This window comes from Gobio gobio (assembly GCF_949357685.1).
Source record: "Gobio gobio genome assembly, chromosome: 9".
NCBI classification, from domain to species: Eukaryota; Metazoa; Chordata; class Actinopteri; order Cypriniformes; family Gobionidae; genus Gobio; species Gobio gobio.
The window spans coordinates 4,755,236-4,827,324 of record NC_137115.1 but is presented as its reverse complement, the minus strand read 5'-3'; the positions used below and the strand labels follow the sequence as shown (position 1 = coordinate 4,827,324).

General features: G+C 40.6%; 1 protein-coding gene across 1 annotated transcript; it reads left to right on the top strand.

Annotated features, from left to right (window-relative positions):
* The first annotated feature begins 22,252 nt into the window (after nt 1-22,252).
* On the top strand, nt 22,253-69,599 carry kcnj5 (potassium inwardly rectifying channel subfamily J member 5). The gene is made up of 4 exons (XM_079825959.1): nt 22,253-22,412; nt 40,175-40,257; nt 44,143-45,019; nt 66,951-69,599. The coding sequence occupies exons 2-4, from the start codon at nt 40,195-40,197 to the stop codon at nt 67,292-67,294; spliced, it is 1,284 nt and encodes a 427-aa protein (XP_079682085.1). The 5' UTR covers nt 22,253-22,412; nt 40,175-40,194; the 3' UTR covers nt 67,295-69,599.
* The last annotated feature ends 2,490 nt before the right edge of the window (nt 69,600-72,089 follow it).

Below are 72,089 nucleotides of genomic sequence, written 5' to 3'. Positions count from 1 at the left end.
AATGGGATAGCGCTACAACCAACCAGAGCAATAAAGAAGGTGAAGTGGAGCTAGTTGATAGATTAAACTTTCGCCGTATCCGGTCGGTAAAACTCAAAAAACATCCTCCTTTTTTAAGAATGACTTCAGTGTCGTTCTTTGTTCTTTACGTAGAAAAGCTGAACTCCAAGTCTTCCAGAGTCGCAGCCAAAGCCAATTCAAAAGACCGCTGTTCGCCAGCTTCTTTGTTTTCAAGTAGCATGCGGAACCGCGGCAACTCTGCCATCATTATGTTAAAGGCCCACTGAAACAAAATAAAGTTTTTTAGCTTTTAGTATGATTATCTTAGCCTTAAGGATATGAGTAAGCTGGTGTGTTCCAAAACAATGACAAAATTTGCATTTAGGAGATATAAGAATTCAAAACTTACAGTCTCTCACTTCCGTTAAAACGAATCAAAGATTTTGATGACATCATCGCAGACTTCACCTTCTCATCAAATCTTCTGTTCAATCAAATGCGCTTTAGAATCTGAAGTCCCGCCCCCTGCATTATGAATAGACCCTGAACTGCATCTGAAAACGGTCAGTTGTTCACGCATTTACTATTTTCTACATGGTGAACTGAACATAGCGCACTATACATGCGATAGGAAACGATTCAGACAATATGTTAATATGCTTTCAGTTGAAGCGAATGAAGTCTGGGTTCACGATAGTTTCACGCGCACCGCTGCAGCGCACACACATAGACCAGAGCCGTTGACTACAGACACGAGAGCACAGCACGGATCATATGCGCGAGTCGGCGCAGACAACAAAACGAATCGGACCCATTTAAATGCTGCACAGAATGCTGTATTTCAAGGAGATATGGAGGAGATTATGATGATAAACGTTAGATTCGGAGGAAACAGGCTTTAAAAAAACAGAAAGGCTCTAGTCAAACTGTGGTAATAACAAAACGCTATTTTCGGCTGGCTGTTTCAAAAAAAGGGGAGGAGCTGCTAACAGCTGCAGCCGTTTCTGGGGAAATTACGTCAACACATTGAATAATGCTGCGCGTTCCAAGGCACTTCAGTGGGCCTTTAAGCCCGCCCACCGACTCTATACATGATGTGATTGGCTTGACTATGGTTTGGCTTTTCAAGCTCGCAAGCCAACAGAGAGTTGCTAGACGACCCTGGCTGCAAATTACATCTGCTGCCGCTAGGGTGTGTCTAGATTTCTAGGCTAGCAATAAACTGCAATGTCCGTAATGTAAGATGCCTACGACAGCGCTACAGGGAGACAGGAAGAACAGCTGATCGTCCTTGCAGTGCCAAACCCATGTGTAACCATATGTCCCTGCAAAAGTGTGCGAGAGTTCGGGACTACATCTCCCATAGGTCTGTGGGGTAGCGTAATATTTACGTCGGCATGAACTATAGACGCAGAGTAGCATAGCGCACTCTGTCTCATCCATGCATTGACTGCTCAAACAAGCGTGTGCTAGTATCAGGTCACCTTCATTTAATTAAATTTGGGCATGAGGTTGCTCCATGTATGGGTTTTGTCATTGAGAACTCCTTGTTTATTGACGGTGATAGGCCTGATCACACAGACAGAGTTTTTGAATAATAGAGGTCTCTTTTAAAGAAGAACCATTCGGTTGATTTTGAATTCCTCTCTTTCTTAAAACCAGTTATTTTATAGGACTAGCATGACTAGTGTTAGTTTTTGTTTTTGTGGTTAATTACCCGGTTATGAGATTGCATTGATATTATTGTAAATGTTTTGATTGATTTTGTTTTCTTTTTGCTTTAGCTGTCATCACTCATCCATGGCGGCTCCATATGTGACAGGCACTGATGATGCGGTGGGGATTTCCCTGTGGTTCACAGTGATTTGCGTTTCTTTTTGAGCACTGTGAATTGTTATTTACTGCTTGTATTTTTTTCTCTTCACACTTACGGTTGCGGCCTGTTGGATTCCTGTGGCTTGCCGTGAATTTCTGTTTTCTTCTCTTTCTCCTTGAATAAAATTTGTATTAGTGTTTTAGACATTTACTATTTAATGCAAACAAATATCTGGTATCTGTTCATTGTAATAGGAATTTTCCACTAATTTAGTTTGTCATTTTTATTTTCTCATACATGTGAAAATATGAAAAATATTTAGTGTAGGCCCATTTATTTTATTCTTTTTATTTATATTTTATCTGATCTGTATGCTGCTGTTTGCACGGTAAAATAAACCAGTGAAAAGTATTTTTAACGGGTCAAATACACTCATTAATCAAATTTTTATTTTATGCAAATTCAACATTATAATCTTATCAGTTAACTGTTATTAATCGGATAATGAGCAGTGGTTGTTGTTGGGAAAATTAACCGAAATGAGCATCCCTAAGGCAGTGTATTTTTAATTTAATTTAATTTGAATTAAGAATAGGCAACATTATGCCAGGATGACTGTCCTTCCTTTGCCGTACCTGAAGTTTCTGCATTTTGGCTGCTGTCTGCAGATTTCCTCATGCACATCTCGTATTCTTTCGGATGTTTCATACTCAAATGTTTTAACAGCAGCAATATGCAGGGTCCTTGCCACCACGAGACAAATCAGCATTGCAAATTAAACATGTAACTCGACTTGAATCGCCTTCTTTTGACTGAAAACACGTTTTCTGTTCACAAGTTCTATTTTCACTTTCTCACAGACTGCATTCGAACAGTCCAAATAGTAAACAAGTTCCCGTAATTAACAGCGGCGAACATTACGTTCGACCAGCGGAGCGCACGTAGTGCAAGCCTAGGGTTAGGGCAGAAACCAAACCCGGTCAAAAAGCCCAATATTCAGCCGATTCTGAACCTGTATCCTGGATTCGGTGCATCCCTAATATTTACATGCAACTTTTATACTTTGGAGCAACTAATCCACTCCTAAGCTAAACCTACCCACTTCTCAACAATTTAAAACAAATAAATGTACAGTCACAAGTATTTATTGCAAAAACTGACCAAAAATAGTATAAAAGTATTAACTCACGTTGCACTCCAAGTCTTCTGAAGTCATACGATATCTTATGATATCTGTAATGAACAGAGATGATCTTAATGTTTTAATCACTGAAATGATGATCCAGCCGCTCTGTGAACACAATGGCAGTGCACTCATTCATATCTCATTCAAAAGATACACACGACTCTTTAGCATGATGCAATCAGACACAAGACACACGAGAGCCAATGACATTTTACAATCAAAGCTGACGTAATGACGCAATTGATCTTTGGCGGATGGACACTCTGATTTTGGGGATTTTCTTTACATAAATCAATCGTTTGGCCTCGGAACACTTGGAATATTTGTACTTTTTGAATAAATTGTGTCTGCAGTCTCATCTGCCTGTTATATCCTGTATTTTATACCATATACATGGCTAGGTTTAGGGATGGGATGATGTTGGGTTACGGGTTAAAACGTGTCTAAATAAAAATTACAATGTAAATAAAATTATGCTGGCTGATTAAAATGAGAATCACACTACAACATGTCATAATGGCAAAATCATAACTCGATATACAACCCAAATCAGAAAAAGTTGGGACAGTATGGAAAACGCAAATAAAAAAAAGAAGTGATTTCTAAATTTACTTTGACTTGTATTTCATTGCAGACAATATGAACACAAAATATTTCATGTTTTGTCTGGTCAACTTCATGTCATTTGTAAATATGCATCCTTTCCTGTCATTCAGACCTGCAACACATTTCAAAAAAAGTTGGGACAGTAAAGCATTTACCACTTTGTAATGTTGCCATTCCTTTTCACAACACTTAAAAGACATTTAGGGACTGAAGACACCAAGTGTTGAAGTGTTTCAGGTGTAATTTTGTCCCATTCTTCCTGCAAACAAGTCTTAAGGTGGGCAACAGTACGGGGTCTTCGTTGTCGCATTTTGCGCTTCAAATTTCTCTATTGGAGACAGGTCGGGACTGCAGGCAGGCCAGTCAAGTACCCGTACCCTCTTCCTCCGCAGCCAGGACTTTGTAATGTGTGCAGAATGTGGTTTTGCATTGTCTTGTTGAAATATGCATGGACGTCCCTGGAAAAGATGTCTTCTTGAAGGCAGCATATTATGTTCCAAAATCTCTATGTTCTTTTCAGCATTAATGGTGCCTTCACAGAAGTGCAAGTTACCTTTGCCAAGGGCACTGACACAACCCCATACCATGACAGACCCTGGCTTTTGGACTTGTTGCTGGTAACAGTCTGGATGATCCTTTTCTTCTTTGGTCCGGAGCACACGGTGTCCATTCCTCCCAAAAAATACCTGAAATACTGATTCATCTGACCACAGTACACGTTTCCACTGTGTGATGGTCTATCCCAGATGCCTCCGAGCCCAGAGAAGTCGACGGCGCTTCTGGACACTGTTAACATAGGGCTTCCTTTTGGCACAGTACAGTTTTAACTGGCATTTGTGGATGTAACTACGTATTGTGGTACTTGACAAAGGTTTGCCAAAGTAGTCCTGAGCCCATGTGGTGATTTCGCTTATAGATGAATGATGATTCTTGATGCAGTGCCGCCTGAGGGATCGGAGATCACGGTTGTTCAGCTTAGGCTTGCGCCCTTGTCCTTTACGCACTGAAATTCCTCCAGATTCCTTGAATCTTTTAATTATGTTATGCACTGTTGAATGTGAAATATCCAAATCTCTTCCTATCTTTCTTTGAGGAACATTGTTTTTAAACATTTCAATAATTTTCTCACGTATTTGTTGGCAAACTGGCAATCCTCGGCCCATCTTTGCTCCTAAAGGATTAGACCTTTCTTGGATGCTGCTTTTGTACCAAATCATAATTACAATCACCTGTTGACATCACCTGTTTCAAATCACATCATTATTTAACCGTTTTACCTCATTACTAGCCCTAAATTGCTCCTGTCCCAACTTTTTTTGAAATGTGTTGCAGGTCTGAATGACAGGAAAGGATGCATATTTACAAATGACATGAAGTTGACCAGACAAAACATGAAATATTTTGTGTTCATATTGTCTGCAATGAAATACAAGTCAAAGTAAATTTAGAAATCACTTCTTTTTTTTTTTTTGCGTTTTCCATACTGTCCCAACTTTTTCTGATTTGGGGTTGTATAATTTCATCATGACGATAACGTTCCCATGCCCACCATGTCTGTGTATGATGCCAAAGGTTTCTCATTGAATTTTTTGTGTCGAAAAATTACGCCTAGGGGTGCCTTTAGCGTCTTCATTGAGACGCTGTAGGTAATTGACCATGCTTCAGATTTTGAGGCCTTGGGATTGAGAACAGGTTGTATAAGTGATCACCCAGGTTTAGACATACCTATATTCCCCGGCGTCGAAATCAGGCACATATAGATATCAGGAAAAACAATTCCTGGCTGCATGTCAATATCCTTGGATCACTGGATCTTGGGTAAGTTGCAAGGAACACCACATCGAGTCCAACCTTTAGTTTAAACTGTTAAACCTTTGATTTACTCGTGTTGTCGCAGTTTCCCCTTTTAACTCCAGTCATGCTGCAGCTCTTCTGCCACTCAGTCCGGCTGAGGGGGCTGTTCCGGCGGGAAAGTGACGTCAGTGCATACCCTCTATTGTTCTTCCGAAACAACTGATAAGACATCATTAGCCTCTCTGGTACCCCCAACAGCTCTGGAGCACAGTTATGAATTACTGCAGGTCGACTGATGAAAACGTTAAATCAAATAAGAAATTCTCTGGAAAATGTTTGATATGTGGATTAAATCAATTTGAGATGTGATCATTTTTGAGGTTTTCCCAGCCTGAAGACTTCATTTAATGTGTACACTCATTTGTTGAAGTACTATTGATTTCTTTAAATTTATGTTAAATTAAACATCAGCAATCTTGATGGCCCCATGGTACACTTCATCTGTTCCTCAGTGCCCTGAAACACCAAAAAGAAATAAAATCAGGCATTTAACCGATGCTGTCTGTTGCACCAAAGGAGTTAACTGACCCCATTGGCCAAAGGCCTTGTTTTGTCCACATTTTCTACTTAACATCATCAGCACTGTGAACAATATCTCTCCCTCTCTGCAGGCAGCCTACATAGTGAAGGCACTTCAGCATCAGCAAATCATGTTCTGGACTTATTCATCTCCCTTCACGCCTAACATTGCTGAGGCGCAAGTGCTCACACAGAACTACAACCCCCAATGATAATTGACACGGTCTAACCGCTGACACCTTAACAAAGCCTTATTTTGTAAGTGAAGGTAAAAGGATTAACCCTGACTATATTTACCCCAGCAGGAGATCTTAAATCATTTCCATTCTCCTATTTCAATCATCACCTCATGTTTACTGCTAATTGAACACCTGGGAAGCCAAATCCCCGAAGCGACACACAATTAACCTCTAAAATGCAAATGTACATTTGTTTTTAGTGTATTTTTCTCTCTTTGCAGATTCCCTGAATTACTCAAATATGCCTTTGATCATGTCAGCTAATGTATATATACCAGGTTAGACCTCCTTTTGTTTCAGAACTGCCTTAATTGATTCAACCAAGCGGCAACCTCCCCCGGTCTCTCTCTTGAAGCCAACACGGAAGTGACTTAAAATGCAATTCATTGACTGGCCACTAGAGACAGGCTCCAAAAGGGAGTCAAATCTGTATCTCCCTCATGTTAAAATGCCCAACTTTACAGCAGAAAAAAAACATTTTAACAGCCTGGTACAAAAAGTGGTTTTGGTCTATATAGCTAATTTTGCCCTTCATGAAAACTGTGAGGGGGGTGAAAAAACTCATCAGTCTAAATTATATTAAGCCTTAAAGTTCTGCATAATTAAGGGCGTGGCCACTTGAGTGACAGGTGGATTGCTGTTAGTCTGCTGTCTGTTAGCCATCACGTCACCTCAGCTTCACCCACATCCTGCCTCGTTGCCCATTTTCGGTTATCCGGGAGTGACATGCTGCCAAGATGGCGACGACCGGCTCCGCCCACTTCAGGCTTCAAAACTGCTCTTCAGAAACCTATGGGTGCCGTCACGGATGCTACATCCATTGTTTTATACAGTTTATGGTACTAAAGGGCCAAAAGTGACTCAAGAAAATATCCTCCACACCATCACACCACCAGCAGCCTGATACGCTGATACAAGGCAGGATGGATCCATGCTTTCATGTTGTTTACCCCAAATTCTGACCCTACCATCTGAATGTCCAGTCTTCTCTTGTCCAGTTTTGGTGAGCCGGTGTGAATTGTAGCCTCAGTTTGCAGGAGCGGTACCGGTGTGTCTTCTGCTGATGTAGCTCATCTGCTTCAAGGTTGGACGTGTTGGGCATTCAGATCTTCTGCAGGCCTCAGTTGTTACTGTTTCTTTTCTATCAGCTGAACCAGTCTGGTCATTGAATCTCTTCTGACCTCTGGCATCAACAAGGCATTTTCGCCCACAGAACTGCCGCTCACTGGATATTTTCTCTTTTTCGGACCATTCTCTGTAAACCCTAGAGATGGTTGTGTGTGAAAATCCCAGTAGATCAGCAGTTTCTGAAATACTCACACTGGCACCAACAGCCACATTCAAAGTCACTTAAATCAGCTTTCTTCCCCATTCTGATGCTCAGTTTGAACTTCAGCAGATCGCCTTAATCATGTCTACATGCCTAAATGCATTGCGGTGCTCCCATGTGATTGGCTGATTACATATTTGCAAATCTCATTATTATGTAATTAACAAGCAGTTAAACAGGTGTACCTAATAAAGTGGCCCTCGAGCATATCCAACACATATTTCCATTAGTGTTTGTTTATTTATGCATTTATGAATTTATATTTAGGTAATATTACATTCTTGTTTAGATTTACACATACAAAGAAACTGTATAATTCACCTTATCAGTACCACTCAAAGATTTTTGGAATAATAATAATAATACTTTTCTGTTCCCAAAAGGATGTTTAATCAGGGTAGGGGTTATGATTTAGCTGTTTTCCTAGGGTTTTAAATGTATAAATATAAAAATTAATAGGCAAAATGTGTGCTAAATAAAGATATCCTCTAAAACAAATGTTCATAGACCTTTTTTCTCATGCAGTGATCAGAGCAAAACAAATAACTGACAGACAAGACAAGGCTCATTCTCCCTTTCATTCTGTCTCTATCATCCTACCCTGATGGTTCTTGTTGCCCTTGGAGTGCTTTGCCCGTTTTTATCTATCCCATTGTTTTGTCTTTACATTCTAGGTCACAATATTTCAGTTCAAACAGATGAAATCTACACTGGCTGGGTGTCACCGATTGATTGTGGCAGGGACAATAGAGAGGCAACAGTCATTTTATTCCAAAATATAAACAATATAACAAACGCGCGAGAACTATAACAATGAAGTAGCACGGCATAAACTCAGGAAAACAGGATAAAGGTAACTAACTTAACATAGACATGAGAACGGAGAGGGATGAACAGAAAATGAGGTCTAAATATACACAGAGTAAACGAAGGGAGATAAATGAAACACAGGTGAAACTAATCAGTAACTATGGAAGCAAACTTTCACACACCTGGAAACTAAGGCTGCGTCCAAAATTGCATACTCTCTTAGGTACTTATTTTGAATAAGTAATTACTTCACGACCACAAAAAAAATATGTTGTATATAGGCCATTCTACAGAATTGGTGCAAAGTCAGAGGTGGAAACATCTTGAAATTTTTTATTTTTTTTCCTCAAATTTTGCATGTATGCAAAATGTTTAATATCCAAGGTACACATTTCTAGTAATTGTGCAGTTATTTCTTATATTGTATTTTCATAAAATGCTGGAATATTTTCCTTCTCCCCAAATTTGTCACTACCAAAACACAAAATAAATAATTTATTAAGAAGGCTTATAATGACCTATTAAGATTTTGTTTACATCTACCTTGTAAATAGATATTTTTTCAATTTTTTTAAATTGTTTTTACAGGTTAAATCAATAACAATTACTATTTTAATAATATTTTAAGTGTTATTTATGAGATTTGTTGTATTTTGAATCCAATTTTTCTTTGTAAAAGGCATAAAGTTTATCATACTGATTTCAAAGTTAAGGATTCACTAGTTTGAATATGCATTGAACCAAACACTATCATAACATCTAGGTGATAATTCAATATACTTTATTTTTGACAAAACATCCCATGTTACGGTAGTGACTGCACATTTTCGGTAGTGACATTAATGTTTTGGTAGTGACCACTATACTTAGTTTGCCATGGACTGAATCAGACTGTCAACATTTTATGTTAATATAAATAAATAACTGTGATGCACATTTGCAGTCAGCACATACACTCACCTAAAGGATTATTAGGAACACCATACTAATACTGTGTTTGACCCCTTTCGCCTTCAGAACTGCCTTAATTCTACGTGGCATTGATTCAACAAGGTGCTGAAAGCATTCTTTAGAAATGTTGGCCCATATTGATAGGAGAGCATCTTGCAGTTGATGGAGATTTGTGGAATGCACATCCAGGGCACGAAGCTCCCGTTCCACCACATCCCAAAGATGCTCTATTGGGTTGAGATCTGGTGACTGTGGGGGCCATTTTAGTACAGTGAACTCATTGTCATGTACAAGAAACCAATTTGAAATGATTGGAGCTTTGTGACATGGTGCATTATCCTGCTGGAAGTAGCCATCAGAGGATGGGGACATGGTGGTCATAAAGGGATGGACATGGTCAGAAACAATGCTCAGGTAGGCCGTGGCATTTAAACGATGCCCAATTGGCACTAAGGGGCCTAAAGTGTGCCAAGAAAACATCCCCCACACCATTACACCACCACCACCAGCCTGCACAGTGGTAACAAGGCATGATGGATCCATGTTCTTATTCTGTTTACGCCAAATTCTGACTCTACCATCTGAATGTCTCAACAGAAATCGAGACTCTTCAGACCAGGCAACATTTTTCCAGTCTTCAACTGTCCATTTTTGGTGAGCTTGTGCAAGTTGTAGCATCTTTTTCCTATTTGTAGTAGAGATGAGTAGTACCCGGTGGGGTCTTCTGCTGTTGTAGCCCATCCGCCTCAAGGTTGTGCGTGTTGTGGCTTCACAAATGCTTTGCTGCATACCTCGGTTGTAACGAGTGGTTATTTCAGTCAAAGTTGCTCTTCTATCAGCTTGAATCAGTCGGCCCATTCTCCTCTGACCTCTAGCATCAACAAGGCATTTCCGCCCACAGGACTGCCGCATACTGGATGTTTTTCCCTTTTCACACCAATTTTTGTAAACCCTAGAAATGGTTGTGCGTGAAAATCCCAGTAACTGAGCAGATTGTGAAATACTCAGACCCGTCTGGCACCAACAACCATGCCACGCTCAAAATAGCTTAAATCACCTTTCTTTCCCATTCTGACATTCAGTTTGGAGTTCAGGAGATTGTCTTGACCAGGACCACACCCCTAAATGCATTGAAGCAACTGCCCTGTGATTGGTTGATTAGATAATTGCATTAATGAGAAATTGAACAGGTGTTCCTAATAATCCTTTAGGTGAGTGTATAGCAGTATAGCAGACACACATCTGACAGTAAATATCTGATAAGATCACCTAGAGCTATTCTATACTTTGGGCCTTGAGGTGCAAGTGAGAAGAGGTATGCACATCGAATTTTTTCAGAACCACTTTGTTTTATTTTCACAAAATGTCCATTGCAATAGACAATACAATTATTTTAGTGTACCAAATGTCTCACTTAAAGGGATAGTTCACCCAAAAATTTTAATTACCCCATGATTTACTCACCCTCAAGTCATCCTAGGTATATATGACATTCTTCTTTCAGACGAATACAATCAGAGTTATATAAAAAATGTCCTGACTCTTCCAAGCTTTATAACGGCAGTGAATTTTTGTCTCATTTATGGTGCATACATCCATTATAAAAGTGCATCTATCCATCATAAAAGTGCACCCATCCATCATAAGTGCATCCAAGTGCATCTATCCATAATAAAAGTGCATCTATCATCATAAAACTCCAGCTATCCATCATAAAAGTGCATCTATCCATCTTATAACTGCTCCACACGGCTCCGGGGGTTAATAAAGGTCTTCTGGAGCAAAGTGGCGCGTTTGTGTGAGAAAAATATCCATATTTAAAACTTTATAGACTAAAATAACTAGCTTCCGGTGGATTGACGTATGCATCTATATACGGCAAAAGAGTAACAACACTTCACCTTTGAACCCTTGATGCATACGTATTGACGAAAGCAGAAGCACAGAGACACCGGTCATGAATTAGAGTCTAAAACAAGATTTTTTTCAAGAGATATGGCAGAGGGTTTTGATATAAGAGAAGAGAGGCTTGAGTTTGTTGGCCAGCACTATCAGCGAGAGGTGTCAAAGCTTGCGATGGAACCCTAACCCTAACCTGCACCTGTACATCACGTCAGGGCTTACACTTTTATGATGGATGGATGCACTTTTATGATGGATAGATGCACTTTTATGATGGATAGATGCACTTTTATGATGGATAGATGCACTTTTATGATGGATAGATGCACTTTTATGATGGATGGATGCACTTTTATGATGGATGGATGCACTTTTATGATGGATAGATGCACTTTTATGATGGATGGATGCACTTTTATGATGGATGGATACACTTTTATGATGGATAGATGCACTTTTATGATGGATAGATGCACTTTTATGATGGATGGATGCACTTTTATGATGGATAGATGCACTTTTATGATGGATGGATGCACTTTTATGATGGATAGATGCACTTTTATGATGGATGGATGCACTTTTATGATGGATAGATGCAGTTTTATGATGGATAGATGCACTTTTATGGCCTTCAAAAACCACCCAACAATTCACTGCCATTATAAAGCATGAGTGTGTGTGTGTGTGTGTGTGTGTGTGTGTGTGTGTGGGCATGTTTTCGTGAAATATCAGGACACAAATGTGTATAATGACATGGGTATGACATAGGTATTACAAAAAGAGGGTGAAATATGAGGACGTTCCCCATGTCCTCACTTTTCAAAATGCTTATAAATCACACAGAATGAGTTTTTTTTCACAGAAAGTGAACTGCACAGTCTCCTGTGAGGGTTAGGTTTAGGGACAGGGGCAGTGTAAGGGGATAGAAAATACGGTTTGTACGGTATAAAAACCATTACGCCTATGGAATGTCCTCACATTTCACAAAAACAAACATGTGTGTGTGTGTGTGTGTGTGTGTGTGTGTGTGTGTGTGTGTGTGTGTGTGTGTGTGTGTGTGTGTGTGTGTGTGTGTGTGTGTGTGTGTGTGTGTGTGTGTGTGTGTGTGTGTGTGTGTGTGTGTGTGTGTGTGTGTGTGTGTGTGTGTGTGTGTGTGTGTGTTTACATAAAACATTAATTTAAGAATAATTTTTCCTTGTTTCTTCCCTGAACCTTTGTTTGTATTATCTGCTTGTATTATGGGTCTCTGCTGTAGTTTTTTTATTTTTTCTATTTCTATTTCTATATATATATATATATATATATATATATATATTATTGTTTTTTTTTATGTCATTCTCCCTGTCAAGTTAATCATAGAAGTTACTGACAACAACCTAGCAACCCTTTGCTAGTATCGTGGACTGCACCTTTGAGTAATTGTAATGTGATGAGGTCACAGAATTTTAACTTGCATACTAAAACACTACTAAAACATAGTACAATACTAATGATTTGCATAACTGAACTAAAAGTTTGTTTATTCCTCCAAATAAAGGATTATTTGTTCCATTTTGTCACTACCAAAACAATGATGTCACAACCGAAACTTCAAGAAATGTTTTGATAGTGACAATTTTAGATAATTTTGAGCCTAGCTCAAAGATGCTAATCAGCACATGGTTAGCAATCACTGGTCAGAACAGTTGTACACATACAAAACTAAATTTGATGGAATAACATCCCGAAAAGTTTTCTTAATCGCAGAAAAAATGAGTTTGGTAGTGACACTCCTTAAAGTTACACACAGATTTTCAGACTTTAGAACACATTTGCCTCAAAATGATGAGATCAATCTACTCATCAAGTAGCAAATGAGAGAGAGGGACACAGGAAAATTTCCTGATCAAAAATGTAGGAGTGTGGGTAAAATCAGTCTCAGCCAGTGACTAAAAACATTCACTGTTACGGTAGTGACATGAAAATGCGGGACACGTTTTTTTACATAAAGTTTCATGATTTAAAAATAAAATATTAAATAAATATTTTTTTGAACTATTTTGTTTTATAAAAACCAGAAAGATTTATTTAAAAACAAGAATGGAAAAAATTCCAAAAAAAAATTTCAATATCATTTTCACAATTTGAAATTTAGGGGTTAGGGTTCGGGACAGCCACCTCCCAATTGAAAGTACCCAATAAATGATGATTTTATATATATAAAGCTTACTGGTATTTTAAATATTATGGTGGGTTTCAATAGATAATTGAAGGATCTTAGTAAACATCTAAAATTTGATTAATTAAATGCTTTTCAAATGTGTTTTTTGAATGTTGGACAGCAGTTTGCACCAATTCTGTAGAATGGCCCATGTAGTATGAATGTGTGTAGTTGTGCGGCGGTCATAATCATGTGACATACTAGCATCAGTTGTGCCGTGGCCTCATGGGATAGTAAAGTGTCTATCGCATGGACACTTCAGAATCTCACCGGAAGTCATAGGTCATCCGGGCAGATTCCTGCACGGGTCCGATTTTGTAAATCCACACCTGCCCATACCCGCTTTAAATAGAACCGCTACCCGACCCGCACCCGCAATAAAATCAGTTTAGCATATCACATTATAGACACACTTACAATAATGTTTATTGCCAACATACAGAAGTTATTACACGACCATTAACACAAGGACAACTTCAGCCGAAGCTGTCAAACATGGTTATGTGTCCTTATAATCTCTACACATTCAGTTCTGTCTCCTTTTGAAAAATACTGTTTGATAGAACTGCTTGTGCTTGGTTTGTTCCCCGGCGTCGAAATCAGGCACATATAGATATCAGGAAAAACAATTCCTGGCTGCATGTCAATATCCTTGGATCACTGGATCTTGGGTAAGTTGTAAGGAACACTATATCGAGTCCAACCTTTAGTTTAAACTGATAAACGTTTGATTTTCTCGTGTTTTCGCAGCTTCCCATATTAACTCTGCCACTCAGTCCGGCTGAGGGGGCTGTTCCGGCGGGAAAGTGACGTCAGTGCATACCCTCTATTCTTCTTCCGAAACAACTGATAAGACATCATTAGCCTCTCTGGTACCCCCAACAGCTCTGGAGCACAGTTATGAATTACTGCAGGTCGACTGATGAAAACGTTAAATCAAATAAGAAATTCTCTGGAAAATGTTTGATATGTGGATTAAATCAGTCAAAACATGGCTAGACATGTAGCAGGCGACCATCATGACAATTTGAGATGTGATCATTTTTGAGGTTTTCCCAGCCTGAAGACTTCATTTAATGTGTACACTCATTTGTTGAAGTACTATTGATTTTTTAAATGTATGTTAAATTAAACATCAGCAATCTTGCTGCAGATTTGTTACCAGTTATCTGCGTGCTTCCTCAGCGATGAAGTTCCACATTTGCGGCTATCTTTTTTTCAACTCCTCAGGATCCATCTCGATGACTGCAGTGGATATGGATTTAAAATTATTTTATCAACTTTAAATACAGGCAAGGCATATGTTTGTAGATGTGTTCCTAAATATATGCATATATTTTTCAGGAACACATCTACAATATACATGAATTTATTTTTATATACCGTATATTCGTTTGCACGTGACTGTTTAAAACCTGTGTTTAGACCCGTGTTTCTCCCTTGTCCGACCCGACCCGCACCCGTATCCAACACAGTTAGGAAGTTTTTCACCCGTTTCAGCAATATTCGCGGGTCACCCGTTGGGTACCCGCACCCGTGCAGGACTACTTTTGGCCTACTCTTTATTAGTACTGTGAATTAAACTTTTTTTGTCACATACTGTTTTTCGCCTATTATATAGTAGGGAAGTATGCAGCCTAGGTCAACTAACGATGACAGGGAACACAGGAAAACAGGAACAGACCAAAACCAAACAAAAACACAAATTAATTAACTGAATTAAACAACACGTGACACAGAGTCAATTCATTTAATACAATCCAACAGTCATTCTAACTAACACTTTAATTAAATTTACTTAATGTCATAACTTAATTGTAAAAATCTAGTAATCTGTATTCACACACTATGCCTTTTTAAATCAGAAAACCCAAGTTAAGATTAATTGATTAGTTTGAGTGTCATTTAGTCAAGCAAAAAAAAAAAAAGTGTTTGAGGCGGGGCAATTCTTAAAAGTCTTCACTAATTTTCTCCACTTCTGCAGTTATTTTTCTCTGTTTGCATTTACTCATTTCCCAGAGTCATCTTAAATGCTTAATTGTCAATACAACTGAAAAATGTGAGAGAACATAACTTAAGCTGACTTCATAAATTGATGTTGATTTTCCCCAAAACATTTAGTTTGAACTCACCATTATGGTGATCAGTGTTCAATTTGGTTGGGCATTTGGAACTTCATTTATTGTCTCCATATATATATAACAACACTATTTCATGTCAAATAATACTTTTTTTATAATTCTATTGCTAACACTTATGTCATTAACACTTTGTGAAACTTTTAATTGGGTTGATATGGTCCGTCTATATTTGTAACAATATCTTGCAATTGACCATGCTTGAGTCACAGTCACACACACACACACACACACACACACACACGCCCACACACACACATACACACACACACACGTCAACATTCAGTAAATTATCAAGTACTCTCAGTTCTTTTTTAGTGACTAGAACTCTTGTGTAAGTGAACGATACTAACTAAGCATTTGTCAGTACAACAAACTATTCCTATTTCACTTTACTTGTTTTTTAAGGCAATTGGTTTGCATAAGTACGTCTAACTAATGAGATTTTACAGTGACAACAATGAGACAGAAACAGGTTAGAATGTGAAATTAAATAAATGCTGGGATTTCATCTGCTAAATATGACGGAATGGTTCAACTGGTTTTAAAACACAATTTACACACTGCATTGCTTTGATTAAAACTGGCCTGATGAAATGAAAAATGAAAAATGAAAGCCATACTGCATTGACATGCTGCCTTTCCTTTCCTACCACTAGTCTCACATCTATATAACCTTCCTCTCAACACTCTAGTGATCCAGTGATAAAAAATAAATAAATAACAAGCTTGGCGTAATGAAGGACCAAGGCCTTGATTACACTTAGAGGATTGATAACCCATTGAAAATGTTTATTGATTTTGCAATTACAGGGTCGGTTGACTGATGCAGCATCACACAATGCTTTATCACACGTTAAAAAGAGAGATATAGAGTAAATGAAGCGCTGGAGTGTTTCTTCATTCACAGTTTGTTCTCAAAGCATAATACAGAAAATTATTGTGACGTCTCTTAAAAGTGATTCAGGCACAATATACTGTAAGTGTGCTTACTTTAGGACTTTCTTCATATCTGCTAAATGTGCAGAGAGAACTATAAGTGTAATTATTATGGCTAGGGTGCTATCAATACATTGCTCAGTTTTTTTTTTTTGTTGAGCATCCGAAACAGCATTAGGAAGCATAGGCATCGGATCCTCCGAATGTATGCAACCTACTTTTTACCATCCGTCCGTCCGTCCGTCCATCCATCCATCCATCCATCCATCCATCTATACAAGACAGCTCACAGTGACCAAAAAGAAATAGACTGAAGCATGTATAAGCATTGCATCCCTCGTGAAAAAGAAGTGTGCTTAATTGTATTGAATGTGCACTTATAGTGTACTTTAAATCTTAAAAGTATATATTTAAAAAACACTGTAAGTGTCCAAAAACATGACATTCAATTTGCAATCAGGTATATTCTTTTAAAGTATATTATTTCCATAATATATACTCTTTTTGTTAAAATATTTTCCCACAAGGGACATTATAAATGTTCCTTCACATCACAGACTCCTTAATACTGCCACTCCGTCATGTCAATCGGTGCACATTGTATATTCGGTCCGTTGTGCACACGAATCAATAAACAGCATTCAAGCATTGGATTGGATTCCTGTGTAGATGCGACTCTGTGCAGCATTTAGAAGTGTGAAAACAATATTTGCTGCTTCTATGCAAAATAAAATTGCACAAATTAACCACAGAATAAAGTCAGAAAGGGCCCCATGCATAGGTTTCGGGGCCCGCCTGCACCAGCGGGATGCCCTTTACACCAGTGGCCACCATGATCCAGTACTGGACTCATTGATTTTACATTCCCAGCCAACATTTCGTGGTGAGGGCAATATGGGCTTGATGTTTGTGCCCCAAATGAGTTTGTGCATGAGAATTAATCCATATAGAATCTGACCGGGGTTAATCCCGACATGGAAACCATGAAATTCATTGGTTTTACATTCCCAGGTTTGAATTTTATGGTGGGGCCAGTGTAGGTACAATATAAGTAAAAAAATGGAAGTAACGTGAAGGCCAAGTGTGGTAACCCAGTTACACTTTATTTTAAGGTGTCAGTGTTACAGTGTAATTATAAGTACTGTGAAAATAATTAACTACATGTACTTACTATAGTGTTATGTTTAGGATGAGGGTTTGGTTTAGGTTTAAAGGGTTAGTTCACCCAAAAATGAAAATCCTGTCATTAATTACTTACCCTCATGTCGTTCGACATGCGTAAGACCTCCGTTCATCTTCGGAACACAAATGAAGATATTTTAGTTGAAATCCGTTCGCTCAGAAAGGCCTCCATTGGCACAATGCACAAAAAAAAAACGAAATAACGACTTATATAGTGATGACCGATTTCAAAATAATGCATCATGAAGCTTCAAAGCGTTATGAATCAGTGAGTCGAATCATGATTCGGATCGCGTGTCAAACCGCCAAACTGCTGAAATCAGTTGACTTTGGCGATTCAAACCGCTGAATCGACTCACTGATTCATAACGCTTCAAAGCTTCATGATGCCTTGTTTTGAAATCGGTCATCATGATATAAGTCGTTATTTAGGGTTTTTTTGCGCACAAAAACTATTCTTGTCACTTTATAAAGTCATTGTAGAACCACTGTAGTGAGATGGACTTTGTAACGACGTCTTTAGTGCCTTTTAAGGGTCTTGAGAGTGTAAAGTGCATTGTGCCAATGGAGGCCTTTCAGAGCCATCAGATTTCAACTAAAATATCTTAATTTGTGTTCTGAAGATGAACGGAGGTCTTACGGGTGTCGAACGACATGAGGGTAAGTAATTAATGACATAATTTTCATTTTTGGGTGAATTAACCCTTTAAGTAAGGGCTGTTGAATTATTAGAAAAATAATGCACACTCGAGGTGTAACGGCCACTACGCTTTGTGTCTTGACCGCATCACCACCTCAGGTGTGCATTATTATTCTAATAATTAAACGGCCCGTCGTCAATTATTCCGCTTTTACTACGGTTACCACACTTCAAGACATCGATCCGATGATATATTTAAAGCGATTCGTCTGGTTTTTGTACTTAAATCACTATTGTGAGTTGGACTATTTGTTCCGCGTCTCATCCAACGGCTCTTTTGCTAGTTCCGAAACATAATTTTAAAGCTGGTAACGGAGGCTTGAGCCGTTGATAGCATTCTACTGCAGTTATTAATGAAGTTATTAGAAAGAGAGCGAGAACGACAGAGACACAGAGAGAAAGAGAGAGAGAGAGAGAGAGAGAGAGCAAGAGCGACAGAGAGAGAGAGAGAGAGAGAGAGAGAGAGAGAGAGAGAGAGAGAGAGAGAGAGCGAGAGAGAGAGCGAGAGCTTGTGTGAATTAGCTCCCTCTGTGCGTCTCTAAACAGCGCTGTTATTACCTCGCTAGTGAAAAAATGTCATGTGTAGCCTTTAAGTTGCTACACAATATAGGCTAACTGATAAAATTGTCAGGGCAGCGCTGACAACACTTTTTTGTGCAAACTGTAGTGCGTGTGTGAGCACGAGTGATTGCAGTAATGAGACAGAAAAGCTTGCCTTTGATGTCCACTTCCGTTCGTTGGTTTTCATCTGGACTGTCTAATACGTCTGCCCCCCAGTTGTTGAACGTTTTATATTCACCGTAAATATTAAGATTTACTTTAGGAAAATCGTCTGTCATGTTGTTGTTGTTTTTTTAGTCCTGTAATTTCCGTTTTTACACTTAACTATGCGAAGTGATATGGAACTGTAATGCGGTCAAGAGAGCTGTCTGGAACTACGTTCGCTGTGCGTTTCCCAGAAAATAATTGCACACCTCAGAACGTTCATCAGCCAATAAGATTCAAGCATTCAACGGCCCGTAGTATAAGTGCATGTAATTATGCCTAATTTATAGTTATTACTACAGTAACTACATGTAACACGTGTAAATTACACTGTAAAGTGTTGCCGGCAACCCATACTCAGAATTTGTCCTCTGCACCGTAAAAACAAATTTGTTCAGTTTACTTAATTCAATTGTGCAAACTCGTTAATTTAATTAAGTAAATTAATTGTACGAATTTGTTCTTTACTTGTTTTGAGTCACATGTACTAAAGCCATTTAAGTTTTGTCAACTTAATTCTATCTGTGTTCTGAGGAACAGTTTACTCCTAGAGTGCATTGTGGCATACATAAATGAATTAATGAATAAATTAATTGCTTTGTTTTACTATTTTTTGGCTTTATTTGACAATTTTATTTGTTGTCTTGTGTCAGAATTACCCCAACAATGAGCAAATAAAATTGTAATGGTCTTATTAAAGGTCCCGTTTTCCTTTTTTTTTAAAGCTTTGATTGTGTTTACAGTGTGCAATATAACATGTGTTCATGTTTCGCGTGTAAAAAAACAGTATTTTTCACACAATTTACTTATCTGTATACCGCTGTTTTCACTGTCCTAAAAACGTCTTGAGGATTTCCTTGTTCTATGAAGTCCCTCCTTCAGAAATACGTAACGAGTTCTGATTGTGCCAGCGGGTCCCGTGTTGTGATTGGACAGCAGCTTAGCGCACGTTGCCACGCCTCTTACCATAACGGGGAGATGCATGTGCTCAAAGTACAGCTCCTGAAGGCCAAACAAAGGTGATTTGACTCCGGGATGAAAATAACAGCGTCTCGACGACATGGCGACAAACACACTCTACAAACCACTACGAACGCAACACTTCCTCTTCTCCACGCGGGAGCAACAAGACCACGCCCCCTTTTTTGCGTATTCTTGTGGGCGGAGGTTAGTCGACAAACTATTCTACTGACGTCATTAAAGCAGGAAATACCAGGATGTAGTCCAGACCGGCCGTTCGCTGTAGGCTTTGAAAGGGAACTTCTGTTAAATAAAATATCTCGCTTGGCATTGAACTTTGAGCTTTATAATTTTACAGGTATTATTTATGCTCTAACAGCAACATTACACACTAACTAAAGTTTGAAAAATGGAATCACGAAGAACAGGACCTTTAATAAAAAAATAAAAACTAATTGTTGCCATTGTTGTGTTTTGCATGGTTGGTCTGTGAGTGAATCAAGCAAGGTTGATTGCAAGACACTGGCACAACTAAAGGGGATCAACTCGGATCAAGGGTGTTTATGTGTTAGTTATACAATTTAATAAACTAAACTTCAACATGAAGATTCATTATTGATTTAGTGCCAAATTAGGTCACTTTTTAAAAGTAACAGATTTAATGTGTCTCTTCCTTTGAAACCACAAATAACTGTAATTCCTTGTTGCATCGCTGCATTCATAGATAATTATAGTAATATAAATGAAGGAAATGAGTGAAAAGGGTTTTTTTTAAGAATAGCCTGGCCTCAAAAACCTTTTGCCCACCTTTTTTACTCAAAGCAGACTCAAAGTAATTTAAACTTGGGTTTTCTGAGTAACAAAGACATGGCATGCACTTACCAAATTGGGCCCCACTTTATATTAGGTGGCCTTGACTACTATGTACTTACATCAAAAAATCAGTACAATGTATTACTGTGTTCAAATTGTATTGCAAAACACCTTTGCTGATATTGAGGTGGGATACGGGTAGGGTTAGGGACAGGTGTGGTGGTATGGGTCAGTTTAAGGGTAGGGTTAGTTGTAAGGGAAGTGTCAACAGTGTAATTACAAATGTAACTACAGAAATGAATTACAGATGTAATTACATGCAGGTATTTTTTAAGATGTAAGTACAATGTAAAAACATGTATGTACACAATAAGTGCATTGTATCAAATGATTAATTAAGATGTTAGTACATAGTAGTTAAGGCCACCTAATATAAAGTGGGTCCCTAAATTGTTTTAAGCTCAACAAATTGTTGGGCATTAAGTAAAGTTAACTAAAAGGGGTTAGTTAGAACAACTGTTAGGTTTTGCACCCATCCAAGTGGGTAGTGAACACACATGTTTGCAGTGTGTGTGTGTGTGTGTTTGGACTTTAGGTTTCGGACCCAAATGGATTTGTCCATATTGGCCCATTCTGAATAAATCCCATTAGGGGTCGGAACCTTAAGACCATTGCGAGTCTACATTGCCCCACCATGAAATGTTGGCTGGGAATGTAAAACCAGTGGCGTAAAGGGCTCTGAAACATATGCACGGGCAATTTTACTTCCAAAAGAAGCTGCAGAATCTGAGCGGCGACAGGACATGACTTACGTCGTGTGTGGCTGCATGCGTTTGTGTGAGACTGCAGAGTCATAAATCAGAGTCCTTTCGCATGTTGGAAGTGTGTGGGAATACGGCCTCATGTTTAACCTTGCTGTAGCGCTGCCTGCCATCCCGAAACATCTGCTCACTGCTCTGACGACCTTGCAGAGTAAATGTCCAACTTTATCTCTCACAACACACACTCTCAATCAGTCCCCCGCGCCTCCTCTCAGCTCATACAGTATCTTCCAGTATCTCACCCTCAGGCTGTTCTCAAGCTAAAAAATGAGAGAAATTGATTATCCGGCACATCTAGCACGATTCCTTCTCTCCCTCGTCTTGTTTTCACGCAGTTGCGTAAACCTCAGCCTGCAGAATCCAACTCATCACGCACTAGGATGCTTCCACACACACGCAAGTACGAAAGGACAAATCCTGCGAGGGGAGACGGAGGAGCGGGGGGATGTGGGGGAGGAAACATCCTCTCATGCTCACTTTCACATCCCTCCCTCTCTCTCGCTCGCTCGCTCGCTCGCATCCTCCAGGAGAGCGAGGTAAGGAGGTGGTGGAGCGCTGTGTGTGCCGAGTCAGTGAGGCAGTTGAGATGAGCACATCAGAGCTGGAGTCAGAACAGAGCGCAGCTGCCCTAACATGCCTCCCCTGACACTGCACAGCTACCTCTGCGCTCGAATGAAGGTAAGTCTGAAGGGAGGGAGGAATGAGGCTGAGTGTGATTGTGTCACCGTTGAATGGGGTCTTAATATCATCTGAGAAGGAGCCGCATGCTGAGAGGGACAGAGAGCCGGCGGGGATCGCAGGATTACCCCATCAGCGACCCCCGTCCCATTGAGAAGGCAAGCGTTCGCTCCTTATCCACAATGCCATGGATCTAAACTGCCTTCCGGCGTGCGAGGCGGTGTGTTTGCCAGCCTTCCCGGGATAGAGAGAGCGAGCACGTGTGTTTAGTGCATTGCAGGAGTTTCAAAAGGCTGCCAGTTGCATTGCAGGAGAACTTGCATGTGAGTGCATGCACGTGTGCGTTTGCGTGTGCGTTCACGTGCCAATGTGTTTGCGGCGATCGAAACGTATTGGGTGCACACTTTCAGAGAGGAGTCAATCTCGAGTCGTATCGATTCTCTCGGATTCTTCGTTACAGGGGCATTAGTCCTCTCGCCTGGAGCTGCGACTACAAACTGAGAGATTTTCCTCCGTCTAGCCTCTCTGGTCCTGTCACACTTTGAGTCTCCAGATAACTCGGCACGGAAAGCAGGGAACAAAGCGGAGGCTGCTCGATAAAGGGGACGATTATAAAAGCGAGCTCGATTTCAAGGAGAGGGAATGAGTGCGAGATTATGAATTTTTCATATACTTTGCTTGCAGCTTGCATAGATAATTGCTGTACGGTTTCACTTTACCTACACTCATGTCATGTTTAAATATGCATGGAGTTGTAACTAAAAACACAAACATTAAGACATTCACTGTACCGAGCTGAGGATATTGTGTATCCTCCAGCGTTATGCTGAAAGCTTAGAGTTTCCTTAAGAGTATGTTTATCAAGCAGTTTTGTTGTTTGCTGTTGCTCATAATGGGGGTGATTTTAGTTTTTACTATCCTCGTGGGGATATTTGTTCCCTAGGCAAAGCCTAACCAACACACACACACACACACACACACACACACACACACTCACACACACACACACACACACACACACACACACACACACACACCTAAGCTCTTCATTGCAGTCAAACGTAAAGAGTGTTCAGCCTAATCCATTCGCAGAATTGTTTGCCAGAGTATGCGCATCATTAAAGTCTCTGGTCGCCATGGCACAGTTGATTCTGATGGAGTGACCTTTGACCCCTTCCCGAGAATTCCCTTAACTCTGAGCAAAACAGCTGCGTCACACCAAAGGCCTTACTCAATTACCTTCTGACAAATTTATCACAGAGCAACAGAAATTACACATCAGTGCGAATTATTAAAGGGAGCCAAAATACGAATTGCAAAAGGAGAAATATGAAGGTCACTTTTTTGTTCTAACATGGGATGAAATTCTGTTCCTCACACAGAACTTTTGTATAGCTTCAGAATATAGTGCACGTCATATGGACTGTTTTTTTTATAATGCGTTTGTCTTCTTTTTGAAGCTTGGAAGCCTTGAAGCTTTTAAATTCCCAAACATTTTTAATGCATGGACAAGAGTGACCAGTGCAGACTTTAATGCTTTATTTTTGTGTTCCATGAAAGAAGCCACACAGATTTGGACTGGCACGAGGATGAGTTCATAATGACAGAATTGTATTCCTATAGCACCAGGCACATATGCAGTCCTGGTCTTGCAGCAGAAATACGCTTTTCTGAAGTCATGGTCAGGCTAATTGTTCTTGAGTCAGAGGGATCTTCCCGGTTGATACTGGGTTAGACTGATTTTGTAAGACGTGCACACATAACTGTGTTTGTGTGCATGTGGACGTGCATCAACTAGAAGTAAGTTGCACCTGATTTGCTCCCAAAGTGCGTGTTCCATTTGTATTGTGTTGGGTAAGATCAGAGCAGAAAAGTCCTCAAGCGCAATCCATCTCCTTGTTCATAATTAGATAAAACTTCTGTCTAATACATTCAGAGCATTGTCATGTCTGCTGCAGTTCGAGGGGAATTCTATTTCCTGCTGCATTGATCCGTATGCTCTGAAAGTCCAGCGGTTTAAAGGACAGGTCTTTAAATCACATCTTATGGTGGGTCATTCATGCTATGCTGTACTTTTCAACTTTGCTCAGGTAATTAAACTGAAATAATTATAGCTTAGCTTTTCAAATAATGTTGAGAATGTAAACAGGATTTCCAAGCGGATGGAAATAAAGAGCTTTAGTTAATGGTCAAAATTGAACACAATACAATGTATTGCAGTTATAACAACGAATATCACTGAATCCATTGCACTTACTGATGTTTGTTTGTGCTGTTGTTTTCCCATCAACTGATGTCACTTCCTGAAAGATGATGTCATTGAGGAAATAACCTCTGTTAAAGAGATATTACAAAAGATTTTAAGGATGGAAATTGATATTGTAGACAAAATGTCCTTTAAAGTGATAACAAACAAACATTTCGTATTATACCAACAATATTGTCAATACAACGTTTTGCATGAAACATTTTGATTATAGAAAGAAACAAAGTAAGAAACACCAGCAAGTTTCAAAGAATTTTAGCAAATATTGGAGGGGAAAATAGCAAAATGGCAACATACACTCAAAGCAAAATATTGAAAATATTTAAAGGCACAATATGTAAGATTTTTTTATTAAAATATCCAAAATACAATACACTGTAATAAAAAAAAGTCAGTAAAAATGGGGTACAATTTACTGTATAAATATGAAGGAATGTTGTGTTTTACCTGTATATTGGATTACACATTGCATTAGTTTTAAGGGTTAACGGAAATTTCCGTAAAAAAAAATACTGGATAATGTCTTGGCAGAAAATTACCAGTACATTTTCCGATTTTATTTTTAACAGTGTAGAACAGTGTTAAATATTTAGTTGACTTGTGTACTTACATTATCCCAAATGTTTCCAAGAATTTTTAAATCCATAGAAATAATCATTTTAACCAGACACGGTTAACCCGCGTTACCCTCGATTTCCAGTTTTATTTTGTAGAAACCATGGAAACACTAAAGATGATTTAATATATGATGTGTTTTATTAGACAGGTGAGAAACTGTTTGGATCATTCATGGACAGAAACTAATGGAAACTAATGATTGTTCTCCATCTCAACACAGTTAGTCTTATTGTTTAAATCTGGTGTTCTTGATTTACCGCGAGTGCCATGTTTTACCGCCTAATATGATCTCGCTCACTGCAGTGTGAACAAGTGTCTCATAGTAATGCCGATCGAACACACAGAGTAGTATTATAACATAACTTTAACACACTCAAATGTAACACACTCAAATGTGTGTAATATGATAAAACAGCGCTGTGTTCCCCCACATATGCATGAGCGGAAGAAGCAGAAGCATCGTCTGCGGCAGAATAAAAGCCCCGCCAAATCAAGTGTCATCAAGCCACGCCTTTGTTTTGAATAAGTGACCTCTAGCGGCGAAAAATTACATATTGTGCCTTTAAGATTCACTCTTATGTATTTTTATTTCTTCCTAATCAGGATATCTTGATAAAAATGAACTCTCTTGACAATACATAAAACACATAATTATAATTAATACACAACCAATTATGTATATACATAGAGAATAACGAGCTAACAAGTCTATTCAACCTGAACCAATCCCATGAAAGACTAGAACACACAAGAAAACCCGTTCTGCTCTAGACACGCACTTGCAAACTTCCTAAGCACTTCCCCTCGGGGGAATCCCTGCCGCCATTTTGAAGTGAGTTCCACTTTGTGAAGTGGACGAGGGAAGTTTATATGGACAGACCCTCGCTCCTTTTGACCGAAGGAGCGTGTCTACTTCATGTGTACACTTCAGGCAGCTTCATATACCACAATGCAACGTCACCGCATATCTTGTTGAATTTACTCCCCCACAAACAACTCTATGATATTTTAATTATTTTTTTAAAACATTTAAAACACACCAATATACATATAATATGCCGCATTAAACAATTTTTTAAAGGAAAACACAACTCATGCAACGTAAGCAATAACGCACATCCAAGTGAACAAGACGGAGGGAAGTTAGCAAGTGAAGGGCATAAAAAAACGAACTGGAATGCAGCACAGGAAACAAAAGACAGGAACTAGACCTTTAAGACATAACAAAATAAAAGACATGAAACTGTGCAGATATCTTTGTCTAGTTCAAATGACTGAAATCACAAGTTAACCGTTCACATTTGTGTCAGACATATCAAGTTGGTTTTTTATGAAAGCTTCAGCTTCAGGACAACTCCAGTATTTAAAGGTATTATAACCACTTTTACTTTTGTTTGTACACTTCGTTTGTTCTTTGATATTTTGCAAGAGAATATAAAGGTATGATTTAATCGAGTGATTAAGTATTTTGAAGCTTTTTCGGCGTTACAAGTGTTGCCATAGAAACAGATCATTTCTGAGTCTGAGGATGCGAACAGCTCAGCGTAGAATCCCTGAGTTATGGTAATTCTGAAATATTTGAATGCAGAATCACATTTGAATGTAGATCTTCTTTTTACAGCCCGGCCTGTCACTGCAGTTCTCTGACATATAGAGCTGACACTAGCAGCACAGTGGGAAGTAATGCAGCCGCATCCTTTAAACCAGCACTCGTAAAACAAACGCTCCGATCCGTGCTGTAACAGAGAATCATTCCTTCGCATTCTGCCTCATAAACACAGCGGGCCTTACGGGTTGCATGTGCCTGGCTGAAACTGACAGCGTGCAATAAAAGCCGACATAACAGATAATGAACAGGCAAGATGAAGGAACAAAAGGCGTGGCTAAATGGCAGATTTATAGTTACATCCAGGCCATGTTTTTGCATTGAGATGCATGCATAAGATTATTACAGGCACACTTTCGCAAACAAATCAGAGATGTATCAGAACATCTGATGTGTATCTGAAAGAAAACAAGCTCAAGCCTTTGCTAAATATAGCAGGTATTGATTTATAAGCATGAAAAGATGTGCTTGGAGAAATATTACAACAAACACAATCAAAAGTTTTCCAGACCCTTTATTTTAGCTGCATCCAATCATTGCAAAAAAAAAATGGGACATTTTGACTGTGAAACAAAGAGACAAGAAGAAGTGTGAAAGACTGCAGTGTGTTTTTGTGTGTGCACTTGTATAGTTATCTTTGTGAGGACAAGTTTGAGTTTTGGACTATCAGAGTGAGGTCCTCGATTTCTGACACCCCTTTAAAGGGCTGCTTGAGGGTTAAGGCTGGAGTTGAGTTCAAAGGTCCAAGAATAAAAATAGTTTGAGCTTCAAGAACCAATGAGGTTCATTCTTGTGTTACGCATCACGTTTGAGCTTCAAGAACCAATGAGGTTCATTCTAATGTGACGCGGCACGTTTGAGCTTCAGCAAGAACCAATGAGGTTCATTCTCATGTTACGCATCACATTTGAGCTTCTGCAAGAACCAATGAGGTTCATTCTCGTGTTACGCACCACATTTGAGCTTCAGCAAGAACCAATGAGGTTCATTCTTGTGTTACGCATCACATTTGAGCTTCTGCAAGAACCAATGAGGTTCATTCTCGTGTTACACATCACATTTCAGCTTCTGCAAGAACCAATGAGGTTCATTTTGTGTTACGCATCACATTTGAGCTTCAGCAAGAACCAATGAGGTTCATTCTCGTGTTACGCATCACATTTGAGCTTCAGCAAGAGCCAATGAGGTTCATTCTAATGTAACGCGGCACGTTTGAGCTTCAGCAAGAACCAATGAGGTTCATTCTCGTGTTACGCATCACATTTGAGCTTCAGCAAGAACCAATGAGGTTCATTCTCATGTTACGCATCAAATTTGAGCTTCAGCAAGAACCAATGAGGTTCATTCTCATGTTACGCATCACATTTGAGCTTCTGCAAGAACCAATGAGGTTCATTTTTGTGTTACGCATCACGTTTGAGCTTCAGCAAGAACCAATGAGGTTCATTCTCGTGTTACGCATCACATTTGAGCTTCAGCAAAAACCATTGAGGTTCATTCACGTGTTACGCATCACATTTGAGCTTCTGCAAGAACCAATGAGGTTCATTTTTGTGTTACTCATCACGTTTGAGCCTCAGCAAGAACCAATGAGGTTCATCCTTAGCCGCGTTTCCACCACAGGAACTTTTCCCAGGAACTAGGAACTTTGGGGTGGTACTCGGTGTGTTTTGACTGCAGGAACCAGGGTCTAAATGAAGTTCCGGGTAAATATTTCCCGGAACCCGGGTGGGACTTGGTGATTGGTGGTTGAGCTTCCTCAAGAACCAATGAGGCTCATTCTCGCGCGTTAAGCATGTACAGTTGAGCTTCTATTTCTGTTCGCTGATCAGTGTTTATATGTGAGTATAAGCCTAAATTCAATTTGTAAAGCGATCTTCAGAAAATGTTATGTCGTTTTACAATGTCTGTATGAACTTTTTGAAGCGTCAAAGTGCAAAGTTGTGTAGACTGTCAACAGAGGGACAGAAATTAAAAATATCATCATTTGTGTTACAAAAATGAACAAAAGTCTTGCAGGTTTGAAACAACATGAGGCTGAGTAAATGACAGAATTTTCCTTTTTGGATGAAATAACACTTTACGGTTAGGGTAATTATATAAATGAATGTCATCCCAAAGATCAATGTACTTACGTCATATGCGTGTGTGTGTGTGTGTGTGTGTGTGTGTGTGTGTGTGTGTGTGTGTGTGTGTGTGTGTGTGTGTGTGTGTGTGTGTGTGTGTGTGTGTGTGTGTGTGTGTGTGTGTGTGTGTGTGTGTGTGTGTGTGTGTGTGTGAATGAGATTGCATCAGTCACTCAGAAGTCAAGAAGGTGATCAATGTCAAATCGATGAACCGCCATATACTCAGGGCATTTTTGCAACACTAGAAATGTCAGACTTTTTTTCTTCTGTGATGCTTTCAAAGTGTCAGGCCTTTTTCAGTTTCACAGCCCCACTCGTGTGGATTCCCAGTGAAATGATTGGATTTTACCCACAAAATATCATGGCACATTTTTCCTTAATCGTGGATACTCTTATCTGTTATTGAACCATGAATGGAAATGCAAACAGATCACATCGTATAGGTGTCCTCCTTGCTCAATATTGAGAATAAGAGCTCTCATTTTCAGTATTTACAGTGTGTTTGTGCAGAACAGATGGTCTGTCTTCAGGAGGATCTGCCAGTAACCGAATGCTCTGCACCAATCATTTCCCGTGTGCTGACATTTTGATTATTTCCCTGAGATTCCCCCGAGATCCGAGTCCATTATCACTGGATTACAAGTGTTCCCAACAGAAAAGGATTTAGCATTTTCTGTTTGTCCACCACTTTATTGACAGAGTCCAACTTAAGGTGTTTTAAGCGGTCTTGCTGAGGCAGTGATTCAGTGATTGTGGAATGCTAATTAGGGCAGTTCGACGACACGGCACTCACTTTGGCAGACCCGATGCTGCAAATCACTTCAGGGAGCTGACAGGCCATCTGATAAACACAGGAGAGAGTGTTAAAGAGCCTGTTCTCTACTTAACACAACCCACCCCCCAACAAACACACACACACACATCCAGTCAGGACCGCCTAGAGTGCACGGCCTTGTTAGCACTCTTGAGTGAGTGTCGTTGGACCAGGGATGTATGCATTCATGCACACCCTATAAAGCCTTTTTCGAGTGGGTGTGATTTGGCCGCCTATGTGAACTTCCTGAAGCATCACTTGTGTTAGTGTGGGACTGCGAGGAAGGTCGCTGTCATGGCGCCAGTGCTCCAAAGACAGCGGCCGGCTTAGTTTCAGCCACTGCTATTCCTGTCACTGATAGGACGCTCTCTCCGAGACGCACTCCTTTCATTAGGCTAATTGTCCTTAGTGTGGACAGGATGTCTGCTTGAAGGCTTGGTGTCATTCAGAGCGATAGGGACACTAATACACACTTGCACGGTTGAACACACATGCAGGCGAGTGAATGCGGAGCTGGCAGCGAGCCGCGCTGGATGCAGTTCGTTCCAGGGGCATTTTAACTCAGTTGCCCCGACTAACCTCAAAGTGCCATAACAGTTTCAGATATAGACAGCCGAGGCATCATCCACTGTGCACGCATGCACGTACACACACACATTCGCACCCACACCAAAGACAACGCTGCAATGATTGACATTGACAAAGTGACCAAACGCAGGGTATGTTCCAAAGACTTTGTTTTTTAGGTCCCTTTGACCAGAAGGATTTAAGTTAACATTTCAATAATTTGACTTTAATTTCTTTCACATTTCTCACAGACCTCTTGGTCCATGAATCAAACAGGCCTTCCGAGTTTCGTTCCCATAGGCCATTGATAACCTTGTCTAATAGGTGCTTAAAATTCATTGGCCGATGGCAGGCATGTTTTTCGAGATACGTCCTCATAGACTATCATGTCACCTTGGACAAAGGCTCTGTTTACACCTGGTATTAAGATGCGTTTTGGTCGATCTGATCACAAGTAGACGAGGTAGACACATTCCCGTTTACACCTGGTATTCTAATCCGTCTGTTTTGTCCACTTCTGTCCAGATTTCTTCGAGGGGAGGTTCACTGGGCGGATAAACGTATGTCTTTTTCAGATCTTTCGATCTACCGGACAACATAATCTCACACAATGTTCATATGAAAGTGCCCGGAGATGACGGAAAAACAAACAGAGAGCAGCAGCTTTAGTTTCTGCTCTAAAAGCTGCAAGACCAGCCGTATGCCGTGAGTGAGTGTTAGAAATCAAGAATGGTGAGAGAACATTGTGCTTGGTGCGTTTTTCATCTTCAAACCGAACTTGGGTCTTGAGCCAAGGTTAATTCCCGTCTGGCCATCGCGCTTCCCATAATGTTTATGCATTAGGTCAGTAGGTCAAGATTTGACGGTCTTTTAGAGGATGTTCGAATGCATTTGACCACATGAATCAATCTGGTCAAATGCGTTTTCGACTACCTCTGGAAATGGTCGAAAGTTTTAGACCCCATTTACACCTGTATTTAGTGTCGTCCACTTGTGATCTGATCGACCAAATGGCATCTTAATACCAAGTGTAAACAGGGCCAAAGACACTGCATGCCAATTTTCAAGTTGATCGGACAGAGGGTTGTGTAGTTGTTTCATTTTCATGTTTTATTTTTTTGTGGGTTGTGTGTGTGTCGAGCTCATATGTCCTGCATGTATACAGAGTGTGGTGAAAATATCGCATTCCATTCAAGAGTTCTAGCCATTTTTCATATAAGTGGTCACACCCACCTCAGACGTTTTGGAGTCTAAATTGTTACTTTTTTTTCAATAATCATTGATATTTACACTCCAGAGAATCTTTCTGCACTGGTTTGGTTCAGATCGGGTGAAAAACCTAGGACTAGTTCATTTAGCAAAAGTAGGTTTTGGACAATATCTGCGATATAGTTTTTTAAAGGTTGTACACAGACCTCAACACTTGACGCACAAACTTCAAGAATGGTGACAATCAACAAATGTAAAAAGATTAGATCTTAACATCACATCGCAACAAATAACTAACAATAATGTCAGAACATTTTAAACAAAATTTCAAAAAACCTAACATTTGTTCATTATGAAATTATTTGACTAGTTGGGGGGTGGGGGTGGGTTTGATCTAGCATGGGTTTTATGTAATTTAATAATTCATAATTAGTTGTTTTTACAGTATAATATGTGCCTGTTACAGTGCCATTATTATGATCACGGGTCAGCAAAAACTGAAAAAGATGCATATTATATATTCACTGTGATGTTGCAGGGCATTCCAATGAATTAATTACCAATGTTTAGCATCTACAGAAGTCCTTATTAAGTGTGTAGGCAGCAGTGAAATTGCACAGGGACTGTGTGAACTGGAACAATGCTATGTTGAAGAGTCTAAAGAGGAAGTTCTACGGTGTCTTCACCAATCAAAAGCCTGGCTTGCTCTGTTTATTTTGATGTCTCTTCAGAATTGCTTACTCCTACGAAAGTAAAAGGGAAGAGAGCAAATCCCGCAACCCCTGACTGCAGGACATGGATGAATGGACTCGCCCCTGAGTAGTAAAACGCAGCGCTGCAGCGTGAGCTCTGTTCCTCCCCCAGCAATCATTGCTCTCCCATGTGTTGGAGAACATCGGGTTGTTGGACATCACTAGCACTGCAGTGTGTTGTTGACAAGACACGGGGGTCATTCCCCAGACATTGCAGGAAATGTCTCTCTTTGCGATAAACCAGCTGGTCCTATTTGTTTAGGGGGGTTTTTAACAGCCCTGCAGTCTGATGACAAATCCGCAGGTCTCGCGAATGAAGTGTCTCCCTGCGTGCCACGCTGATCTGCTCTAAGAGGGAATGATGAAGGGGTGAGAGCGTGTGTGAGAAACTCCGACAGCAGCTGAATCCTCCCACTAAACCGTACCATTGAAACACTAATTAGTATTGATACAAGTGCACGCTTGGAGTGTCTTACTCACGGGAAAGAGATCACCTTTCAGTGTGAAAAGAAGCTGATGTTGACAAATTATGCTGCTGCATTGTTTCCAGTGCAATTAAAACGGTCTGACAGCCCAAACTGTTACTGTACAAACATCATTTCAGCCAATTAAAAATATGGATGCCAGTCAGAAGCTGACTTAAAAAAAAAAAAACTGCATTCTTCACCATAAAAACATCGCACCAGACAGAATACGTATCCATTCACAGTTCTCACGTGTGTATTGATCCAATAATGCAGACAGAACATTGTATGTGAATACTATTCTGGACACTGCCACTGAATCTACATCACTAAAAAGTACAATTCCTCAACGAATGATTCATTCGTTTCATTTTAAAGGTGTGTGTGTCTGTGTGACATTTTAGCTCAAAATACCCCGCATATAATTTTTATTGTATGTTAAAATTGTCACTTTTTGAGCAAAAACAGTGAGCAAAAACGCGCCGTTTTTGAGTGTGTCACTTTAAATGCAAATGAGCTGCTGCTTCCTAGAAGAGGGCGGGGCTTCAATAGCTCTGATTACCTTATGCGGACACACACTGAAAAGATCAGAAACTGTTCAGCCGGACAATGAGTCGGACAATGATGGAGAGACTCAAGAAGAAGAGACAACATGTAGAATGAGACAGGACGATTCTGAAGGGATAGTTGATTAATTTATGAGTTAACTATCGTCAAGTCAATGATTAGCATATTCTGTCATGATAATCTATAAATTACTAGTGTGGGAACTGTTGTAAAATGCACAGAGCCAGAGAAATCTGCTGCATGAAGATAGAACAGGGATAGTTTAGTTTAATTACGGTTATAACTTATGTTGTCATGTTGCTTTATGACATGCTATTGCATTTGTGTTCGTACTGTTTCGCAATAAATGTGAAAGACGGATGACAGCTTGAGCGACTCCCAAATGTGCTCGACAACAACTCTTCCTCTTCTCAACATGGCCATTGTTGTGTGTTCCCGGGGTTTATGTAAATTGTAGGTTTAATGATTTCACTAACCTGTGAAGAAGCTTGTTGTAGTCCCTACCAGCCATTTGTTGTTGTCCTTAAAAAGTGATTTCTGTAAAAGAAAATATCTCCCTTTGCTTTGAACTTTGAGCGTCGCCACTTTGCAGACGTTGTTCATGCTCAAACAGCGACACTACACACTCACTAAAGTTAAAAACGTCAAATCATAATCAACCATCACTTTAATTGTTCAAAAACACACAGCACAACCAGTGTAGTCCTATTCCCAAACGTATATGACTCGATAAAACAGTTCTCTTTGGTGAATCAAACTTTAATAAATGACTCAAATGAATCAGTTCTTTTTAGTGAATCAAAGACATACAGCCCAGTGCTGATTTTTGAATCAATGATTCTTATGAGACGCTACTTTTTAATGTGAATTCATCAAAAAACATAGGCCCACAGCACAACCATGTTATGATGTACTTAAAGGGTTAGTTCACCCAAAAATTAGCCCATGATTTACTCCCCCTCAAGTCATCCTAGGTGTATATGACATTCTTCTTTCAGACGAATAAAATCGGAGTTATATTACAAAAGTCCAGGCTAATCCAAGCATTAGAATTGGATTCATAGTTGCTCTGTTTTTGAAGTCCATAAAAAGTGCATCTGTCCATCAAATAACTGCTCCACGCGGCTCTGGGGTGTTAATAAAGGCCTTCTGAAGCGAATCGATGCTTTTTGTTAAAGAAAAATATCCATATTTAAAACTTTATAAAGTAAACTTTTGGCCGACCGCCTTCCGTATTCAATTTATGGAAAAATTGTTGAAAGTTCCCCTGCCGATTGAAAGACTAACGCGACCAGGTCCGCTCGTCATGACGTCACGTACGCATCTTGAGTTTCACTTTCAACATTCAACACTTTTCCACGGAAGGCGGTCGGCCGAATGTTTACTTGGTAAAGTTTTGAATATGGATATTTTTCTTACACAACGCTTGGATTAGCCTGGACTTTTGTAATATAACTCCGATTTTATTCGTCTGAAAGAAGAATGTCATATACACCTAGGATGACTTGAGGGTGAGTAAATTATGGGCTAATTTTCATTTTTGGGTGAATTATCCCTTTAAGGCTCATGGAGACTTAAATCATTTACTGCTGGATGTTCCTGATAATAGCCAACAATACATCGTATGGGTCAAAATTATATATTGATTTTTCTTTTATGCCAAAAATCATTAGGATGTTCCATGAAGATATTTTGTAAATGTCTAACCATAAATATATCCAAAATTTATTATTATTTGTAATATGCATTGTTAAGGACTTCATTTGGACAACTTTAAAGGAGATTTTCTCAATATTTCGATTTTTTGGCACCCTCAGATTTTCAAATTGTTGAATATCTCGACCAAATATTGTCATACCCTAACAAACCATACATCAGTGGAAAGCTTATGTATTATTTATTAATAATATGTATGCATCATACGAACCCTTATGACTGATTTTGTGGTCACATAACCACAGTTTTGTTTTAGTATGACTAGTCGTTACAACACACCTTCAGTAGGTGTGAATCGTTTTACATGTATTTATTATCGCAGCTATGTGATCATGCCATGGAACTGCTTTTCCCCTCAAATATGATCGGCTTCTGTTATGGAATCAGAGCCAGAATCGTTGAACATAAGCTCGCATCTTTGTCCGTCTCTCTCTCTCTTTGCTGGGTTCCTCGTCTGGCTCGCAACCAGACTCCAAAATCACAAAAAGCATGCTACTCTAAAAGCTCGATAAGGCGCTTGTTACCTCCTCAGAACAGCGAGATAAGCAGGAGGGAACAGACTCTGCCCTGGCCCACTTCGCCGGCGTGCAACCATCAAAGTCACACGGAGTTGCACAGGGACCGTTTTGTCATAAAATCTGGAAATGGCAAAGGAGAGAATGTTGTGGAGGCCTGCCGTCTGTCTGTGATGTATTCTCCATGTGCATCTGGGATGCGGGTCACGTCAGTGTGCCCTTTCACTGCAGACCTGTCAGTCAACACTGTATTCCTGAGTGGATGGCAGCTCTGACGTGCCATCTGCGCGCAAGCAGGGCCGTGCAAACAGGGATGAGTGATGTAACTGCGGTAGAGTGGAATTAGACAAATAAGAACAAGGGTCAAACAAAGGACTTGAGTCTCCAGCGAGGCCGGCCTTCAAATTCCTGTAAAATTACAAATTGTGTGTCAACGCACAAATTGAATTGCGCTCTTTTACGAGAGGCATTCTGTCTAGGGTGCACTAATTAGTCGGAGATCAGCCGTTGCCCAAAATAGCGCCAGGTTTTGTGTGTTTAGCTCTGCACCGTGCTGATTATCTCATTCCCGACTGTGAGGGTTATTTTCTCCGCGCTCAAAATGTGTGTGGTCATTACGAGGCATGGGAGAAAAATATGCACCAGCATTTGTGGTCATTTGCTCCCGGGGTTCATCGGCTCACCTGATTACTCTACATTGATTTACTCTCCTAGCTGATCAATACCTATTTTAAGGTCTTTTTTTTAAGCAATGGGGGATTTGTAAAATATCCTGCTAAACAGGCTGTATTTTTTCTCTCTGGTGCTCTCTCTCTTGCTTTTTCACACTGTATTTCAGAGGGAAATATATAAGCCATTACTTAACTAACGTCGTAAACAGCTTTCGGAACACTTAGCGAGGGAACATAACTAGCATGACTTGCAGATGGGCTGTCGGGGATCGATTTTTTGCTGTCATTAGGCACCTTATGTAAGCGATTAGCGTAGACGAAGCTGCATGGCATTACGGACGGGAGCACAGGTGCAGTGTGGGAGTGACCGGGATCTGGAGCTGAATGATTGCTTAATGCACCATGTCATGACATCTGAAACTAACCGAAATCCAGTTTTCTATAACAAAGACCCATTAATGGAAATGAAACGTATGTACAGAATGATGTAAATTAAAGCTGTGCTACAAAACCTAGTGATCGTAGTATCCTGCTAAGGCTGGGGTGTCCAAACTCCTGCAGAGTTTAGATTCAGTTTACCTCATCACTGCCAGGAAGTTTCTTGTATACCTGGTAAGCCCTTGATTAGGGGATTCAGGTGTGTTTAATTTGAGCTAAACCTTACAGGACAGAGGCCTTCCAGGAACAGCATTGGACATCCCTGTGTTAAGGCATGGTGAACTTGATTTTTACCAAGAACAACATGTTCCTGGGTCAGATTTGAGGGACATGTTTACAGTTTATGTTAAGTTTAGGCTTCTACATCAGTGTCATTCAGCTATAATTTCCCTCTGATTTTAGGGATAAGCTATGGATAGGGGTATGTTTAGGGGTAGGGATATGATTAGGATTAAATTTCCAGACAGAAATATTGTTCCAGAATCAACCTTTTTTTTTATTATTCATTATGTCCAGATCATAGACACTCAATTTGCTTATTTTATTTTATTTATTTGTATGTTTTATTTATTTTGTATTAATATTATTATTATTATTTTTAATTATGTCCAGATGATAGACACTCAATTAGCTTATTTATTTATTTATTTATTTATTTATTTATTTATTTATTTATTTATTTATTTATTTATTTATTTATTTATTTATTTATTTATTTATTTATTTATTTATTTATTTATTTATTTATTTATTTATTTATTTATTTATTTATGTATGTCCAGTTAATAGACACTCTGTTTGCTTAAACTAAATTGTATTATTTTATTTTATTTATTTGTATTTATTTATATTTTTATTATTTTTTTATTTTTTATTATGAGATCATAGACATTCAATTATCATATTTATTTATTTATTTATTTGTTTATTTATTTATTTACTTGTTATTGTTGGTTTGTTTGTTTGTCTGTTTGTTTTTGTTTGTTTGTTTGTTTTATTCATTATGTCCAAATAATAGACACTCTGTTTGCTTAAACTAAATTTTATCATTTTATTTTATTATATATATATTATGTCTAGATAATAGACGCTCAGTTGTTTTTATGTATTTTTTAATTTATTTTATTGTGTTTTTTTTATTTTATTTTTTTATTCATTATGTCCAGATCATAGACACCCAGTTTGTTAAACTATTTTATTTATTTAGTTTTTGTTGTTGTTGTTGTTGTTTTTATTTTTATTATTCATTATGTCCAGATTATAGACACTCAATTTGCTTAACCTATTTTATTTATTTAGTTAGTTAGTTAGTTAGTTAGTTAGTTAGTTAGTTAGTTAGTTAGTTAGTTAGTTAGTTAGTTAGTTAGTTAGTTAGTTAGTTAGTTAGTTAGTTATTTGTTTGTTTATTTGTTTTTCATGTTTTTTTATTATTCATTATGTCCAGACGATAGACACTCCATTTGCTTAACCTATATTATTTTATTTTATTAATATTATATTATGTAACACTTTACAATAAGGTCCATTAGGTAACATTAGTAAACTGCATTAGTTAACATGAACTAATAATGAACTGCTAATAAAGCATTTATTTATCTTTGTTAATGTTAATTTCAACATTTACTAATGCATTATTAAAATCTAGTTAACATTAGTTAATACACTGTGAACTAACATGAACATGAACGGCTGTATTTTTATGAACTAACGTTAACAGAGATGAACTAATGCTGGACAGAGGTGTTGTTCATGGTTAGTTCATGCTAACTGATGCATTAACTAATGTAACCTTATTGTAAAGTGTTACCATTATTTTCCATGTCCAGATTTTCTAACTACAGAAAAATATAAATCAAATAGCTCTTTTAAAAAGGATTGATGGAAAGGATTCAGAATATGATCTTTTTGTCCTGCACTACAGCAGTACTCTCTGTTCAGGCTCTCTCCGCTCCGAGCCCAGCTCAATAGATTTGACAGGTGAACACTAAATGTGTCAGAATGGAGATAGCGAGAGCCGGCAGAAGCAGCGAGGAGCACACAGAGGTGCTCACCCAGGTTGGCGTTACTTCTGTGTGTTTGAGGGAGAGTTTGACTGGATGATGGAGACTGCAGCAGCTTTCATGGCGTGGCGGTGCTGATGCAGTTAGTCTTTGGGGAGCAGAGAACAGCTGAGACTGCCAGCCTGTTTTAGGCACACATTAAACTCAATCCGCACACTCAGAAAGTACATCTCCCTTGTGAGCTCTGATTTAATCCTTCAAGTAACCATCGAAGATGTTTCCCCGAAGGTGTCCGTCTTGTTCCATCTCGCAGTCATGTCATGTCACATTTATAAAGACACTCTATTTAATGTGAGAACCTGAGCCGTCAGGTTAAGTTTTTTCTGTTTGCCCATTAGAGAGTCAAACAGCTTTTCCCTTGGTGTTTGACATGATAAATATGTTTACTCGTGTAATTGAGAGAGGGTGATTCATTGAGTGAGGTATTAGCTGATCAGATTAACCCCGCCTTGTTTGCTCATGTGAATCTCTAAACAGTGGTAATCCTAAAACAAACCATTTCATATTCCTATAGGACACAATAAAATCCATGTAATGACATTTGTCCGTCCGAAATGTATCAAGGATTAGCCCATGCTCAGACTGGTAAATCCCCCGGTTCATTGTCATTAATGACTTACCCTCATGTCGTTCGACACCCGTCAGACCTCCATTCATCTTCGGAACACAAATGAAGATATTTTAGTTGAAATCTGATGGCTCTGAAAGGCCTCCATTGGCACAATGCACGGTTCACTCTCAAGACCCTTAAAAGGTACTAAAGACGTCATTACAAAGTCCATCTCACTACAGTGGTTCTAAAATAACTTTATGGAGTGACGAGAATAGTTTTTGTGCGCAAAAAAAACTCTAAATAACGACTTCAAGTCGAATCATGATTCGGATTCGGACTTTGGCGATCCAAACCGCTGAATCGACTCGCTGATTCATAACGCTTCGAAGCTTCATGATGCCGTGTTTTAAAATTGTCATCACTATATAAGTCGTTATTTAGGGTTTTTTGCGCACAAAAACTATTCTCGCCGATTCATAAAGTTATTGTAGAACCACTGTAGTGAGATGGACTTTGTAACGACGTCTTTAGTGCCTTTTAAGGGTCTTGAGAGTGTAAAGTGCCATTGTGCCAATGGAGGCCTTTCAGAGCCATCAGATTTCAACTAAAATATCTTCATTTGTGTCTGAAGATGAACGGAGGTCTGACGGGTGTCCAACGACATGAGGGTAAGTAATTAATGACAGAATTTTCATTTTTGGGTGAACTAACCCTTTAAAGGTGCACTCAGTATTTTTCCCCCTAATTAAAAGTTAATGTGCATGCTTATTTTCTGAAATTATGCTGTTTTATTCTTTTGAGTTATCTCTTTGTGTTTCAGGTTTGCAGTCGAAGCTGAGGATGGCAGGAGATTCTCGCGTCCACATGGACCACGACATGGAGATAGGAGTGACTCCAAGAGAGGTCAGCGGTCCCCGATATCTCCTTCAGCTTCTTTAGTTACGTTAAAAGAACATACTGTAACCATGGAATAAATCAGCCAAACTTTAATATTTTGCATGCAAACCATGCATTTACCATGTACCCCACCCCCACAAAAAATGGTGCTATACAGGACTAAAAGTGGTTCTTTGGCTCGTAATCATAGGGGAACCACTTTAAGTGCTGTATAGCACCAAATCTTGGTGCTTCAGTGGTTCTTCAGCGGATCTTTGGGATGACTGAGGTGCAGAACCTGTTAAGATATGGTGCTATATAGCCCCAAAAAGTGGTTCCCCTACACTCTCAGAAAAAAAGGTACAAAAGTTGTCACTGGGGCGGTACCCTTTCAAAAAGGTACACCTTTGTACCTAAAGAGTGCCTATTAGTAGCTCAAAAGCACATATTGGTACCAACATTTTACATATTAGTAACTAAATTGTACATATTAGAGCCTTTTTAATGGGTACTGTCCCAGTGACAGCTTTTGTACCTTTTTTCTGAGAGTGTATGATTACGAGCCAAGAACCCCTTTTAGTGCCATATAGCATAATGTTTTTACATTAATTTGGAGAGTAACAGTGAAATTATTACAATATAAAAATATTAAAAACTCCAATGTTTTTAATCGTGATTAATTGAGATGAATCAAAGAAAAAATTTGGGATTTTTTAAAAGAATTTATCGAAACAATTGTTTATTTGAAGGCCACATTAGTGAAATGCTATTTTGATGTATTAATTATTCAAATATACGAAAAAAAAAACATTTAATAAAAAAAAAAAAAATATATATATATATATATATATATATATATATATATATATATATATATATATATATATATATATATATATATATATATATATATATATATTCATTTTTTTAATATATATATATATATATATATATATATATATATATATATATATATATATATATATATATATTGTATTAAATATTTTAATCTACTGACAAAAATGTCATTAAATTTTTTTAAATATATTTTTATTTAATAAATGTATTTATAGTTTTTTTTAAAATGTGCAATATTAATGCACACATTTATAACTAAATAATTTTCTTATTTTTTAAATAGATTAACAGCACTAATATAGTATATTTATATATATATATATATATTAGGGCTGTCAAAAGATTAATCGCGATTAATCGCATCCAAAATAAAAGTTTGTGTTTACATAATATATGTGTGTGTACTCTGTTAATTATTATTTATATATAAATACACACACAAGCATGTACATATTTAAGAAAAAAATATTATAGATTATATAAATGTATATACAGTATATACATGCAAATATTTCTTAAATATATACATGAATGTGTGTGTATTTATATATAAGTAATAATTAACAGAGTACACACACATATGTAAACACAAACTTTTATTTTGAATGCAATTAATCGCGATTAATCTTTTGACAGCCCTAATATATATATATATATATATATATATATATATATATATATATATATATATATATATATATATATATATATATATATATATATATATATATATATATATATATATATATATATATATATATATATATATATATATATATATATATATATATATATATATATATGTATATTCTCTCAATATCTTTTAATACATCAAAATAGCATTTCACTAACATGGCCTTCAAATAAACAATTGTTTCAATTAATAATGTGGGAGGTTGAAACACCAGGAACTAAACAATGGGTGAAGGATGTAATTAACTATAAAATTCAGGCAATAATTATGTACTGTCCTTACATTCTCATTGACAGGTCATTGTATGATGGCCATTGAATTGTTGTATGGTTATTAAATAAAATAGCTGGTTACACAATACTCAGTCATGTATCTCAGAGAGCTGTGCAATAATCTGAAATTGAGGGAAACAGGAAAACACAGGAAAACAGGAAACAGGAAAATAAATATTTTTAAATTATAAAGCTGTATATGTTGTGAGAATATTGTATATGTTACGAATTTAAATATATGTAATACATAATCAATGCCTATTTAATTTATGTTCTGATTATACTATCTATCTTGAAGTACAAAGTTGGAGGCGCACCAAATAAAATTGGCTTTTGTTGTAGACATTTATTTTGTGATGTTTACAAAAAGTGTATTTTTTTGCCAAAGATGGCTTTATCTGACAGAAAATTGGGGGACGCAGGTGTGTGTACAGCAGGAGGTCTCTGTATGTGCCAGTTTTTCATAAGCTTTTAAGGCTTGCCTAAAATTGGCTGCCACCACCTTAACATGATACCACGTTTCAATTAACAACCAAGCACAATCTTCCACAAATGGAGAGACAATGTGCCAAAGCACACTTGTCTCATGTGGAGGACACTGTGTTTTGGACTTGGGAGGGATTCTTATCTGGGCTTGCCAGTGTCCCATAGGGAAGAGGAAGGTAATGGGGGAAGTGTCCCATGGAGCAGGTGTAGAACAAGAAATCAGAAATGGACTAGGGCCAAGATAGCGCAGGATAGAGAGCGAAAGAGAGTCATGGGAAAAAAGAAAGGACCACCAGTTCTTTTACAGTGTTGCAGTAATCTGCATGTGCTGTACGTGTCGAGACGTACTGTGAAAATGTCATGACAGTAGCAAAGATATTAGAGCACATTGTTTGGAAGGAACAGTACCTTGATGTTGGCAACTACGTCATCCACGACTGTCATTGCCTGGCTTATAGCAGCTCTGTGAAGAGAGAGAACTGAGGCAGATGGGACCTATTGACCTGGCTTGCAAAATATGCTGTAAGATTCTGATGGGACTAGATTGCAACATGTGTAGGAAGCATCACATCCTGCATGCATTATGCCTCAACACACCAACGGTCTCCCTAGAACTCTCCCTAACAGTGATGCTTAATATAGGTCTACAGGTTCAGACTTGCTGATATATCGTAGCCCGTTTTAACATTATCAATATTTCGAATCAGTTCCGTGCTCCAGAGGGAAAAGCTAAGATTTCTAAAGCCTTGTTCATACTGTCGATCCAAATCCGATTTTTGTGCATATCCGATTGAAATCCGATCAGATTTAGCAAGGCCAAAAATCACATGGAATACAAATGAAAGCTACACGCATTTCTGGAAATCCGACTGCTCTGATCCGATTTCGTGTGGTTTATGTCTATGTCTTATGTCAATGCCTCACGTTGTTATAGAAAACATGCTGAAAGTCGCTTCAGAAACAAGGTTGTGTCGTTGCAAAGTGCCGGTCGAGCAGAAAATGACAATATAACGTAGGTTGACCATATTTTGATTATCCAAAACCAGGACACCCGGCCCGGCAAGGAGATACTCAAATGATACTCGAAGTTTATTCAAAGATTCCTTATTAATTTCAATACATTTAAAGTATGCCCCCTCTGTATAGATAGAAAATGGTTATATTAGGGCCAGGACAGGACATGTCCTGGGAAAACAGGACATGTCCTGGGAAAACAGGATGTTTGGTCACCCTAATATAACGGAGACATGTTTTGAAACCAGCCTCCTACGGTTAGGAGGTAGTGGTCCTCCGCGCAGCGGCTACACAATGTCATCTTGTAAATAAGACAACATCTGTATTGCAAACCCCTCCATGTTGCAGTTGTTGTTGCCGTTTTTGTCTTATGCCTACCAATGCAACATAGAAACCAATGCAGATATTCCGGAAAACGAAAGAGCTGCATGGATACACAAATCGGATCTGAACAGTTGCGATGCACAGTGCGGACAGTCAAACATTAGATCAGAAAATCGGCTTTGGACTGACAGTCTGAACGAGGCTTATGTCACATTGATCCCGTTTCCCAAGAATGAATTTGTTTCTCTCTCTGCCTCCTTACAGCAGGTGAAGAAACTCCCCAAGCACCTGAGGGAATCCCAAATCCCCACAGATCGCACGCACCTCATCTCTGATCCTGTTAAGAAACCCCGCCAGCGCTATGTACAGAAAGACGGCAAGTGCAACGTTCATCATGGAAACGTTCAAGAGACGTATCGTTATCTCAGCGACCTCTTCACGACACTGGTTGACTTACGTTGGCGCCTCAGTTTCTTTATTTTCACCTTGGTCTATGTGGTCAACTGGCTCTTCTTTGGGTTTTTGTGGTGGCTCATTGCACTCATACGAGGAGATCTCCTACACGGCGATGAGGAGGGCTGGACCCCTTGTGTGGAAAACCTCAACAGCTTTGTCTCAGCTTTCCTCTTTTCCATTGAAACTGAGACCACCATTGGCTACGGCTACCGTGTCATCACGGAGAAGTGCCCGGAAGGGATCATACTTCTACTGGTGCAGGCCATCTTGGGGTCCATTGTTAACGCCATGATGGTGGGCTGCATGTTCGTAAAGATCTCGCAACCCAAGAACCGAGCAGAGACGTTGATGTTCTCTCACAAGGCCGTGATCTCGGTGAGGGACAACAAGATGTGCCTGATGTTCAGAGTGGGCGACCTGCGGAATTCCCACATTGTGGAAGCGTCAATCCGTGCCAAACTCATCCGTTCGCAGCAGACCAAGGAGGGCGAGTTCATTCCGCTCAACCAGACGGATATCAACATTGGCTTTGACACAGGAGACGACCGCCTCTTCCTGGTATCGCCTCTTATTATCTCACACGAGATCAATGAGAAGAGTCCTTTCTGGGAGATGTCCCGGGCACAGATAGAGAAGGAAGAGTTTGAGATTGTCGTCATCTTGGAGGGCATGGTCGAAGCTACAGGTATGTTTTCCTTATCGAGCAATTGAACCCTTGACCTGAAAGTGTCATGATCTCCACAGAAATAAAGCTTTGCATTAACCCACTATACAGCTCTTTATATCAGTCTTTCGGGAATGGCTTCAAGGAGCAAGTTGAGCATTAACTGCCAAGCTCTGTAGAGCAGTTGACCTCAATGAATTTTCCATGATTGTGGTAAGCGAGAAACTTAAAGGTCAAGTCATTTAAATATACAAAACTGCACTGGCATTATTCATTTTCTGACAGTGCTGAGTCATCCCTTCCCTAAGCATGCTGACTACACGAAATAACATTTAATAACTGACAAGAAGATAAATGTTTCAATATTGATGCTGTGTTTCCTACACATGAGATGGGGTGGGTCTGAGAGCCTCTTGTTGTCTGGCAAGCCATGTCCTTGCAAACCTGTCCAGGCTGGAGTTGTGGAAAGAGGTGAAAGGTGATGAAAGTACTCCGGGTATGTTCCACTCTGCTGGAGGGGATCCTTTGGAAAGCTTATTGGAGCAAAAAAAGTTTCTTTTTCCACTCTTCATTTTAATTAACATTGTTCCAGTTCTTAGGTCAGTGCAACTCAATAACGGTCAGGCAGTTCAATGAGGAAACTGCTTTTTAAATGTTTTTGAGAGTTTCAGTATTATACCTCCCCAGCAAGCAGTTTTGCATTTTGAAGGCGTCTAATAGCCGTCCAAACACAGCCCTAATGTCTAGGCTAAAACAAGGGAAAATTTGGGCTGACAGTGAAATTTTAATCAACGTCATTAGTCATCTAGAACATGAACATGTCGAAGAAATTAAACCAACACCTTGTAATCACTGTTGACTTTGCTTACATGATGGAATATCATACATATGTCAAAAAAGACATGCAACTGAAGGTTATTTTGGCTAGACGTACTCATAGCCGGACTATATCGGGTCTGTAGTTATCCGATGCGGTGAAATGACGGCTATTGCTTGCTGGGTTAAGACATCAAACTAAGATTACGTTCAGACTGCAGACAAAAGTGGCCCAAATCACATCTGGGCCCGTATTTATCAAGCCTCTGAGAATTACTCACAAGAACACTCTTAAGAATTGACTTAAGAGTAAAAAAACTCTTGGCTCAAAGCTGCACTTAAAAGTTAGTTATTAAGCATCTCAGTCGTAATTTAAGTTAAGTGTAGGACTAAATCTTAAGTGTCAGTCTTAGAGATGATTCACAACACTTGCCACAAATGGGATTTTGGATGACGACCTAGGTATGGACCAATCACTGAAGTTTACATTCAACACACATTTGACAATAAAGAATTTTCAAGAGAATGCATTACGACATACACATTGGAAATTAAAGATAAACACGTTTTCCACCATGTCTTAATTACAAATTTTAAACCTGTGTGCTGTTAACTGACATGTCTATATATAGCCTAGATTTTATGATATAATCAGCCACCATGGATTCCAAAAGAAAACCGAACTGGCGGGAGCAGGAAGCGCTGGCAAAGATGATGCCTGCTTTGTCCAAACGATACCGTTTTATTAACTGCTCATCGTCAAACTTTCACCCTCTCTTGAAAGATTTGCACACATCTCTGTCAACTCAGTGACATCACGAGCCCCTACTGGCAACTCCTTACCACTTGAGAGACCTCTCGAGCTGTCTTAAATAACTGGGAGAGTAAGAGTGATTCTTAGCTTTAAGAAATTTGATAACTTGCTTTTATACTTAGGTTTGTAAGTAGGAGTACATTTCACGAATTCTCAGCACTTAAGACTAAAATGGCACTTTGAGAAGCTTGATAAATACGGGCCCTGATCTTTTTTCTTTCTAATTTGGACCACTTTCATATGTGGTGCTAAATCAGATACAGATGCGGATGTTTTGCAATGCAACCTCAGTCTGATCAGTCATATTAAAATAAACTTTTACATCACTCTAGATTGACATTCGTCACAATTCTGTGCTGATGGACATCCCTCCAAAGATTTTACACACTGATAGTTATTTGAATAGCAGTTATACTTATAACTATTATGGTGACAGCTCTATACAGGCAAAACCTGAGGAAAAACTATGCGTTATACTATTAAAACTTAAAGGGATAGTTCACCCAAAAATGCAAATTTGACATTTATCTGCTTACCCCCAGGGCATCCAAGATGTAGGTGACTTTGTTTCTTTAGTCGAACAAAAATGAAGATGTTTAACACCAACCATTTCAGTCTCTCAGTCGTATAATGCCTGTGAATGGGGTCAAAATCTATGAGAGTAAAAAAAAAACATGCACAGACATCTCCAAATTAAACCCTGCGGCTCGTGACGAACCATTGATGTCTTAAGACACGAAACGATCGGTTTGTGCGAGAAACCGAACGGTATTTATATAATTTTTTACCACAAATACAACACTATGTCCACCAGTCTTGAACGTGCATCACTTCCGGTAAGGGAGGTCAATGTACGCGCGAGAGATCACTTCCTCCGCTTGTATCCCATTGAGATACGCCGTATCGTGTACATTTGACCTCACTCGCCGGAAGTGATGACGCGTTCAAGACTGGTGGACATAGGGTTGTATTTGAGGTAAAAAATGATATAAAAACTGTTGGGTTTCTTGCACAAACCGATCGTTTCATGTCTTCAGACACGATGTGTGTCTCAATGTCACAAGCCGCAGGGTTTAATTTGGATTTGTCTGTGCATGTTTTTTTACTCTCATAGATTTTGACCCCATTGTCATGCATTATATGACTGACAGACTGCAACGGTTGGAGTTAAAAATCTTAATTTGTGTTCCACTGAAGAAACAAAGTCACCTACATCTTGGATGCCCTGGGGGTAAGCAGATACATGTCAAATTTTCCTTTTTGGGTGAACTATCCCTTTAACTACTATGTACTAATATTAAAATTAATTATTTAATACAATGCACTTATTGTGTACATACATGTTTTTACATTGTACTTACATTTTTTTAAATATCTGCATGTAATTAAATTTTTAATTACACTGTTGACCCTTACACAACCCTACCCTTAAACTTACCCATAACACCATACCTGTCCATACCTTACCTGTATTGTATTTTGCAATACAATATGAACACAATAAGCACATTGTACTTATTTTTTGATGTAAGTACATAGTAGTTAAGGCCAATTAATATAAAGGGGGACCAAATATTCTCCTTATCACCTGCGCAAACATTCGCTGGCTTCTGCGGCACTGCTGACTTCAGTAACCTCCATGTTTACTTCCGCATGACTGTGCTGCGTGCCATTATTATTATTTTCTGCATGCGGGTCAGTTCATGACCATAACCAGTTCACACTCGACTCTGATATTGGCCACATTTGAAAGATAATATGAACAGCCAAACGAGAAAAAAAAAAATCAGATCTGATCATTAAATCAGAATTGAGCATTTACGCTTGCGTAGCCTAATACACATTACATAACCCAGGGTGCTGTGGCATTAAGGTTGATTAGTAATGATGCTGTATTGTATCAATCTTCATTGCCATCTCATTTTTAGTCCTTAAAGTCCCCCAATTATGGTTTTTCGAAAATTCCATTTCATGCAGTGTGTAATATCTCTGTTTGTGAATGTAAACATTCTGCAAAGTTATAAAATTTTAATCGACGTCTAACCTTAGCCCAATAATAGTCATCTAGAACATGAACATGTCAAATAAATTAAACCAAACACCTTGTAATCACTGTTGACTTTCCTTACATGATGGAATATCATACATATCGCAAGTTATTTTGGCAGAAATTACATGTAACCAAATTCAAGGTTATTTTGGCTAGACGTGGGTTACTCATAGCCGGACTATATCGGGTCTATAGTTAACTGAGATGATGAAATGATGGCTATTACTTGCTGGGTTAAGACATCAAACTAAGGTTACGTTCAGACTGCAGGCAAAAGTGGCCCAAATCCGTTACTGTCTTTACAGTGTTTACAATCGCTGAGGTTTGAGGAAGCTGAAGTACAGTTATGGTAATGGCTGTTTGTTTCGGACGTGTGCTGTAAGCGGTAGACCAATCACAACAGACTGGACCATTTACCCAATCAGAGCAGAGTATGCTCTCAAAAAGGAGGGATTTAGAGAAACTGATTCATGCATAGAGTCGTTTGAGAATCATTGATCATTGGTGATGTGCAATGTACATTGAGAGAACATGAAAGTGCTGCTGTAGGAGACCTCCAAAACAAAAACAGGAGCATATAGGGGCACTTAAAAAAATTAGCCAGAGTCTGCTTAACGTAATCAACATTAAATAATCGGAGTGTCTATTTACACCAATAGTGCCAAATAGCGTGCCTTGTTAGCTAGTGCTATTTGCACTAGCTCTGCATAACAATGCCTGGTTGGGCCAAACAAGATTTAAAAAATGGCATGTATTTCAGCATCTTCAATGGTGCAGTCAATGGGGGCATAAGGTTTAAAGGGGTGATGAATTGAGAAATCAACTTTCCCTTGAGCTTTTGATATATAAAAGTGTAGTATGAGTGTGAGTGTAGTGAAGCACCACCTCAAAAGAAGAAGAACAACGCCTAATTCTGTAGCCCCGCCCACCGACTCGTGCCACTAAAATAACACAGGCCTACATGGAGCTAAACCAGATAGAATTTCTAAACACACCGCATAAGCTTCATTCGGATTCCAATATTATGAATGCATGGATGAACTTTATTTTTAAAGAATATCCAGCTCACGTGGGGAAGACATTGCACGTCTGTTCTTTTATTTCACCGGATTCGTTTGTAAACAAGAGACTGGATTTGCAGACAGGATGAGATTAACCACACTTATGTGAGTAAAATGTTTTTTATATGTGATAGTATTGCATTGTTACAGATCGTTTGATATCTATTGATTATGTGTACGTGTCTAACTGAACATTAGCACGCTGTCACAGACTGGAGAATCCTTTATTTGTGGTGTTTTTGGTTCATTGCGAATCGGAATCAGACTCTGACATGTTTATGGGCCAGGGCTCGCAAAGCCCAACGTCCCGGGGCTATGTGTTTTCCAGATGGGCTACCAAAACGTAAGCCCGGCCTGCCGACTGGCTATCTTAAATAATGAAATAACATTCCTTTCTTGATGTGCGTTCACTCTCTTGACTTGATATTTGAAGTACAATCGCGGAAGTTTTGATCATGCAGTCTGCAACATACTTGCCGTGTGTGTGATGCATGGTGCGCACTTATGTCCACCGATCGGGACGGGCCAAGTAATACAAAAATAACATTCCAATCAATCGCGGGTGCATGAGAAATAATCTTTGTGTTTGTTTGATAAAGATATTTTGCGAGCCCTGTGGGACGAATTATTTTGTTTGCCGTTTCTCACAGGCTTTCAAAACAATTCCTTGTGTAGCCTACTCACAGGGGAGCTGAAGCTCATTAAATATGCAAAACTGTTATCCATTCCTAGCCGTGGGCATTTACTTCCAAGTCTTCAGTGCGGCACGCCCATCAAAACCCTGTGTTTCTTGAGAGAGCCTCAAAACCAGGGTAGAAAATAGCCTATCACTTATTCATTATGATGTTTTTGAATGTAAAAACCACGCATGGACGTCATAAGTTGACCTCAGACAACAGTATAAAAAAGCCAGTTCATGACCCCTTTAAGGATCTAGGTAGTGATATATTCTATTTACACCATGTAAAAGTAGCAGTTCTTTGCAATATGTGTAAATAGTAATAACATGCAATAATTCAGACACAGTCTGAACTAGGTTAACCCATACTAGTTTAATACCTGGGCTTTAGCAGCAAACATACAGTATGTGATCCGAATGTATGAAAGTTGATTGATTAGTGGATATCTAAAGATCTCATTCTCGGCTACTCTTTGGTTGACCTTGCAGAACAGTGTGTGCAATATTGATTTGAGGAGATCTCTTTATTCTCGGGGCTGTTTGGGAATAAAGAGGCCTCTATTGTCTAACGAGTCTACACTAATTGTAGATTCATTCCCAGGCTGAAACATTTCCCATGGTTTATCAGATATCCCAGGTGAATGCTTGCAATTCAAATTACTTATTGGGCCGTTGTCCAAAGAGAACTTACACTGCTAATCTAAATCCAATTCATTATACATGCTTCCCTGCGAAGGCAACCATTTTTTACTTGTTTTGCAGTGAATACCAATGAGGATTCAACAAAGAAATTGTGAAAAGCAATGTATGATTCATGCATTCATAATTCATAAAATGTGCATGTACCACAAACATGCAATTTTTGTTGACCCAATAAGAAGAATTAAATTTTACACTAACCTTGCTCTGGGCCCTAGATGCCATATGACATATCAGCAGTCTCCTCAACCTTACTGTCACTTTGAAATGTTTTCGACTTTCCAGATGTGCCTACGTAAGCGCATGTCGATAGCTATGTGCTATGATGCCTTTGATCTAATGAAGTCTGTGTAAATTACGCCTTTGACCGATCACCAGGTATAGATCAGGGTGCTATTGGCCAGGATAAGCCTATACAAATAGGCTCGCTGGCCAAATCGAAATCTACTCCCACTTGCTAATGAGGGATGATGGCTTCCTTTTGATGTGCTGTATAGAGAGCTAATGACCTGGCGAGTGCAGTAAGGTCACAAACAACCTGGTGTCTGATTTGTCAAATTTAGCAATGCTTTAATTTAGCCCTGGCATGTGTCAGAGATGATGGATAACCGCTTTGGTCTAGTCTATTATTTTTCCAGTAGTGAGGGTCAGGAGTTCTATAGTGAGTCTCTTGAGTACTACTTGCAATTTGCATGAACGTGACGAGACTGTAATGATGGTTAGTCAGATGTAATTTGCATCGGTTAATTGTTGCAACATAAGCAGTTTTCCTTTTAGAAATGTGCTTGATACTGAATGATGTGATTGGGAACAACAGCTTTTCCCTAATGCAAGGTTCGTCACACTGCAAGACATGCAAACATATTTGACAGTTTAAAGTATATGGCAGCAGTTTAAAGCATAATTTGCTACCTTTGATTATGCTACCTTTTAAGATGCCTTCTTTTAGAAGCATTGCATACATTCTTTGCTGAGAAGACAACAGCATTGCATTGCTTGAACAATTCCTCTGCAAGAAGCAAATAGTTAAAACACACCCCTCCAAATCTTTGAATTCAGGTGTTCCAATCACTTCCATGGCCACATGTCAAGTTCCTAGGCATGCAGACGCTTCTACAAACATTTGTAAACGAATGGGTTGCTCTGTGAATTCAAGCGTGGTAACGTGATAGGTTGCTTATTGTGCAATAAGCCCATTTGTGAAATGTCCTATTTAATTCTACGGTCAACTGTTAGTGGTGTTATAACAAAGTGGAAGCAATTGGGTACAACAGAAACTCAGCCATGAAATGGTTGGCCATGTAAAATCACAAAGCGGGGTCAAAATCATGGAGGTCAGAGTCAATAGCTACAGACCTCCAAACTTTGTGTGGGCTTCAGATGAGCTCAAGAACAGTGCATAGAGCTTCATGGAATGGGTTTCCATGGCCGAGCAGCTCATCCAAGCCTTACATAACCAAGTGCAATGCAAAGCATCGGATGCACACCGCCACTGGACTATAGAGCAGTGGAGACGTGTTCTCTGGAGTGACCAATCACGCTTCTCCGTCTGGCAATCCGATGGACGAGTCTGGGTTTGGCCTTTGCCAGGAAAACGGGACTTGCCTGGCTGCATTGTGCCAAGTGTAATGGTGGAGGGGGGATTATGGTGTGAGTTTGTTTTTCAGGGGTTGGGCTTGGCCCCTTGGTTCCAGTGAAAGGAACTCTTAATGCTTCAGCATACCAAGACATTTTGGACAATTTCATGCTCCCAACTTTGTGGGACTTTGTTTGGGGATGGTCCCTTCCTGTTCCAAGTTTGGTGTGGAGGAACTTGACTGGCCTGCACAGAGTCCTGACCTCAACCTGATAGAACACCTTTGCGAGCCAGGCCTTCTCGTCCAACATCAGTGCCTGACCTCACAAATGTGCTTCTAGAAGAATGGTCAAAATTCCCATAAACACACTCCTAAACCTTGTGGAAAGCCTTCCCAGAAGAGTTGAAGCTGTTATAGCTGCAAAGGGTGGGCCAACTCCATATTAAACCATACGGATTAAGAATGGGATGTCATTAAAGTTCATGTGCATGTAAAGGCTAGCCTGGCTCCGCCCTCCTACGTACTTCCGCTCAATTTTCATTTTCCTGGGACTGCGGTATAGTCTTAGGTTTTCTCAGAACAAATTTTTACCGATCCAATCAGCGAACAGAGGGAGTGGCTGAGAACGATGGCGTTGATGTCGTGCGCTAGTTTGAGTTGTAGTTCAGTAATGGTGGCGGAGAAAGATGCGAGTGAAGCCATTAATTCCGCTGTGGCACCGCTGCCGAATATCCAGAAGATAAAGCCGGATTAAGAACAATCTTTGCTGAGTTTTGTTGGTGGCCATGATGTTGTGGCCCTCCTCCCCACAGGGTTCGGGAAAATTTTGATTTTCCAGCTCGCTCCGTTAGTGGTGAAGGAGTCGGCTGAAGCCCTATTCGGACGGTTATTGTTTCTCGGGGGGTCAGAAGGTATTGTCATAATTTACAGGGGCTAGTCATGATTTTATTGCCGTCCGTCTCCCACCTCCCGGGTAAAAATCCCCGGATGAATTACCTACTGTTTTAGACAAACACCAGGTCGTGTGGTAATTTAGTTGCTGTCCAAATCCACATCTCTGAGTTTTCAGGAATATATAACTTCAAAATTCACTGTTTATAACCTTTTTGACTCCTGCAGAGCACCGCACGGTTGCGCTTCGCTGTCATTTGGATGCATTTCTAGACTTGTATTTCTTTAAATGCTGGCTAGTATTTACAAGAGAAATATATTTCATCACCGCTCAAAAAATAAAAAGAAGAAAAGCACGTAAACATTTGAATTGGGCCGTTATTTACGGCAGCATTTATTCTTATCATATCAAGCATGTGACATTTTATTTACAGCATACAATCATGTTACAGACCACGTGAGTAGCGCGTTCCCGATCACAAAACTCTCCCCTCCAACGTGAATAAATCACAATCCGAATGCACAAGTTTTTATCACTGAGGTGGCTGCACAATCTGCACAGTTATTTTTTAGTGAACGCTTGTCAATGGAGAGTGGCCAGACTCTGTACAAATGAAATGTACGAGAGTCTGGTAGGACCAGGCTATGTAAAGGCAGGTGTCTTGTAACTTTTGGCAATATAGTGTATGTGCATGTAATGTAATGTTAGCAGCATCCTTAAGCCAAACTCTTTTCAAATAAATTGTGAGTCAAGCCTCTTTGTGTGAGGAGTGTGTGTATGACTTCTATGTGTGTGTGTATGATGCACAGACTTGCTGCCTACATAGAGCATTCAAAATGTATCATTAGGGTCCGAGCACCGATGGTGTGAGGACCCTATTGGATTTCGAAAGTTTTTTATTCTTCTTCTTCTTCTTCTTCTTCTTCTTCTTCTTCTTCTCCCAAATTAATCGTTTTTTTGGGGGCCTAAACACGCTCGAAAACTCACAAAACTTTCCACACTCGTCCAAATTGGCGAAAATTTACGTCTGTTATGGTATTCAGAATTAGGCGTGGCAAAATGGCTCGACAGCGCCACCTAACGTAGTGCCCCTCCCGCTACGTTTCACGTACAGCTATGAAATTCGGTATACACATGTAACATGTGAAAACCAACAGGAAGTCAGATAATTTTAATTTTTTGATGCAAAATGTGCCATTTCCAGACGTTGTACTTTAACGAACTCCTCCTAGAGATTTAATCAGATCAACATCATATTTGGTCAGTCTAATCTAAAGGCCTTTGCGACGTTAAATTGCGAAGATCTTGAGTTTTCCCTGAAGGGTGTGTCCGTGGCGGCCTTGCAAAATCTGATGTTTCGCCATGAAACAGGAAGTTGTTGTAACTCGGACATACAATGTCTGATCTGCCCCAAACTTCACATGTTTTATTAGAGTCCTTGCCTGAAGATATCAATATGCCAATATTCAGTGACAGTCATAGCGCCACCTGTGGGCAACAGGAAATTACATGTTTTACGCTGTGATGAACTCCTCCTTGAGATGTAACCAGATCAACATCATATTTGGTCAGTCTAATCTAAAGGCCTTGGTAATGTTATATTGAGAAGATCTTGAGTTTTCCCTGAAGGGCGTGACCGTGGCGGCCTGACAAAGTCTGATGTTTCGCCATGACACAGGAAGCTGTTGTAAGTCAGGCATACAATGTCCAACCTGCCACAAACTTCATATGTTTGATAAGAGTCCTGGCCTGAAGACATCTACATATGAGTTTCAGAATTAGGCATGGCAAAATGGCTCCATAGCGCCACCTACAACATTTCAACTAAGTGCCCCTCCCGCTACGTTTCACGTACAGGTATGAAAGTCAGTAGACATATGTAACAGCCCAATACCTACAAAAAAGTCTCCTGGTACAAAATCTGAAAACCAACAGGAAGTGAGATATTTTGATTTTTCTTTACTAAATTGTTGCAAATTTTCCCATTTCCAGATGTTGTACTTTAATCAACTCCGCATAGATATTTATTCAGATCAACATCATATATGGTCAGTCTAATCTAAAGGCCTTTGCAACGTTAAATTGCGAAGATCTTGAGTTCCCTTTCGTTCAGTCACTACGACGTACGTTAGTGACTAACGAATGGGGGTTTCGCTTAGAAGCCAATCATCTTCGAGAATTCAACAGCGCCCAATGGCAGTGCCAATGCCATGGGCATGCGGAATTTGCATGCGTAACTCCGCCCCACCTCGTGGGTATATAAGGAAGTACGCTGGCAACATCGCATTATGTTTCTGCTTTGGAGCCAAGAGGATCTCTTCACTCCTTCAAGCCTGATCTGAGTCTTCGACAGCTTTTCGAGACGAGCAGCTTTCCAGAGAGGTTGGTGTTACGGCACGTTCCAGTGATCATCATACTGCCTGCCTGCTGATCTGCGCAGTGGTCCGCTAGACAGCTGGTGTGTGGTCCCTGGGCGCTTCGGCGTTCTCTGCGAAGCTTCCTCTCCTAAAAGAGCTTACACGTGACGCGTCCTTTTCAGGATGTCTCGTCCGTGTACTTCTGGGTGTGGCCGGTTGTTATCTCCCTCTGATGGGCACAAACACTGTCTGATATGTTTGGGCTTTCAGCATGCTCAGACAGCGTTTGTGGATGAGTCATGTTCCCACTGCGGGAACATGACCATCGCGGTGTTGCGGTCAAGACTCCATGACCTTCGTAATGAAGTGAGAGTCCCCTCTACCACACCCCGATCTACTGAGTCCCAGAGGCCCAGTACTTCGGCTGGTGGTCAGGGTGACCTGACGGTTACGGTGTGGAACAAAGCCCCGACGCTCATGCCTCGGGCCACACCCCCGTCTTGCACACTGCAACCCGCGAGTGTCCAGACGCAGATCGCGGGGCCGGCTCCTGCCCCCTCGCGCATCTCGTTTGCCGCTCCGGAGGAAGATGCGATGTCGGTCACCGCATCACAAGGTGGGCTCGAGTCCTCTGAGGATGATGACTCGGCTGTGCTGCCGCCTTCGGGCGCGCCAGCATTGCCCGAGTCGGACCCAGAGCTGACAGCCATGTTGTCTCGGGCAGCCGCGAGCTTAGGGATAGAGTGGAACCCTCCGCCCTGTCCCGAACGCTCTAGGCTCGATGATTGGTTTTTGGGAGCGCGCGCTGACAACCGTCAGTCCCCGCCCCCAATACCTTTCTTTCCCGAGCTTCATGAGGAACTCGCGCGGTCCTGGAAGTCCCCGTTGTCTTCCCGTGACCGTTCTGCGACTTCCTCCGCCTTCTCCGTCCTCGATGGGGCGGCAGCTAAAGGGTACACTGGGGTCCCCCCAGTTGAACGTTCTGTCGCGATGCAACTGTGTCCTCAGAGCGCTTCAACCTGGCGCGGTGATCCTAAGCACCCCTCCAAAGCCTGTCGATTCACATCAACCTTGGTGGCGAAATCGCACAGAGCCGTGGGGCAGGCTGCCGCTTCGTTGCATGCCATGGCGATCCTTCAGGTCTACCAGGCCAGGATCCTCAAGGACATGCACGAGGGTGGAGTTGATCCGGGGCTCTTAAATGAGCTGCGTGCCGCCACCGACCTCGCTCTCCGGGCGACGAAGGTGACCGCACGCTCCCTGGGTCAAGTGATGTCCACAAATGTGGTCCAGGAGCGTCACCTGTGGCTGAACCTGGCCGATATGCGGGACACCGAGCGGACCCGGTTCCTCGATGCCCCCATATCCCAGGCCGGCCTCTTCGGCGGGGCGGTTGAGGATTTTGCCCAACAGTTCTCAATCGCCCAGAAGCAGACTGAGGCTATAAAACACGTACTGCCCCGGCGGCCAGCTGCTGCCTCCACCCAGCCGCCGGCACAGTCGCCTCAGTCTGCTCCACGCCGAGGACGCCCTCCTAAGGCTCCCGCCCCTCCCACCCGGTCCAAGCAGCAGCCTTCACCCGGGCCGGGTCGCGGAGGAAGCCGTAGGAAGGCGTCCAAGTCCCCTCAGGCCGCCCCGCGCCCCGCTAAACGCCAGGCCAAGCGGCGCTCCTGAGACGGACGGCTCAGGGATGGGAAATTCTTTCGAGGAGATGGTAGCAGGACCACTCCTTCCCCCGGTGGAGGGCCGGCGGAGAATCCTTTGTTCAGCTGCTGGCCCCCGGGTCAGCAGCACCCTATTTTGGTCAAAGAAAGAATTAACACTCCCATCCCTGAGCCCACAGAGTCCGGTGATGACGGTGCGCGCCACCCACGGGTCACGCCACTCGCATCCCACTCTGTCGCCAGCCTCCTGGCAGAGCAGACCCCAGTGGAACGTGCGTCCTTCCCTGGTCTCCTCTGTCAGGACGCAGCAGTCAACCGTGCCCCCGCACCGGGACGCCCCTCAGCCTCCCATGTCCGGGCCGGTGACGCTGCATCACTGCAAACCCACACCGGGTACGTCTGTACTCCGTATGACCCCGTTGGCACAGTTTCTGGGAGTCTGGCTTCAGCTTCCAGGGCTGTCCCGCAGGGTCGAGCGGACCATCAGGCGCGGCTACGCGATTCAGTTCGCGCAGGTTCCTCCCTGCTTCCGGGGAGTCCATTCCACCATGATCGGGGCCAATGCCCCCGTCATGCGAGCGGATATTGCCACCCTACTGGCGAAGGGTGCGATCGAACCTGTCCCTCCAGCCGAGATGAATTCCGGGTTTTACAGCCCGTACTTCATTGTACCCAAAAAGACCGGTGGGTTACGACCGATCCTGGACCTGCGCGTCTTGAACCGTTACCTTCACCGGTTTCCGTTCAAGATGTTGACAGCGAAACGCCTTTTCGAATGCGTTCGTCCAGACGATTGGTTTGCAGCGATCGACCTGAAGGACGCCTACTTCCATGTCTCCATTCTACCTCGACACAGACCGTTCCTACGGTTTGCTTTCGAGGGGCGGGCATATCAGTACGCAGTTCTACCATTCGGGCTATCTCTGTCCCCTCGCGTCTTTACGAAGATTGCCGAGGCAGCCCTTGCGCCCCTTCGGCAGCACGGGGTTCGCATCCTGAACTACCTCGACGACTGGCCCATACTGGGTCACTCTCGAGAGCAGGTTTGCGGACACAGAGATTTGGTGCTCCATCACCTAGCCCGTCTGGGCCTTCGGGTCAACTGGGAGAAGAGCAAACTTTTCCCCGCGCAGAGGATCTCTTTTCTCGGTATGGATATCGACTCGGTCGCCATGTGCGCGCAGCTTTCGAGCGAGCGCGCGCAGTCTCTGCTGACTTCCCTTCGTCAAATCGAGGGCAAGAGTGCGGTTCCACTGAAACTATTTCAGAGGCTCCTGGGGCATATGGCATCTGCAGCCGCGGTGACGCCGCTCGGATTGCTTCATATGAGACCGCTTCAGCACTGGCTACGCGATCGAGTCCCGAGATGGGCATGGCGGTCTGGCACGCTCCGGGTACAAGTGACTCGGGCCTGCTTACAGACTCTCACCCCGTGGTCGAACCTCAGTTTTCTACGGACCGGAGTGTCCTTAGAACGAGTTTCCAGGCATGTTGTTGCATCAACAGATGCATCATCCACGGGCTGGGGTGCCATGTGCAATGGACAAGCAGCCGTGGGCTCCTGGATAGGACCCCAGTGCCTTCTGCATGTCAATTGCCTCGAGTTACTGGCAGTACGGTTCGCCCTGCACCGCTTCCGAGCGTTGCTGAGGGGTCAACATGTACTAGTCAGGACAGACAACACGGCCGTAGTAGCGTACATCAACCACCAGGGCGGTCTACGCTCCCGCCGTATGTCTCAACTCGCCCGCCATCTCGTTTTGTGGAGTCAGAAGCACCTGAGGTCCCTTCGTGCTGTCCACATCCCCGGAGACCTGAACTGTGCAGCCGACGAGCTCTCACGGATTCAGCCTCTCCCCGGAGAGTGGAGACTCCACCCCCAGACGGTCCAGCTGATATGGGAACGGTTCGGCGACGCACAGGTAGATCTGTTTGCCTCCCAGGACTCTTCCCATTGCTCCCTGTATCATTCCCTGACCAAGGGCACCCTTGGCACGGATGCACTGGCGCACAGCTGGCCGCCAGGGCTACGCAAGTATGCGTTTCCTCCAGTGAGCCTTCTTGCACGGGTACTGTGCAAGATCAGGGAGGACAAGGAGCAGGTCATGTTGGTCGCCCCGTATTGGCACGGCCAGACCTGGTTCCCAGAACTTATACTCCTTGCGACAGCCCCTCCCTGGCCTATTCCTCTGAGACCGGACCTCCTCACTCAGAGACGGGGCACCTTTTGGCACCCGCGTCCAGCGTTCTGGAAGCTCCACATGTGGCTTCTGGACGGGACGCGGCAGGTTTGAGTAGTCTTCCACCTGCGGTGGTCGCTACCATCACTTCCGCTAGAGCTGAGTCTACGCGACGTCTCTATGCGTTGAAGTGGAACCTCTTCGTCACATGGTATTCTTCCCGCCAAGAAGACCCCTGGAAATGCCCGATCGGGTCCGTGCTATCGTTTCTCCAGGAGGGGGTGGAGCGAAGGCTGTCTCCTTCCACCCTTAAAGTGTATGTGGCCGCAATATCTGCCTACCACGATCTCCTGGGAGACAAAAAGGTAAGTCAGCACGACCTGATCATCAGGTTCCTGAGGGGGGCGAGGAGACTGAATCCTCCTCGCTCTCCTCTCGTTCCCTCTTGGGACCTCTCAGTAGTCTTAAGTGCTCTGCAGAGGCCTCCCTTTGAGCCTTTGCAGTCGGCTGAGATTAAGTTCTTGTCTATGAAGACGGCTCTGCTGACCGCATTGGCCTCGCTTAAGAGGGTCGGGGACCTGCAAGCATTTTCGGTTGACGAAGCGTGCCTTGAGTTCGGGCCGGCTAACTCTCACGTGAACCTGAGACCCCGGCCCGGATATGTGCCCAAGGTTCCCACCACTCCGTTCCGAGATCAGGTGGTGAACCTGCAAGCGCTGCCTTTGGAGGAGGCAGACCCAGCCTTGGCATTGCTCTGTCCAGTACGCGCTCTCCGCGCCTATGTAGACAGTACGCGATGTTTCAGGACCTCAGACCAGCACTTTGTCTGTTATGGTGGAGAGCGGAAGGGAAGTGCTCTCTCAAAGCAGAGGTTGTCTCACTGGATAGTGGACACCATTGTTTTGGCTTACCAGCAGCAAGGTCGACCATGTCCCCTTGGTGTGAGGGCACACTCCACCCGGAGTGTGGCCTCCTCTTGGGCTCTAGCGCATGGCGCCTCGCTAACAGACATCTGCAGAGCTGCAGGCTGGGCGACACCCAACACATTCGCCAGATTCTACAATCTCCGAGTGGAGCCAGTGTCCGACTATGTACTCGCCCCTACGGGTGGCCGGTAATGGGCCAGGCTCAGGTGTCTTCGCTTGCTCGCCATTCCACTCCAAGGACTGGATACGTGCGATATTTTCCCTCAGGTGAGCTCCCCGAGAGCCCTGAGCTCCTCCAGCACTGCTCACGCCGACATCAGTTCAGTCTGCCCTTTCGAGCCCAGACCCTCATGTCCGGCCAGGTGCTCCGTGTGCATGGTTCCCCTCCGGCGACCCCCACACGAGTATTTCCACCGTAAGCCTCCTCAGCGAGCAGGTGTCTTTCCCTTGGCAAGTCCCTGCCACCCCTAGGGTTAAAAATCCACCTTCGGCTGGTACCCTAGAGATCTTCCATATGCAGCCCTTAGCGGGTCATATGTGTGTTCTTAAGCCCTCCCTACGGTAGGCATCTTGGCATTCCCTCACTGGGATATGCTTCCCAGTGTACCTTGGTAATCCTGTGATAAGTGGGAGTCCTTCGTCCGTACTAGTCTTACGACAGGGTACTCACACTTACGCAGGGCACTGGACGACAGCTGAGTGGCGTTGTTGTATTGGAACCCCCATTCGTTAGTCACTAACGTACGTCGTAGTGACTGAACGAAAGGGAACGTCTCGGTTACGTATGTAACCCTCGTTCCCTGAGGAGGGAACGGAGACGTACGTTTCCTTTGCCACATCAGCTGTGCTGCCTGGAACGCGGAGTTCAGTCTTGGCTCCTGCAGCAGTAACATAATGCGATGTTGCCAGCGTACTTCCTTATATACCCACGAGGTGGGGCGGAGTTACGCATGCAAATTCCGCATGCCCATGGCATTGGCACTGCCATTGGGCGCTGTTGAATTCTCGAAGATGATTGGCTTCTAAGCGAAACCCCCATTCGTTAGTCACTAACGTACGTCTCCGTTCCCTCCTCAGGGAACGAGGGTTACATACGTAACCGAGAAGTTTTCCCTGAAGGGCGTGTCCGTGGCGGCCTCACAAAATCTGATGTTTTGCCATGAAACAGGAAGTTGTTGTAAGTCAGGCATACAATGTCCAACCTGCCACAAACTTCATATGTTTGATAAGAGTCCTGGCCTGAGGACATCTACATATAAGTTTCAGAATTAGGCGTGGCAAAATGGCTCCATAGCGCCACCTACAACATTTCAACTAAGTGCCCCTCCCGCTACGTTTCACGTACATGTATGAAAGTCGGTAGACATATGTAACAGCCCAATACCTACAAAAAAGTTCCCTGGTACGAAATCTGAAAAACCAACAGGAAGTGAGATATTTTGATTTTTCTTTACTAAATTGTTGCAAATTTTCCCATTTCCAGATGTTGTACTTTAATCAACTCCGCATAGAGATTTAATCAGATCAACATCATATTTGGTCAGTCTAATCTAAAGGCCTTTGCGACGTTAAATTGCAAAGATCTTGAGTTTTCACTGAAGGGCGTGTCCGTGGCGGCCTCGCAAAATCTAATGTTTTGCCATGAAACAGGAAGTTGTTTTAACTGGGACATACAAATGTCCGATCTGCCCCAAACTTCACATGTTTTATAAGAGTCCTTGCCTAAAGACATCAACATGCCAATATTCAGTGACAGTCATAGCGCCACCTGTGGGCAACAGGAAATTACATGTTTAACACTGTGATGAACTCCTCATTGAGATGTAACCAAAACAACATCCTATTTTGTCAGTCTAATCTAAAGGCCTTGGTGATGTTATATTGTGAAGATCTTGAGTTTTCCCTGAAGGGCGTGTCCGTGGCGGCCTGACAAAGTCTGATGTTTCGCCATGACACAGGAAGCTGTAGTAAGTCAGGCATACAATGTCCAACCTGCCCCAAACTTCACATGTTTGATAAGAGTCCTGACCTAAACCCATCTACATGCAAATATTCAGTAAGTCATAGCGCCACCTGCTGGCAACAGGAAATGGCATGCTTTATACTATAATTCACTCCCAGAAACACTTTTAAATATGCCATGAAATCCCAAACATGCTAGAAACACAATAAATCTTTCAACACGTGGATACGTGCTACTGTATGTGATTTACGGTATTAAACAGGAAGTTGTTGTAACTCAGGTATACAATGTCCGATCTGCCTCAAACTTCACATGTTTGATAATAGTCCTGACCTGAAGACTACATGGCAATATTCAGTAATAGTCGAAGTGCCACCTGCAGGCAGAAGAAAGTGTGGCACATTGAAGTGAGTTTGCCATATTTCTCCTATATTGACCCGCTTAAATGCATGTCGCCCACTATTCATTGTTTTCCTGAGGCCACCGGGTGGCGGTGCATGTGCGAGGGCCCTTTCATCGCTGCTAGCAGCTTTAATTGGTATTGCTTCTGGACTTGCATTACGCACTATGCATTATAATTAGAACTGAAAGTTTAGAAGGAGGTCACAAATGTATGGATGTAAAGATCAAAGATCTGCACCCCTATTAGAGAAAAAAAAACCTGCCATTGAATGCTTGTCTTCTCATCAACATGATAAATGCCTAAAACACAGCAGCCCATTGAGTGCTCATAACCAACCGGCATCTACTAAATATGTCCGGTGGCCTTATGATAGGCCTGTCTGTGTTTTAAGTAGCACCCATTAACTTTCCATTCATTTTGCTATTAATGAGTCTCAAGCCCACAGATAAGAACTTGCCTTGAATTAATGTTGTATAACTAATATAGATTTTTAAAGGCTGGCTTTATGAGGTGGTGTGTTGATTATGGGAGGAACTGCGGAGGCAGTCTGAAGGTTATTGATGTTAGCTTGAACAGTTTAAAATTTAACACTGACTATTAGTGCTGGATTTGCATTTAAAGCTCAGACAAACCTGTGGAGAATTCTGGCGTCCTCTGAAGGCTCAGATTTTCACTTCTCATGTCTTTGCTGCTCGTGAACCGTAAGATAAGTGCTTTTTCAGTAACCATATAATTACTGATTTTTTTTCTTTACAGCTTTGTTTAATTACCCAGACGTGTTACACTTCATTTGATATTAAGTGTACTAATCCATGCGCACAAAGACAAAGACTTATAATATAATACATAACCTAGTATGTTAAAGCTAAAGGATGAAAATGGCAATGACAGCCGCAGTTCCTATATTGGTGCTTCTTATCGGAGGAGAAATGATAGTACTCATATGTGTCAGTAGCTTTCAGTGTCACCGTTGTTCTCCACAAATAGACATAGGAACCCCTGGCCTTGAGGTGCTGTTCCCTTATTTATAGATTTGAAAAGCATCCTTGCATGAAACCGGCCTTTGCTAGGTTACTAAGATCAACATACCCTCTCCACGTCTTGCTCATTCACTCAAACACACACACATGCACACAGAAAAAGAGAGTAAAATACAATGCTAAATGTGTTACACACACTCTTGCAGCTCTAAATCATGTGAAGTAAAAGCAGGGGGAGTCAGAGACTCTCAGAGCGTTGAGTTTATTTCAGTTTCAATCAATGCAACAACGTAGATCAGTGGTTTTCAATTGGTTTTGCTTCAGGACACAGATTTTACATCAAGTGGCGACCCAACACAGTACTAAACAAAACAAAAAACCCAACACAGTTTATACAAAAGTAAGCAAAATAAAATGAATTTGTACACACACACACACATATATATATATATATATATATATATATATATATATATATATATATATATATATATATATATATATATATATATATATATATATATATATACATTTTGGTTTGACTGTATATATATATATATATATATATATATATATATATATATATATATATATATATATATATATACAGTCAAACCAAAATGTATTCAGACACCTTCAACATTTTCTCACATTATTACAGTTTACTTGCTATAGTTTGGAGAATGGTAATAAAACAACAAGAACTCAGAGTTAAACTGTCAGAACAAACTCATCTTGATAATGTCAGAATACTTTGATTAGAAAGGGATGGGACCCACTTTATATTAGGTGGCCTTAACTACTATGTACTAACATTTTAATTACTCAGTTGATACAATGCACTTATTGTGTACATACATGTTTATACATTGTACTTACATTTTTGAAAAATACCTGCATGTAATTACATCTGTATTTAATTTCTGTAGTTACATTTGTAATTACACAGTTGACACTTCCCTTACACCTAACCCTACCCTTAAACTTACCCAGACCACCACACCTGTCCCTAACCCTACCCTACGCTTCATTTTTTCAGTCTGTGGTGTCAAAGGTCGCATTAGCAATTAAAGAGAAAACACTTCAGCAAAACATGCTCAGGTCAAAGTTTCAGAATCATTTAATGTTACTGGTAGTCACTGTATGAAGATTTTTTTTTGTGTGTAATATGTCAGAGTTGACTTTATTTTACTCTCCTCAATGACAGAAATTAACTATAGTGTCCTGCACACACTAGTAAAGATCATATCTGAGTCTGAATCATTTTTGGTTTGACTGTGTATATACTTAGACTTAGAGATGAACCAAAAAGTACCTTTTGTAAGTAACACTATTTATTTTGCTACCAATACATAATTATATTATTAGATGCTGATTATCTTTTGCATTCAGTGACCCTTTCAGAACAGACCCGTGACACATTTTTTGGTGGTGACGCACCTGTTGAGAACCACTGACGTAGATTGTGACACTGTTGGCTTTACATGATGGTGTGGTTTAATTCTCTATAATCTGTAATTACAGTTTTATCAATAATATATTGCATCACTGACTATTATACCTATAAGCATGAGGTTTTAGTCTAGTATTATTCTTAATGTTTTGCAAAAACATAAATGCAGTGATTTAAACACTAGGACTTCTACCGTAATTACAGGTCTACACTAAAAGCACTGCGTGATTGCATGATCCCATTAAGGCAAAACATAAATTGCTGTACTGACACAAGACATGCATACAAATGTAGGGAATTTCCTTTTATCCTCTAGCTGTTTTAGAGGATGTGTATAATTTGGTCATGAGAAGGTTTTGAGGTTTTGTTTTTGGCATCCTGTCTTCTGTGTATGAAAAAAAAGTGGACGTTATGGATATGGAAGTGGGAAGCACACAGCACATTAACTCAGGTTTACATGACAACTTGGAGATATGGGCCAACAATTCTGCTGTTTTCAAATTTTCAAGTAACTGTTACTGAAGACACTCACCGCACTAAATAGTAAATGAAATATGCCGTTTGATCATTGCAATTCCTTTTGGCTTCCAGCTCATGCTACAGCTCACACCCCCAAAAACACCCAGGAAATGAAATGTAAAACAAGCAGCTTTACAAACAAACTTAATTTCCCTTTGGCACAAACTCACAACTGAGAACTGCAAGCAAAATTACTTGACTCAAATTCACTAAATATAACATTTCCAATGTCCTTCTTTTTTGCTAATTACGCATGAATTAATAAATATGAAAATATAAAATTCCCCAGTCTTGTTTCGCTACCATGCAGCTAAGTTTAATTTTAATATTTCAGGATGCAAAGTAATACAAATACAGTTAACATAAATAACAAACATCTTGCAATATGATTGAGATTAATTTAATGTAGTTAAACCGCCATTTCATTTCCTCACACCCAGAAGACAACATAAAGCGAGTAAAACGTGGCACATCTTACCTGCATGCGAATACACTTATGGAATTTGACATCCACAGCATGTCATTTTATCAGTAACTCATTACAGAAAGGACTAAACATTGTGTGATTGGAATAAAAATGATTGAGAGACAATTTTGTGATGTGATGGACTTTTAGACATTTATCAAAAATGGGAGCGTACTGTAATCCAAATGGCAGCTCACGAACTGATACGGACCATATCTCACCGCAAAAGCTTGTAACTCCAATATCATCTGACCTGTACAGCCACTATAAACATTGAGTGTCATAAATAATTTATTTCTCTCCCTCTCTCCCCTTTTTCTTTTCTCTTTGTGTGTGTGTCTGTGTGTGTGTGTGTGTGTGTGTGTGTGTGTGTGTACATAACCATGTGCACGTGTTCTTGTATGTACCTGCATGTGTGCGTGTCTGCGCCCATATTTTTCTCCATGTATCCAGGCATGACGTGTCAGGCACGCAGCTCCTACCTGGACTCGGAAGTGCTGTGGGGCTACCGCTTCACCCCGGTGCTTTCTCTGGAAAAGGGCTTCTACGAAGTCGACTACAACAACTTCCACGACATATACGAGACCAACACGCCCACCTGTAGCGCTAAAGAACTGTCCGCTCGATTAAAAGAGAGCCCACTCCTCCCTCACCTGCCGCTCCTCAGCCCCGACCTCAGGCAGCACACGCCCGACCCCTTCTCCACCCAAACCACACGGGAAGAGACGGAGATGGACGGCGAGAAGGCAGCGGAGACAAACAATGGCTCTGCCAACCGTTTGGAGGAGAACCCTTGAGGGAAACCCTGCTCTGAACAGACTCAAGGACTTTGTAGTGACTGGCGAGCTTCTTTCCCCTTGCATGGAGAGATATCCTTGCAATATCCATGCAATACGACCCCCGGTCCCTCTAGAGAGCCGAGCTGATGTGTAGATCAAGGTTAGACGCACAAAGAGATGAGAATCCGTATATTTATACCGTACACGTTATTGACGCCTACACATACTCTATTTTAGCTTTATAAACTTTGTCGTGCAGATTTTCATGGTATCAATCAACGCCCTGTACCTCAAGGACGAAATAGTAGCCATATATTGTACACATCAGTCCCACCGCAAATGAACAACCCAGAGGTCAAACCTCTTAATCGAGCCACATCAAAGCAGCTTTAATAGAATCTCGATGCAAAGACTCTTAGGAGAAACATGGAGCAAAACACAACGCTTGTGACCCGCGGTGTTGGTTTCTTTAAGCTATTCTATTGTATGTTTTATCTGCATTATAATTATGCATTATAATGATCAATAATCCCCTAAAGGCCCATTCACACCAAGAAAAATAACTGTAAGGATAGCTAGCATCCACACGGTGTTCTGTTTATTATAAGCTCTTTAACTCTTAATTGACACATTTTAACGGCTTTCCGTGTTTTCACTGTTATACAGTAGGGGGCGCTATTGCACATATCCTGAACGAGTGTCTCCAGATCAAAACACAGACAAAAAAGAAGCAGAAACAAGCAAATCTCATATGTAAGTGTAATGGAGGCCAGTTAGTAGTCGCTGTGGGAGTAAACCTCACTCCTCTGATCCCAAGAGACGCTCTAGCGACTGATGCTAGTGGTTGCAACCTTTAGCCTCCTTGTTAGAGCGTCCGACTCTCATGCCGGCGGACATGGGTTCGAGTCCCACTTGGCGAGGGCAGTTCGAACAGGAGGGGTTACATAAGCACATGCATATGAAAAATAATGTGATCATCAACAATAAACAGCGTATAAATCAAAACGGCCTAATGTTACTGAATGAAATGTCGACCCAGGACGAGCTATACACTCTAAATGGTGCTATATGGCACTAAAAGTGGTTCTTGGCTCGTAATAATAGGGGAACCACTTTTGGGGCTATATAGCACCATATCTTAACAGGTTCTGCACCTCAGTCATCACAAAGAACCGGTGAAGAACCACTGAAGAACCAAGATGTGGTGCTATACAGCACTTAAAGTGGTTTCCTTATGATTACGAGCCAAAGAACCACTTTTAGTGCTGTATTGCACCATTTTAGGACTGTGAAGCTTTGGGGTGTTGATGGACTCTATCTTCTACATCTGTGTTTTGATCATAGTTCTGAATCTGATCCAGACAAAAATGCAATTTTCTCAGCTTTTTGCTCAAAATGTTGCTTTTTTATGAAACTTACCCACATTCAGGTGTTGATGAAAAAAATAATGCATGAAGCTAGAATACAACAGTTAAAAGAATAAGGTCTGCTCTTTCTTTTGATATAGTGCATGTCCAGATATTCATACAACAAAATATTCAGAGGGCCATGACATTTTTGTGAAAATGACCAAAAACGCTGGCGGGGAAAGAGTTAAACTCAAGTGGATTCTGATCAGCTGGAAAAGAATCGTTCTGAGAGTATTTCCAGCTATATTGTTCATTATAGTTATCATCTTTGGTGTGAACGGGCCTTAACTCTTATTGAAGTGCATTATTGCATGTGTTACGGCTTGAATTTGAGGCAAGATGGAGGCTGGAAAATGTTTGCTGATGCACCAGATAAAAGCACAACCGCTGCAGTGGCAGACGCACAGTATGTAAACCTGCAGTACACTAAAATAACGGCAACGAATGGAAATATTGCACATGCATTGTCTCTATGAAGGTTTGGTTGACCTGCTGAGTTCAGTCTTGCCCTGTCCACACTCCTGGACTCATATTTTGCCTCTATCACATTTGATTTGTGTGCAAGTTTGAGGCCACGCGCGTAAGACTGTCAGTCCTATTTCCAAGCGGTCCGAAGAGCTGCTTCAAAGCATGAACCCTAAGGCAAGTTCTATACACTCTCTGAACAGGGTATTTTCTATAAGGCATGCAGACTTCAAAAACACAAATGCTTTCTACAAAAAATTGTACAACTGAATTATGGATTAAGGTGAGAGGACAGCTCCACTTACAGCAGAGACAGTATTTTAAAGACGACTTCACCCCTGCTGAGAGTTTATTTGCAGTTTAGAGGGAACTCACCAAGTCATTTTCACTGAATAATATTATATGCAGGCAATTTACATAAATAAAATAAATAAAGAGACTTATAAGTGAATACTGGCTTTGTTGTTATTTGTATATGGGGAGTCAACTAAACTGCCCATAAAAGGATTGTCAGATGCAAGATGCAATGTGTGTGGTTTATATCCAATATTCAAAAGTTTTTGATCTGTAAGATTTTTAATGTTTTTAACCTCTTAAACTCTGCAGACCCTGTACAGGGTCTGGAATGACATCATCATGTATATACTTTAAAAGCTTAGAGTCTCTACCTTCTGGAGATATGCATCACTTCGGCATTTGTTTTACACAAAGTAACTCATTTACACTAAATTACTCTGGGACCATTTCCGCCTGATTTTGGCCTACCCAAACTGAAAAGCTTCCCATACACACATACAGTGTCTCTAAATACACAATACTGGTGTCATTTTACAGGAAACCCTTTGAATTTACATAAACCACTGCTAAAAGGGATACACATGTAAGTATATGTTGTCTGAGCTGTAAAAAAAAAAAACTTTTGAAAGTATGTAACTCCCTGTGTGCTCTAGCACCCTGCAGACAGTTTGGGCTGTTTCCACTACATTGCAGCAAATACTGGAAAAAAGATTTTTGTCTGGATCATGTATGCAAGATTCATTCAAATGGATCTGAAGGGAGGAATATTACCTTTTTATGTAATTTACACCTTATAAATTTAATTTATAATCCAAAAATCAAAAAGCGCCTCTTTTTTGTGGGGGGATCATTACAGCTCAGACAACATATACTTACATGTTTATCACTTATAGCAGTGGATTATGAAACTTCAAAGGGTTTACTTTAAAATTACACCAAAATTGTGTCTTTAGAGACACTGTATGTGGGTATGGGAAGCTTTTCAATTTGGGTAGGTCAAATCCAGGCGGAAACCCCCAAAAATTGTCCCCGGCATAAGTGGTTAAAATGAGTCTCTTATGCTCACCAAGGCTGCATTTATTTGATTAAAAATACAATAAAAATCTGCAATATTGTGTTATATTATTACAGTTTAAAATAATGGTGTTCTATTTTAATATACTTTAAAATAAACGTATTCCTGTGATCAAAGCTGTATTTTCAGCATAATTACTTCAGAAATCATTCAATATGATGATTTATTATCAGTGTTGGAAACAGTTTTGCTGCTTAATATTTGTTTATTATAATTTATCTTTTTTTCAGGATTCATAAAACGATTTAAAAAAGAACAGCTTTTATTTAAAACAGAAATAGTTTGAAACATTATACACTACCGTTCAAAAGTTTGTGGTCAGTCTTTTATTTTTTAAAGAAATGAATAATTTTATTTAGCAAGGATGTGTTAAATTGATAAAAAGTGATAGTAAAGATTTACATTGCAAGAAAAGATGTATATTTTGAATAAATGCTGTTCTTTTATTCATCAATGAATCCTGAAAAGACATTCAATTATGTTATAAACACTGATAATAAATCATCATTGAACGATTTCTGAAGGATCATGTGACACTGAGACTGGAGTAATGATGATGAAAATTCAGCTTTGACCACAGGAATAAATTACACTTTAAAGTATATTACAATCATTATTTTAAATTGTAATAATATTTCACAATATTACAGTTTTTTTCTGTATTTTATTCAAATAAAGGCAGGCTTGATGAGAATAAGAGACTTTAAAATAAGAGAGGTAATGAAAATGGTAATGTTTCGAAACTTTTGAGCGTTTTTTCTTCCAGGTCAGGACACATATTTGGGTTCTTTGTGCTGATTGTTTTTATCATTTCCAGCCTTTGGTTGCGAGCCAAATTCAAGTGTAGATTATCTGAAGTCATTTTCTTGAAGGGTTCAAATGTCAGGGCATGTGTGCTAATATTTCTTTTTAATACTTACTTATTTCTAACGTATTACTCATTGCTTACTTGTTTGTTTGTTTGTTTGATATGTAATGGAACCAGAACAAACAGACAACACTTTTTTACAGTAGCAGATGCTAAGAGTTTTTCTCTGAGAAGTTTAGTTCCCTTAATTATCTTTAACAATATGCTTTGTTCTAGCCACCGCTCCTTCTGCCCACGTACATATGCATTATTCAAAGATGAGAGAAAATTAATTATCTGCAGAAATTGGGTCACATAAAAGTCACTTACATTTCTCTAAATGTATAACTCAGGATTTTTTTTTTTGTAAAAAGTGCATCAAGTTCTTCTGAGGGAAATGACTTAGCGCACATGAGTACAGCTGACTGCGCTGGGAATACATCTCAATTTATTATACCACTGAGTTTAACTGATGCTTACTGAGGCACGTTCCTCATCATCAGTCTCCATGCGCCGTGACAGTTGCTTAACAACAAATCAAATAGTTTAATAAGAACAATATGCAATGGTTCAAATGCCAGATGGCTTGTTTTGTCACATTGCATCTAAAATAGGATGATATTTTGCACAATAAAAGCCATATTTCCTGTGAAACTCAAATAAGCAGCATAATCCCTCAATAAATCCATCCACGATAAAGAAATAAGCCACTCGAGGCCA

Bases quoted from the DNA above. Each gene is read 5' to 3' on its own strand.
- kcnj5 (XM_079825959.1), top strand. From the start codon at position 40,195: ATGGCAGGAGATTCTCGCGTCCACATGGACCACGACATGGAGATAGGA. The intron at 40,258-44,142 runs GTCAGCGGTCCC...GCCTCCTTACAG, and splicing joins TAGGAGTGACTCCAAGAGAG to CAGGTGAAGAAACTCCCCAA. The intron at 45,020-66,950 runs GTATGTTTTCCT...CCATGTATCCAG, and splicing joins GGGCATGGTCGAAGCTACAG to GCATGACGTGTCAGGCACGC.